General features: G+C 36.8%; 2 protein-coding genes across 2 annotated transcripts in view; one reads left to right on the top strand and one right to left on the bottom strand.

Annotated features, from left to right (window-relative positions):
• Window positions 1-35,929: 35,929 nt before the first annotated feature.
• LOC110801659 (uncharacterized) lies at window positions 35,930-41,367 on the bottom strand. The gene is made up of 2 exons (XM_022007042.2): window positions 40,978-41,367; window positions 35,930-36,751 (listed from the first exon to the last, which is right to left on the bottom strand). The coding sequence occupies exons 1-2, from the start codon at window positions 41,168-41,170 to the stop codon at window positions 36,111-36,113; spliced, it is 834 nt and encodes a 277-aa protein (XP_021862734.1). The 5' UTR covers window positions 41,171-41,367; the 3' UTR covers window positions 35,930-36,110.
• Window positions 41,368-64,879: 23,512 nt separating this feature from the next.
• The window catches only part of LOC130465486 (uncharacterized), a 7,702-nt gene continuing 492 nt past the window's right edge, over window positions 64,880-72,089 (top strand). The window contains exons 1-7 of the mRNA XM_056834261.1: window positions 64,880-64,933; window positions 65,246-65,555; window positions 65,648-65,687; window positions 66,367-68,590; window positions 68,687-69,007; window positions 69,082-69,181; window positions 69,278-69,509. Coding sequence (XP_056690239.1) covers window positions 66,378-68,590; window positions 68,687-69,007; window positions 69,082-69,181; window positions 69,278-69,509 — 2,866 coding nt within the window. The 5' untranslated portion in view covers window positions 64,880-64,933; window positions 65,246-65,555; window positions 65,648-65,687; window positions 66,367-66,377. The remainder of the gene's footprint in view (window positions 64,934-65,245; window positions 65,556-65,647; window positions 65,688-66,366; window positions 68,591-68,686; window positions 69,008-69,081; window positions 69,182-69,277; window positions 69,510-72,089) is intronic.

Here is a 72,089-nt window from a genome sequence, read left to right as displayed (position 1 = left end):
GAGTGGGAAACATGCGCGGCGTATGCACCCCCCTATTGGCGAAAAAGGTATCCTTAGTCCCAACTCCCGAGGGAGCCGAGATTCGTTATGATGTTCTGCCCGTTCACATTAATATGCTGATTTTCAGGTCGTCCCAACTTGATGGGGAAATAAACGCGGGGTAGGATCGTTTCACCCTTCGGCTATTTTGATTACTTACAAGCACGAGTATTTCCTTCACTATCCCCAGTGGAGTCGCCACTGTGAGGGGGTCGAAAAAGCGCGAGGCTAATGCGTGACCTCGTCCCTCGTGGGTGTGACGTTTCTTTTTGTCAAATCAAGTGTAATTGGATTTCCTGTGAGTTTACACCCAATTGACTAGTAATATAGGAGTCGTCATTCAGTTTTTAACGACAATGAGAAAAACTGACAAAACCCGGTTATCGTGACATAAAGGGAGTGCAATTATGTTTGACCACGACGGCCGTAGGTTCCCTTGTGATCCCTGGTGTGGGGATCTCTCAATATACACCCGCAAGGTAGAGATTGAGGGTTCGGGGGACTGTAACTACCGAGAGGAGTAATTCGCTCGTCGATAACTCCAGAGGCAGGATATCCTTACTAGCTCAGCATAAATAATTGAAGGGACATGCGTTAACTATTAAACTAATCTGAATTGATTTTAGCAATATGCAACATATAATACTAATTCGATCGTGATTATCTGATTTAAATAGCATTAAGGGACCTAGCATGATAATCCGATTACCCAAAAATATTATATTTGTTAGGCGTGATAGAACAATCATATTAGGTTAGTTTAACAGTTCATAAAAAGGGCGAGGAAAGCAGTTAAATCATCGAAAAGGGACACATTACGATGCACCCTTGAGAGGTGCGTCACGGTTCTCAGAAAACTAACCACTTTGACTTTGCTATTTCTCCTTTTTATTTAACGAATCTCGATTATGGGACAGGATACGTTCTGTTCAATTTATGGATCGATTGCGACAGAACGCGTAAACAGTTTCGCAGCGAGAGGCTTAGGCTAAGGGGTTTAGAGTCAATACTCAGAGTATATTATGTGTTGTTGTGTGTTCTTTCACGTCGAAACTAGGGGTCTACTTATAGGGAAGAGTTCGTGGAAAGGTAGAATTACAGAGTTCTAATCCACAAAGAATTAGGAAAAGAGACGTACCCAGGTATTTTCAGCGCCCAGGCCTGGGCGCCGAAGATTTCGGTGCCCAGAGCCAGGCGTTGAAAATAGGGTCTGGGCAATTTTGTTTAGTCAGATTCGGATTCCTAAAATCCGTAGAGTTTGAGATTAATTTGAGTCTTTTAGCGCGTATCAATTTTGTGACGAAATGCGTCTGGGCCGGTTACGAACTCTAGGTTCGTTAGGATTTTAATTAATACGTAACTCTTATTTCCGAATCCTATTAGGAATAGGATTCTCGCAGTTTTCTATCTCATTTAGGATTTATGTTGGAATGCAACACCTAATTCTGACAGGTTTCTATCTTTTATGATTTGCCACTTTTAGACGCTACCTTTTACGGCATTTACTATTTTTAGCAGGTTCCCATGAATAGCAGGTTTCGGGTGAAATGAAATGGGGAATCGAGATTCGTTTATTTTATAGGAGATGCGTTGTCAAGTGGAGTTTTTATGCTTTCATCATCGAACCTTTCCCTTGCGGGAATGGGGACAAAAGTAGGTGTCTACACAAGGTCCTTTTTCGCAAAAAAAATTTACATTAAGGTGTGATTTTACAAAAAAAATTATATAAGGTCCTTTCTCGCAAAATTTGGGTTATAAAAGGTCATTTTTAGCAAATTTGCCGAGAAAAAAACATATTTCTTCCGTTTATAAATACTTGCACCATTTTGATTTTCACATTTGTCAACACACAACTTTCACCGTTGATATCTCTAATTAGGGGGGTTCATCGGTCCAAACCCGGAACGGACCGAAGACCGAAATTTAGATAATTCAAGACCGATTATGCTTGGACCGGACCGAAGACCGGACTGATTATGCTTGGACCGAACCCGGACAGGACCGGAAAAATCGGTCCAAAATCCGGACCAGGCCGGTTTTGACCAGTTGTAGACTTATTTCTATATATTTTTTTTATTTTTTATAAAAATTATGGTAAAAAAGAAAAAATATATATAAAAAACTAATTGTTTAAGGCTTTTTATGGAAGCTAAAATAAAATATATCACAATATAGAAAAATATTTACAACATATTAAAGGAGAGAATAAAAAGTTTAAATATGTTGTGAAATAAAGAGAAGAAGAGGAGAAATTGGGAGAGTACAACTGTGTGTTTTATTCCATGAACAATGGGGTATATATACATACAATAGAATAGGGTTTGCTTGGGGAACAATTGATAGGTTATGATACATATGACAAAACATAAATCATGCGGAAAAACCTTAATGCCAGGAAACATATTATTTACACATAATCATTTAGCATAATTTAGGAGCATACACTTTGTAGCGTGCCCTCCCTAGCTGCGCCCGAACCGAACAAGAACAAGCCTTTAGGACTCCAAATGTCGTCCCTCCGTAGATAGTCCACAGTACGTCCGGATCCGCTTCAAGTTAGACCAACTAGAATCGCCCTTAAGGTTACTAGGAAATTCGGTTAAGTGTTTGCAAGTGTTTGGCTTATTTTTCTTTCAAAACTTACCCTTAGAATACTTCAATCCCATGTATATAAATTATGACCCTAGGCCTTTATTTATAGAGGTTTGGAAAGGGAATTGGAATCCTAGTAGGATACGATTTAATTAAACTTAGAATCCTACAAGGACTCTAATTAATTAAATAATCCTTTTAGGAATAGGAATTTAACCATACACCAAATCCTAATAGATTTAGGAATTGTGCATGGACACAAACACACACACGCACGGCAGCCACGAGGGCCGCCCATGCGCGTGCGCTTGGCCCACGCTACGCAGCCCACGCTACGCAGCCATGCCTTGGCGCGCTGGGCCTGCCTTGCGGTGGGCCTGGCGCTGCCATGGGCTGTGCGTGTTGGCGTGCGTCTTGCTTGCTGGGCGATGGCCCGGCTTCGTGCTGGGCCTTCGCCCGGCAGGCCTCGACCGATGCTAATTCGTACGATACACTTCCGATTAAATTCCCGGTTCCGAAATTCATTTCCGATACGAACAATATTTAATATTTCCGATTCCGGAATTAATTTCCGTTTCGAACAAATATTTAATATTTCCGTTTCCGGAATTATTTTCCGATTCTGATAATATTTCCGATCCTGACAATATTTCCGTTTCCGGCAATATTTCCGATTCCGGCAATATTTCCATTTCCGATAATATTTTCCGATACGTACCATGTTTCCGTTTCCGGCAACATCTACGACTTGGATAATATTTATATTTCCGATACGATCCATATTTCCGTTTCCGGCAATATCATCGTTTCCGGAGTATTCACTTGCTTGTGACGATCTCAGCTCCCACTGAAACCAAGATCCGCCGATTCCGAATATCCATAGATAGAGTATTTAATGCCATTAAATACTTGATCCGTTTACGTACTATTTGTGTGACCCTACGGGTTCAGTCAAGAGTAAGCTGTGGATTAATATCATTAATTCCACTTGAACTGAAGCGGCCTCTAGCTAGGCATTCAGCTCACTTGATCTCACTGAATTATTAACTTGTTAATTAATACTGAACCGCATTTATTAGACTTATCATTGAATGCATACTTGGACCAAGGGCATTATTTCCTTCAGTGTCCCACTTGTCCTTAGGGACAAGTGTGCATTACCTAATTCCTTTGTCGCTCGATGCTTGCTCTTGAACATAAGGTAAGAGTTGTCATCCTTATTATGTCCAGAGGTGTTTCTCGGTTTCAGAGTTCAACTGATCAAATAAACAGATAATCATAGCCTATGATTCATCCGAGCACGGCCATGCATTTTACAGTTTCTAGCTCTCCGAGTGGCCTTATACAACTTTTAAGCATCTCATCCCGATTTATGGGAGGACAATCCCAATCTTGCGATCTTGAGATTAGACTTCGTTTGATAGGTGATTACCTGAGCGTTGCCTTTATAGCCTCTTTTTACGGTGAGACGGTTGGTCAACGTCAAAGTAACCAGTTCTCAAACAAGTAATCTCAAATCACTCAGGTATTGAGGATTTAGTGTCTAATAATTTTAATGAAATTTACTTATGACAGATTTTCATCTCTTACAGTAAAGTTTCATAGGTCTGTCCGATACTAGTCTTTTCAAAGTAAGTATTTATGCAAATGATTATGACATTGCCATGTCCACATAGTTCAAGAAACAGAACTACTAGTCATCTTGCATTCTAGTCGTCTAACGTTTTCTATGCGTCCAATTTCATAGAAAACTCCGACCAGAGACCATTTTCAACCTTTGACATTCAAGTTCACTTGATAGACATTTCTTAGTCACAGGACTGGTCCTGACAGTCTATCTTGAATATATCGTCAAATTGAAGGGACTCATCATTTAATAAACCACAAATTAAATGGAAAAATGAATTCTATTCATTTATTGTGAATGATTAACCAATAATGTTTTACAAAGATTTAAACTCTAAAACTTTAAAACATTAAATAAGGACATCAAAGCCATTCTCCAATATGCTTGATTCCCATAGCTGCAGTGTGCGAGTTGTGCTTCGCCTGCGGCAGAGGTTTAGTCAATGGATCTGATATGTTGTCATCAATTCCAATGTTGCTTATCTCGACTTCTTTTCTTTCAACGAACTCTCGTAGAAGGTGAAATCTACGAAGTACATGCTTTGACTCTTTGGTGGTGGCTAGGCTCCTTTGCCTGTGCAATAGCTCCGTTTTTATCGCAATACAGGGCTATTGGTCCTTTAATGGAGGGGACTACACCAAGTTCACCTATGAACTTCCTTAGCCATATAGCTTCCTTTGCTGCTTCATGTGCAGCAATGTACTCCGCTTCAGTTGTAGAATCCGCAATGGTGCTTTGCTTAGCACTTTTCCAGCTTACTGCACCTCCGTTGAGGCAGAAGACAAACCCAGACTGTGATCTGAAATCATCTTTGTCGGTTTGGAAACTTGCTTCCGTATAGCCTTTAACAATTAATTCATCATCTCCACCATAGACCAGGAAGTCATCTTTGTGCCTTTTCAGGTACTTCAGAATGTTCTTGGCAGCAGTTCAATGCGCCTCTCGTGGGTCTGACTGGTATATGCTCGTAGCACTGAGTGCGTACGCAACATCCGGGCGTGTACATATCATAGCATACATTATTGAACCAATCAATGATGCATACGGAATCCCATTCATTCGTCTACGCTCATCAAGTGTTTTTGGGCACTGAGTCTTGCTTAGAGTTATTCCATGAGACATGGGTAGGTAGCCTCGCTTGGAGTCTTCCATCTTGAACCTATCAAGCACCTTATTGATATAAGTGCTTTGACTAAGTCCAATCATCTTTTTAAATCTATCTCTGTAAATCTTGATGCCCAATATGTACTATGCTTCTCCTAGATCCTTAATCGAAAAACATTTCCCAAGCCAAATCTTAACAGATAGGAATGTCATTTCCGATAAGTAATATGTCGTCGACATATAATACTAGGAAAGCAATTTTTCTCCCACTGACCTTCTTGTATACACAAGATTCGTCTGCGTTCTTGATGAAACCAAAGTCACTGACTGCTTCATCAAAACGTATATTCCAGCTCCTGGATGCCTGCTTCAACCCGTAGATTGATTTCTTTAGCTTGCATACCTTTTTAGCAATCTTTGGATCCTCAAAATCTTCAGGCTGTGTCATAAACACAGTTTATGTTAAAATGCCGTTTAAGAAAGCGGTTTTGACATCCATCTACCATATTTCGTAATCGTAATATGCAGCGATTGCTAACATTATCCGAATAGACTTTAGCATTGCAACTGGTGAAAAGGTTTCATCGTAATCCACACCGTGGACTTGCCTGTAACCTTTTGCAACCAATCTAGCTTTGAAAACTTCAAGTTTCCCATCCTTGTCCTTTTTAAGTTTGAAAACCCATTTGCTTCCAATGGCTTGGTAGCCATCTGGCAAATCGACCAAATCCCATACTTGGTTTTCTGACATGGAGTCTAATTCAGATTGCATGGCTTCTTGCCATTGCTTGGAGCTAGGGCTCGTCATAGCTTGTTTGTAAGTCGCAGGTTCATCACTTTCAAGTAATAGAACGTCATAGCTCTCGTTCGTCAAAATACCTAAGTACCTTTCCGGTTGAGATCTATATCTCTGCGATCTACGCGGGGTTACATCTCTAGGTTGACCATGATTCTCACCAGATACTTCTAAAGATATCTGAGTTTCATCCTGAATGTCATCTTGAGCATTCTCTAGAGTTTGTTGTTCGACTCGAATTTCTTCGAGGTCTACTTTTCTCCCACTTGTCATTTCGGAAATGTGATTCTTCTCCAAAAAGACACCATCTCGAGCAACAAACACCTTGTTCTCAGATGTATTGTAGAAGTAATACCCCTTTGTTTCCTTTGGATATCCCACAAGGATACATTTGTCAGATTTTGGATGAAGTTCGTCTGAAATTAATCGTTTGACGTATACTTCACATCCCCAAATCTTAAGAAAAGACACTTTTGGAGGCTTTCCAAACCATAACTCATATGGAGTCTTTTCGACAGCTTTAGACGGAGCTCTATTTATAGTGAGTGCAACTGTATTTAGTGCATGTCCCCAAAATTCTAATGGAAGTTCGGCCTGACCCATCATTGACCTGACCATGTCTAGCAAGGTTCTGTTCCTCCGTTCCGACACACCGTTCCATTGTGGTGTTCCAGGAGGAGTCAATTCTGATAGAATTCCACATTCTTTCAGATGGTCATCAAATCCATAGCTCAGATACTCACCGCCTCTACCAGACCGCAGTGCCTGAATCTTCTTGCCTAATTGATTCTCTACTTCACTCTGAAACTCCTTGAATTTATCAAAGGATTCAGACTTATGCTTCATTAGGTAGACATAACCATATCTACTGAAGTCATCAGTGAAAGTGATAAAGTAGCTGAAACCACCTCTAGCATTTGTACTCATTGGTCCACATACATCTGTATGGATTAAACCCAATAGTTCAGTTGCTCTTTCTCCAACTTTAGAGAAAGGTTGCTTTGTCATTTTGCCAAGTAAACATGATTCGCACTTACCATAATCCTCTAAGTCAAATGGTTCTAGAATTCCTTCCTTTTGAAGTATTTCCATGCGTTTCAAGTTAATATGGCCTAATCGACAATGCCACAGATAGGTGAGATCTGAATCATCCTTTTTGGCCTTTTTGGTATTTATGTTATAAACTTGTTTGTCGTGATCTAATAAATAAAGTCCATTGACTAATCTAGCAGATCCATAAAACATCTCTTAAAATAAAACGAACAACTATTGTCTTTTATTAAAAAGGAAAATCCCTTAGCATCTAAGCAAGAAACTGAAATGATGTTTTTAGTAAGGCTTGGAACATGGAAACACTCTTCCAGTTCCAAAACTAGCCCAGAGGGCAACGACAAATAATAAGTTCCTACAACTAATGCAGCAATCGGTGCTCCATTTCCCACTCGTAGGTCGACTTCACCCTTGCTTAACTTTCTACTTCTTCTTAGTTCCTGTGAATTGGAACATAAGTGTGAGCAACAACCTGTATCTAATACCCAAGAAGTTGAATTAGAAAGTATACATAACGAAAATACCTGAAGATGGAACGACTGTTCCGTTCTTCTGATCTTCTTTTAGCTTCAAGCAATCTCTCTTCCAATGCCCCTTCTTCTTGCAGTAGAAGCATTCGGATTCAGAAGTGGGTTGACTGACCTTCCTCTTTTCAGACTTGGCGCCAGTTTGCTTAGTTGGGCTGGCCTTGTTGCCACCTTTCTTAGCATTCCTCTTCTTTCCAGATTTCTTGAACTTGCCCCCACGCACCATAAGCACATCTTGCTTATCACTTTTGAGCGTCTTTTCAGCGGTCTTCAGCATACCGTGAAGCTCAGTGAGCGTTTTGTCCAGACTATTCATACTGTAGTTCAGTTTGAACTGATCATACCCGTTATGAAGAGAATGGAGGATGGTGTCTACAGCCATTTCTTGAGAGAATTGCTGATCCAGCCGACTCATATTCTCAATGAGTCCAATCATTTTGAGAACATGTGGACTTACGAGCTCGCCTTTCTTAAGCTTGGTCTCAAGAATTTGCCTATGAGTCTCGAATCTTTCGACTCGAGCCAGATCTTGGAACATGTTCTTCAACTCACTGATGATTTTGAAAGCATCTGAGTTGATGAACGTTTTCTGTAGATCTGCACTCATGGTGGCGAGCATTAGACATTTCACATCCTTGTTGGCATCAATCCAACGATTGAGGGCTGCCTGAGTGACCCCTTCGCCTGCGGCTTCGGGCATCGCCTCTTCCAGGACATACTCCTTTTCTTCCTGCATAAGAACTATTTGCAAGTTCTTTTGCCAGTCAAGGAAGTTTTTCCCGCTCAACTTCTCCTTTTCGAGAATTGATCGAATGTTGAATGAATTGTTGTTTGCCATAATTAAAACTACAATTGAAAAGAATAAACAAATAAATAACCATTCACAGTTTCTCTTAATAAACTTAAATTCTAGCATACATGCATACTTCAATGTTCATTAAGCATTTTATTCAAATTATGTGTTCCGGCAGGTGTGAATAAAATGATTCCAAGATCCTAAAATCCATTGAAGAATTAAGCACATTATGTATTTAGACTTAATTCTAAAATCTTTTAGGTAAACAAAAGCCTTTTGCTAATAGTCTAGAAACTATTCTTTGTTGATAGGCACGTCTAAGAACTTATTAGGTAAACCTATCGATTTTTCCACGACATAAAAGGACTCCTTACTTATATCGTTGAGTTTCACCAAAACTAACATGTATTCACAATTATTTGTGTACCTTACCCCTTTAGTATCGACAAGTAACACCTCGCTATGGCGGAAAACTATTACTAAGATCGATGTAAAGGATATCCAAGTAAGTGTTATTTTGGCATGGCACCTTTTAACTCAATTTGTTTTTTTACGTTTGGAACTTAAGGCTCTTACTATGTTGGTTAGATTTTAAGTGAACTAAAATCCTTAATCATGCAACATAATCAAGCTTTGATCTCATGCATATTTAAGACATATTTAAAAGCAATAAATAACTTAAAACATGCATAAGATAAATGTGATCTAGTATGGCCCGACTTCATCTTGAAGCTTCAACTTCAAAGTCCGTCTTCAAAATCTCCGTGGGAGGCACCATTTTCTTCAAATAGAATAAGCTATAATTAAACTAATTACAACTATTTGATGGTACGCAGACCATATTTGAATTGAAAAACAATTTTTGGTACTTTAGACCAATTACATTCAAATTAATGGTACGCAGACCATATTTTCTATCCTATTTGGGCCATACTAGTCACTTCATAACCTGCAAAACAGTACATATACAATATATACCATTCACCCATTCATTATCATGAATGACCCACATAGCTGGTTAGTAAAACACGTTATGCATCACATAAATATTTGCAGCAATTAATCAAGGGCACCAATAATCTACCAATTATTCAGTCCTTATTAATTCTAATCAAGTTGTTTAACCTTAAGGGATTTGTAGACCTAATCAAGAGTTTATGACTAAAAAATGCTCCCACTAAAACCAATAAATTCATATGCTTTACTAATTTTAAACATAAAAATGTATTTCTAGTCTAACCGGAAACATACAAATTTAATTAAAATTTTAAAGCTCATATAAATTTATAATTGTATGTGCTGCGTCGCATCCATCGCTGCACACCATCGCAAGGCATCATCGAAGCACGCTAGCCACTGCTCGCTGCGCGCGCCAGCGCTCGTGCAGGCGTAGCGCTCGTCGCACGCGAGCCAGCGCTCGCTGCGCGCGAGGCTTCGATGCAGGCGTAGCACTCGTCGCACGCGAGCCAGCAATCGCTGCGCGCGAGGCTTCGATCGCTGCGCGAGGCAGTGCGCGTTGCACGCGACTGCTCGCTGCCTTGCTCCTCGCCCTCGCCCACTCGCCCATCGCACACAGCACACGACACAAGGCAGGGCTGCTGCCTTGTGCTCGTGCACCATAGCCTTGCTCGCTGCATTCGTACCGCATGGGCGACGAGCTCCATTGCTCGTCGTCGCATGCCCGCACTATACAACACCCCTTAAGGGTAACACGTAGCGTCCATTGCTTTGTGCGTGCAAGTTATATGAGCGAATCGCATAAAAATTAAAAATTTTATTTTCAAAATTAATGACAAATTAATAAATCATATTAATTTCATAATTTTAGGGCGAAAAATCGAAAATTTATTAATTAATTGATTTCCGATTCCATGGATTCAAGTCTAGGTCATAAAAATTTAAAATTTAATATAAATTTACAATTTTTATGGTGGTTTTTAATCATAGGTATCTAATTAAATTATTAATTAATTATAAAAATCAAATTAATTCTAAATTATTCCAATTTTCAACAAATTAATCATAATTACAAATTAGATTGCATAATTAACAAGGCTAGGCATTCAAACTTGTTAAACATATATAGTAGGTCAATCAAAATTCAAGATTTATCAACAAGAATCGCAAATATTTAATTTAACATCTTAAATTTACAAACTTTTGCGTTCGAAAAACTAAAACCTCCGAAAAGTTATAGTTAGGCTTCGAATTTGGAAATTCTGGGTTCGGCCGAAAATTATTATTTTTGTCAAAATTTTAGAATGCCTTTTACATGCGGAATTGACACAAAAATCACTCGATTTGGACGAGTAACGAAAAAACTGCCGAAAAACTGCGTACATATAATTAAATAAACGCAATTTGCAATTAATTAACAATTACGAAAATTAATCACCCCTTTTAATTCCTTGCAAATTTGTAATATTTAACAATGTTTATGCAATTTAGATTATGAAAATAATAAGAGGCTCGTGATACCACTGATAGGTTATGATACATATGACAAAACATAAATCATGCGGAAAAACCTTAATGCCAGGAAACATATTATTTACACATAATCATTTAGCATAATTTAGGAGCATACACTTTGTAGCGTGCCCTCCTTAGCTGCGCCCGAACCGAACAAGAACAAGCCTTTAGGACTCCAAATGTCGTCCCTCCGTAGATAGTCCACAGTACGTCCGGATCCGCCTCAAGTTAGACCAACTAGAATCGCCCTTAAGGTTACTAGGAAATTCGGTTAAGTGTTTGCAAGTGTTTGGCTTATTTTTCTTTCAAAACTTACCCTTAGAATACTTCAATCCCATGTATATAAATTATGACCCTAGGCCTTTATTTATAGAGGTTTGGAAAGGGAATTGGAATCCTAGTAGGATACGATTTATTAAACTTAGAATCCTACAAGGACTCTAATTAATTAAATAATCCTTTTAGGAATAGGAATTTAACCATACACCAAATCCTAATAGATTTAGGAATTGTGCATGGACACAAACACACACACGCACGGCAGCCACGAGGGCCGCCCATGCGCGTGCGCTTGGCCCACGCTACGCAGCCATGCCTTGGCGCGCTGGGCCTGCCTTGCGGTGGGCTTGGCGCTGCCATGGGTTGTGCGTGTTGGCGTGCGTCTTGCTTGCTGGGCGATGGCCCGGCTTCGTGTTGGGCCTTCGTCCGGCAGGCCTCGTCCGATGCTAATTCGTACGATACGTTTCCAATTAAATTCCCGGTTCCGGAATTCATTTCCGATACGAACAATATTTAATATTTCCGATTCCGGAATTAATTTCCGTTTCGAACAAATATTTCATATTTCCGTTTCCGGAATTATTTTCCGATTCTGATAATATTTCGATTCTGACAATATTTCCGTTTCCGGCAATATTTCTGATTCCGGCAATATTTCCATTTCCGATAATATTTTCCGATACGTACCATGTTTCCGTTTCCGGCAACATCTACGACTTGGATAATATTTATATTTCCGATACGATCCATATTTCCGTTTCCGGCAATATCATCGTTTCCGGAGTATTCACTTGCTTGTGACGATCTCAGCTCCCACTGAAACCAAGATCCGTCGATTCCGAATATCCATAGATAGAGTATTTAATGCCATTAAATACTTGATCCGTTTACGTACTATTTGTGTGACCCTACGGGTTCAGTCAAGAGTAAGTTGTGGATTAATATCATTAATTCCACTTGAACTGAAGCGGCCTCTAGCTAGGCATTCAGCTCACTTGATCTCACTGAATTATTAACTTGTTAATTAATACTGAACCGCATTTATTAGACTTATCATTCAATGCATACTTGGACCAAGGGCATTATTTCCTTCAACAATAAACCCTAAGATCTAGAATATTCTAGAAATATACTAGGGGTATAATGGGCATCCACATAATATTCATAACACTCCCCTTGGATGTCCATTATTGAAGATTATGCCTCGTTAAAACCTTACTAGGAAAACCCCGTGGGATAAAAACTTAGTGAAGGAAAAAGAGTACATCATTCTTCATAATACGTTTGAGATGTTGCCTCATTAAAATCTTACCAGGAAAACCGAGTGGGACAAAACCTTGGTTAAGGGAAAAAGAGTGCAACGCGTATTTCTCCCCCTGATGAAGAGTTGAAGACATCATTTGAGATCTTCTGGTGCAATCGATCCAATAATCTTGAGTAGCTTATCAAATGTAGCAGCATGGAGTTCCTTTAAAATTTATTCTCCAAAGTTTAACTTGAATCTCCAATTCTCCACTTGAACAGATAAAGTGAATATCTTTTATCACTAATGCTTTGAAAATAATACATGTAAGATCATTTTCTTTTCTCTATCTCATTCGATCTTTTGTTTTCGAGTTTCTCGATGCAAAATACATTAGCTTCACCTTAGATTGATACATTTTCTTGTACAAAACTTATCCATACATATTGGACATATATACCTTCTTCTGGAAGTCATAAATGGTAGTTTTCAATCAATAATGATCAAACTTTCTTTGGTCATGAAAATACATGATAAATAACAATATCATCGTCCAACTTGGAGTTATAATATAGCTAATAATGTTATTTATACTATGGTTCTTCTGGACCATAAAATAAAATTCATTATAAGGACATTACATACTTTTATCTTATATTTTAAGATGATTCATATTTGTACAAGAATTCTTCTTTGAATAATTGAGTATGTGTATTTCATAACTCTTACGTACACAAACTATAGGTTGAATTGTCATTTCAAAAACACTCTTTTAAATTTTTTGATAATATCTCATCAATGTTGTGATATTCATATGCAAAACTCACATGGCTAGATGTTTAATAACATCATGTATAAGTTCTTCAGGAACTTTTTTTATTTCCATGATTCATAACATACTATTAAATCAATATTATATTTCTTTTACAACTACTAGCACAGTGAAGCAATAATCTCATCTTATAAATTTCCATAAAGTACATTGCAAATCGGTCTTACCATTCTTTGGATTCATATTTCATATACGACATCATAATAGTTTTGAAACATGTTATATGAAATTATAACTAGATAATTCTACATCATACCTTGATAAAACATAAAACAAACTAATTAAATGTATGATGAATGATGCATTTACCTATTAAGTACACATGTATATGAATGTAAGACTCAAATGCAAAACACTGTACAATGTGGATATTTCAAATCCATAACTTGTTGGACTTCAGGTCCATGAGCTCATTCGATCATTATAGTTATGTCTACATCGAAATATACATAGATTTACGATCCCATACTCAAAATCCATCATTTCTCGCATATGCATTATATTTCGGTTCCATCATCTACCGGTATCATCAAAATTCTTCAACATATACTTTGCATGCTATTCATCAATGATATCTGAATACTTATTCAATAGGTACCATTCATTTTTTCTTACGGGCCATCTATTATTGTTCAGATATCTATACAACTTTAAAGGTATTTCATACACTATATAATTAATCGTGTTTTCTTTATTTTCAAAAATATCATCAAGTGCATTATCTTGCCATCCTTTTCATATGATCACTATGTTGGAACCGTATATATAATCTACACTTCAGGTGTAGAGATTTAAATAAATATTGGCAAGATATATATTTCTCAACACTTACTATATGTAACATCGAACACTATGACTATCATATTCCTTTATGTCTCTAGACATTGTAAAACTTAACATAATTAAGTCATAGATATTAATGTCCAAACATATTTTGAGGACATAAAGCTGACATGTACACACTTACTCATATGGGGATCAATCTATTATCTTTCAATTTTGCCAACTTATTATAGCTCGTCCCTCCCCTAAGTTGGGAAAATATTTTCAATATATAAATGGGGCATAAAACCTTCACCAACTAATAATACACTTTTCAACGTGTATTTTAATAAATGGTTCATACTTTCATTACATCCTGTAGATTAACATTGATCATGGGGAGTAGATGCACTGTGCAGTTGTATTTTTTCATATTTTCTCATTTCGTGCTGACGTATGATTGCCCCAATCAAGAGATTTATGATACTTAAATCAATTACAAAGCACTTGTAAACTTCTTAGTGATATTCAAGTCACCTACTATTATTCTGGTGATCTTCAGGTCACTTACTATCATGGTGAACTTCAAATCACCGATCATTATACAATTTTTCAAAATCATTAATATCTCTTGTATTTATTTTCTCAATCGATTCATATAACTATTCGATTGAAATACAACTCAACCTCATCATTTTGTCCTGCCTTTGAATATATACAACATATGAGGGAGTGTCAGCACATAAAATTGTATTTGACAAGAATTTTCAAATTCTCATAATGGGTGTTCTTAAACCCGGATGGCCTGGATTATCACATCATGCGTATATAATATCATATAAAATATTTCATTCGATAACTGCTGGTTATCTTATCAAAGTGATCACTTTAATTATAAAATACTATAATTTGAACATATTGTGATGTGATATAACGACACAAAATGGTGCCTCTATTATAACAGCAAGACAATCTAAACAAAACTTATGGAATAGCTTGTACTCTTCAAGAGTATTCATTATAACTTTGGTACATATCACAAAAGTATACTCTTCAGAAAATAGTATAGTACTCATTCTCATAGAGCGAGTCAATAAGACATGATCAAATATTTGTACCAAGTTTAACATACTGTATTATAATCCTGATCATATACTACTAATTTTATTATGTTGAGAGCTATCTCCCCCTTATCCTTGCATGTATATAAATTTGATTCGGAGGGCGTGCTACAATGTCTATCAGACATATATTTTCATTATCTCCATACATAATCTCACCCAATGGACCTCTCCATTGGTCTTACAAGGCCATTTTCAGTCAAAATGCCATTAAGCAATCCAAATCGGGCGCCGACCCACAAAACCGAGCATGTCGGGCCCCGTCTCGTAAAACCGAGTCCAAAATACAAAACCCGGATACAAAAGGTGTGTTTTTAGTCGCAAAATTTCCTTAACCACCAAGAAAATGCTACTCTCCAAAGTTCGTACAAAGTAAAAAGCCACGGTACCAAAAAAAATGGACGGCGTCACCGTCCTTGTTTGGCAGCACCTGAGATACGCCAGCAGCGCCTGGCGCTGACGTGGCTTTGGCGTATAGCCGACTAATCTCTTATTTAATCCCTTCATTTTCACCCAAATGAGGGGGGGGGGGGAATTTCAGCACAACGTCGTAATACACATTTTCCTCTCAAAACTCAAACAAAAAATTCAATCTTCAAACTTTCATTTTTCCTACAATTTTCCTAAATATCAAAGCAATTGGGAATACAAATCGAAAAACTAGCCAAAACTAATTAACAAGGTAAACCAAATCCCTAATACAAACTACCATGACTTAATCCAAATTTCTACCTTTCTTATTTCAAGTTTACTAATCCTAAGATGTTCTTGTGATGTTCATACTCACTTGAACTAAGAAATGTCAAAAAAGGAGTAATCTTTGAGGGGATTTCATACTTGAAACCCCGCCCCCCCCCCCCCCCCCCCCAAATGATCTTCCAAACTCCCTTTACAAGTTTCAAGTCTCAATCTTTATACTTTGTTTTCAAAAAACATGATTATTAAGTTGAAGCTTTCATTCTTGAAAGTATTCCTTACAACAATCATCATCAAATCTTCAAACAAACCTCAACTTTATACAAGTACAAGGATGTTTGGGAAAGTGCAAACCCTTTTCCAAACTAGAACACATGAACATTCCAATTTCTATGTTCAATATTCAAGTTCTACATTTAATATTCAATGATGTTTGAATGAGATCAACTTCTCTTTAAACTAAAATCAATTTCAAGTCATGGAGAATATTAAAGGTGAGGTCTTTTAACATGGAAATGTCTAATCTTTAAGAATCAAACCTCATAATTTCAATATTCAAGTTCTATATTCAATTTTAAGTTTCATTTCAAGTTCTCTTTCGATATTCAAAATCAATGATGCTTCAAGATGAGAACTGAATCCGTGTCGGGCACACTTATTATTAAGAAGTTGTTTGGCGTTCGGATAACAAATACAATAGTACAACTTCAATACCACAATTTCGATCAATACCGCAATTTCAATACCGCAATTTCAATATCGCACTTTGAATACCGCACTTTCAATATCGCAATTTCAATATCGCAATTTAAATATCGCAATTTCAATAATGCAATTTCAATATCGCAATTTCAATAACGCATTCTTTACTCGCATTTCCAAGGCGATGTGGTTTTGTACGCATTTAAATAATTCCTCTTCTATTTGTGATGATGATTTACGTGTTTATTGTTTTAATTGAAGGAAATAATGCCCTTGGTCCAAGTATGCATTCTATGATAAGTCTAATAAATGCGGTTCAGTATTAATTAACAAGTTAATAATTCAGTGAGATCAAGTGAGCTGAATGCCTAGCTAGAGGCCGCTTCAGTTCAAGTGGAATTAATGATATTAATCCACAGCTTACTCTTGACTGAACCCGTAGGGTCACACAAATAGTACGTAAACGGATCAAGTATTTAATGGCATTAAATACTCTATCTATGGATATTCGGAATCGACGGATCTTGGTTTCAGTGGGAGCTGAGATCGTCACAGGCAAGAAATGAATACTCCGGAAACGATGATATTGCCGGAAACGGAAATATGGATCGTATCGGAAATATAAATATTATCCAAGTCGTAGATGTTGCCGGAAACGGAAACATGGTACGTATCGGAAAATATTATCGGAAATGGAAATATTACCAGAATCGGAAATATTGCCGGAAACGGAAATATTGTCAGAATCGGAAATATTACCAGAATCGGAAAATAATTCCGGAAACGGAAATATTAAATATTTGTTCGAAACAGAAATTAATTCCGGAATCGGAAATGTTAAATATTGTTCGTATCGGAAATGAATTCCGGAATCGGAAATTTAATCGGAAGCGTATCGTACGAATAAGCATCGGACGAGGCCTGCCGGACGAGGGCCCAGCACCAAGCCAGGCCATCGCCCAGCAAGCCAAGCGCGCCACACAAACAGCCACGCCAGGCCCAGCAGGCCGTGGCAGCGCGCACAGCGCGCGCAGCGCGCGGGTGCTTGCGTGGGCTTGTGGCTCGCGCAGGCCTCGCTGCGTGGGCTGCTGCTCGCACGCACGCATGGGCGGCCCATCGTGGCTGCCGTGTGTGCGTGTGTAAGTGTTTGTGTTCGTGCACGTTTCCTAAAACGTGCAGAGTTCGGTTAATGATTAAATTCCTAATTCTATTTGATAAATTAATTAAATTAGAGTTCTTGTAGGATTCTAGGTTTAATTAATTTGTATCTGAATAGGATTCCAATTCCCTTTCCATAACCCTATAAATATGTGGCCTGGGTTCACAATTTATAACGAGTTTAAAAAGTATTCAAAGTGAGTTTTTGAGAGAAAAATTCAGCCACACATCTTGGTCAAAAGTGCCGAAAATTCTAGTACCTTAAGGGCGATTCTAGTTGGTCAATCTTAAGGCGGATCCGGACGTGCTGTGGACTATCTACGGAGGGACGACACTTGGAGTCCTAAAGACTTGTTCTTGCTCGGTTCGGGCGCAGCTAGGGAAGGCACGCAACAAAGAGTATGCATCTAAATTATGCTATATGATTATGTGTAAATAATATGTAATCCTGGGTTAATGGTTGTTTCCGCATGATTTATGTAATATCATATGTATCATAACCTAACAGTGGTATCACGAGCCCCTTATTATTTTCATAATCTAAATTGCATGAACATGGTTAAATATTACAAATTTGCAAGAATTAAAAGGGGTGATTAATTTTCGTAATTGTTAATTAATTGCAAATTGCGTTTATTTAATTATACGTACGCAGTTTTTCGGCAGTTTCTTCGTTACTCATCCAAATCGAGTGATTTTTGTGTCAATTTCGCATGTAAAAGACATTCTAAAATTTTGACAAAAATAGTAGTTTTCTGCCGAACCCAGAATTCTCAAATTCGAAGCCTAAATATGACTTTTCGAAGGTTTTAGTTTTTCGAATGCAAAATTTCGTAAATTTAAGATGTTAAATTAAATATTTGCGATTCTTGTTGATAAATCTTGAATTTTTGATTGACCTACTGCATATGTTTAACAAGTTTGAATGCCTAGTCTTGTTAATTATGCAATCTAATTTGTAATTATGATTAATTTGTTGAAAATTAGAATAATTTAGAATTAATTTGATTTTCATAATTAATTATAAGGAAATTTTGGTATTTACTACCTTTAAAATACACCACTTTTGCATTTACTACCTTATGAAATTTTTATTTTAAATTACTACCTTAAACTTCCAGATTTTTTTTATTCACTACCACTTTACAGTTTTCTCATTTTAAAATTAAGATATCTCTTTCGTTTCTTAATCGTTTAAAGTGATTCGAAGTTCATTATTTTCCTTTTTCTATAGGGATTTCATTGAGAACGTCATTTCAAAAAAAATCGTTTGATAATTCATAAATATTTTAAACTTTTAAAAATAATATTTAATTTGTTTAAACTTTTACGAAATGTTAAAAAGTAAGATCCATATGGAATCCTTACATATAAATGAGAAGAATGAGTTTTGAATCACTTAATATGATTAAGAAACGAAAGAGATATCTCAATTTTAAAATGAGAAAACTGTAAAATGGTAGTGAATACAAAAAAAATGAAACTTCAAGGTAGTAATTTAAAATAAAATTTTCATAAGGTAGTAAATACAAAAGTGGTGTATTTTTAAGGTAGTAAATACCAAAAAATCCTAATTATAATTAGAAACCTATGATTAAAAACCACCATAAAAATTGTAAATTTATGATAAATTTTAAATTTTTATGACCTAGACTTGAATCCATAACAATCGGAAATCAATTGGATAATAAATTTTCGATTTTTCGCCCTAAAATTATGAAATTAATAATATTTATTAATTTGTCATTAATTTTATAAATTTTAAATTTTTTATGCGATTCGTTCATATAACTTGCACGCACAAAGCAATGGACGCTTCGTGTTACCCTTAAGGGGTGTTGTATAATGCGGGCATGCGACGACGAGCAAGGGAGCTCGTCGCCCGTGCGGCACGAATGCAATGAGCAAGGGCGTAGTGCACGAGCACAAGGCAGCAACCCTGTCTTGTGTCGTGGGCCACGAGCAATGAATGAATGGGCATGGGCGAAGGGCGAGCCAAGGCAGTCGCGTGTGGGCAGCAAGCGTGCTGCGCCACAACGCGCACTGCCTCGCGCATGAGCGCGCAGCCTCGCGCGCAGCGAGCGCAAGCTCGCGTGCCACGAGCGCTGCGCCCAGCGTTGCTCGCGCGCACAGCGAGCGATGTCGCGCGCCCAGCGAGCGAGCTCGCGCGCACATCGAGCGATGTCGCGCGCCCAGCGAGCGATGTCGCGAACCAAGCGAGCGATGGCTCGCGCGCACTGCGAGCGATGGCTCGCGTGCGACGAGCGCTGGCGCGCGCGCAGCGAGCACCACAGCGTGCGGAGGCTTGCGATGGAGATGCAGCAGCTATGCGACGAGCGCATGGGCTGCGCGCACATGGCCAGCGATGGCTGTGTGCGTGCGGCCCATGGGCGTGCAATGTGTAGGGTGTTTGCGTTACGATTAGATCGTTTTGAATGTTTAATTTGAAAATTTCAGTTCACGTAATTTTTAATTAATTTTAAAATTAATAATTTAAATTATTTTCTTGGATTTTAATTTTGAATATTGTAATTATAATAAATGTTATTTATTCTAATTATTTTACTAAAATTAAAATCATGAATTAATTTAAATAATGACTGAAATTAAATTAAACTTTTTGGATTCAATTATAAATTTATATGAGCTTTAAATTTTAATTAAATTTGTATGTTTCCGATTAGACTAGAAATACATTTTTATGTTTAAAATTAGTAAAGCATATGAATTTATTGGTTTAAGTGGGAGAGTATTTTAGTCATAAACTCTTGATTAGGTCTACAAATCCTTAAGGTTAAAACAACTTGATTAAAATTAATAAGGACTGAATAATTGGTAGATTATTGGTGCCCTTGATTAATTGCTGCAAATGTTTACGTGATGCATAATGTGTTTTACTAACCAGCTATGTGGGCCATTCATGATAATGAATGGGTGAATGGTATATATTGTATATGTACTGTTTTGCAGGTTATGAAGTGACTAGTATGGCCCAAATAGGATAGAAAATATGGTCTGCGTACCATTAATTTGAATGTAATTGGTCTAAAGTACCAAAGTTATTTTTCAATTCAAATATGGTCTGCGTACCATCAAATAGTTGTAATTAGTTATAGCTTATCCTATTTGAAGAAAATGGTGCCTCCCACGGAGATTTTCAAGACGGACTTTGAAGTTAAAGCTTCAAGATGAAGTCGGGCCATACTAGATCACAAATATCTTATGCATGTTTTAAGTTATTTATTGCTTTTAAATATGTCTTAAAATGCATGAGATCAAAAGCTTGATTATGTTGCATGATTAAGGATTTTAGTTCACTTAAAATCTAACCAACATAGTAAGAGCCTTAAGTTCCAAACTTAAAAATTGAGTTAAAAGGTGCCATGCCAAAATATACACTTGCTTGGATATCCTTTACATCAATCTAGTAATAGTTTTCGCTCAGCGAGGTGTTACTTATTGGTCCTAAAGGGGCAAGGTACACAAATAATTGTGAGTACATGTTAGTTTTGGTGAAACTCAACGATATAAGTAAGGAGTCCTTTTATGTCGTGGCAAATTCGATAGGTTTACCTAATAAGTTCTTAGACGTACCTATCAACCAAGAATAGTTTCTAGACTATTAGCAAAAGGCTTTTGCTTACCTAAGATGTTCTAGGATTAAGTCGACAAACTGTGCTTAGTTCTTCAATGATTTTAGGATCTTGGAATCATTTTATTCACACCTGCCGGAACACATAATTTGAATAAAATTCTTAATAAACATTGAATTATGCATGTATGCTAGAATTTAAGTTTATTAAGAGAAACTGTGAATGGTTATTTATTTGTTTATTCTTTTCAATTGTAGTTTTTAATATGGCAAACAACAATTCATTCAACATTCGATCAATTCTCGAAAAGGAGAAGTTGAACGGGAAAAACTTCCTTGACTGGCAAAGGAACTTGCAAATAGTTCTTATGTAGGAAGAAAAGGAGTATGTCCTAGATGAGGCGATGCCCGAAGCTGCAGGCGACGGGGTCACTCAGGCAGCCCTCAATCGTTGGATTGATGCCAACAAGGATGTGAAATGTCTAATGCTCGCCACCATGAGTGCGGATCTGCAGAAAACGTTCATCAACTCAGATGCTTTCACAATCATCAGTGAGTTGAAGAACATGTTCCAAGATCTGGCTCGAGTCGAAAGATTCGAGACTCATAGGCAAATTCTTGAGACCAAACTTAAGAAAGGCGAGCCCGTAAGTCCACATGTTCTCAAAATGATTGGACTCATTGAGAATATGAGTCGGCTGGATCAGCAATTTTCTCAGGAAATGGCTATAGACACCATCCTCCATTCTCTTCATAGCGGGTATGATCAGTTCAAACTGAACTACAGTATGAATAGTCTGGACAAAACGCTCACTGAGCTTCACGGTATGCTGAAGACCGCTGAAAAGACGCTCAAAAGTGATAAGCAGGATGTGCTTATGGTGCGTGGGGGCAAGTTCAAGAAATCTGGAAAGAAGAGGAATGCTAAGAAAGGTGGCAACAAGGCCAGCCCAACTAAGCAAACTGGCGCCAAATCTGCAAAGAGGAAGGTCAGTCAACCCACTTCTGAATCCGAATGCTTCTACTGCAAGAAGAAGGGGCATTGGAAGAGAGATTGCTTGAAGCTAAAGGAAGATCAGAAGAACGGAACAGTCGTTCCATCTTCAGGTATTTTCGTTATAGACTGTATACTTGCTAATTCAACTTCTTGGGTATTAGATACAGGTTGTGGCTCACACTTATGTTCCAATCCACAGGGACTAAGAAGAAGTAGAAAGTTAAGCAAGGGTGAAGTCGACCTACGAGTGGGAAATGGAGCACGGATTGCTGCATTAGCTGTAGGAACTTACTATTTGTCGTTGCCCTCCGGGCTAGTTTTGGAACTGGAAGAATGTTTCCATGTTCCAAGTCTTACTAAAAACATCATTTCAGTTTCTTGCTTAGATGCTAAGGGATTTTCCTTTTTAATAAAAGACAATAGTTGTTCGTTTTATTTTAAAGAGATGTTTTATGGATCTACTAGATTAGTCAATGGACTTTATTTATTAGATCACGACAAACAAGTATATAACATAAATACCAAAAAGGCCAAAAAGAATGATTCAGATCTCACCTATCTGTGGCATTGTCGATTAGGCCATATAAACTTGAAACGCTTAGAAAGTCTTCAAAAGGAAGGAATTCTAGAACCATTTGACTTAGAGGATTATGGTAAATGCGAATCATGTTTACTTGGCAAAATGACAAAGCAACCTTTCTCTAAAGTTGGAGAAAGAGCAAATGAACTATTGGGTTTAATCCATACAGATGTATGTGGACCAATGAGTACAAATGCTAGAGGTGGTTTCAACTACTTTATCACTTTCACTGATGACTTCAGTAGGTATGGTTATGTCTACCTAATGAAGCATAAGTCTGAATCCTTTGACAAATTCAAGGAATTTCAGAGTGAAGTAGAGAATCAATTAGGCAAGAAGATTAAGGCACTGCGGTCTGATAGAGGCGGTGAATATCTGAGCTATGAATTTGATGACCATTTGAAAGAATGTGGAATTCTATCAGAGTTGACTCCTCCTGGAACACCACAATGGAACGGTGTGTCGGAACGGAGGAACAGAACCTTGCTAGACATGGTCAGGTCAATGATGGGTCAGGCCGAACTTCCATTAGAATTTTGGGGACATGCACTAAATACAGCTGCACTCACTATAAATAGAGCTCCGTCTAAAGCTGTCGAAAAGACTCCATACGAATTATGGTTTGGAAAGCCTCCAAATGTGTCTTTTCTTAAGATTTGGGGATGTGAAGTATACGTCAAACGATTAATTTCAGACAAACTTCATCCAAAATCTGACAAATGTATCCTTGTGGGCTATCCAAAGGAAAAAAAGGGGTATTACTTCTACAATACATCTGAGAACAAAGTGTTTGTTGCTCGAGATGGTGTCTTTTTGGAGAAGGATCACATTTCCAAAATGACAAGTGGGAGAAAAGTAGACCTCGAAGAAATTCGAGTCGAACAACAAACTCTAGAGAATGCTCAAGATGACATTCAGGATGAAACTCAGAGATCTTTAGAAGAATCTGGTGAGAATCATGGTCAATCTAGAAATGTTACCCCGCGTAGATCGCAAAGATATAGATCTCAACCGGAAAGGTACTTAGGTATTTTGACGAACGAGAGCTATGACGTTCTATTACTTGAAAGTGATGAACCTGCGACTTACAAACAAGCTATGACGAGCCCTAGCTCCAAGCAATGGCAAGAAGCCATGCAATCTGAATTAGACTCCATGTTTGAAAACCAAGTATGGGATTTGGTCGATTTGCCAGATGGCTATCAAGCCATTGGAAGCAAATGGGTTTTCAAACTGAAAAAGGACAAGGATGGGAAACTTGAAGTTTTCAAAGCTAGATTGGTTGCAAAAGGTTACAGGCAAGTCCACGGTGTGGATTACGATGAAACCTTTTCACCAGTTGCAATGCTAAAGTCTATTCGAATAATGTTAGCAATCGCTGCATATTACGATTACGAAATATGGCAGATGGATGTCAAAACTACTTTCTTAAACGGCGTTTTAACAGAAACTGTGTTTATGACACAGCCTGAAGGTTTTGAGGATCCAAAGAATGCTAAAAAGGTATGCAAGCTAAAGAAGTCAATCTACGGATTGAAGCAGGCATCCAAGAGCTGGAATATACGTTTTGATGAAGCAGTCAGTGACTTTGGTTTCATCAAGAACGCAGACGAATCTTGTGTATACAAGAAGGTCAGTGGGAGCAAAATTGCTTTCCTAGTATTATATGTCGACGACATATTACTTATCGGAAATGACATTCCTATGTTGAACTCTGTCAAGATTTGGCTTGGGAAATGTTTTTCGATGAAGGATCTAGGAGAAGCACAGTACATATTGGGCATCAAGATTTACAGAGATAGATCTAAAAGGATGATTGGACTTAGTCAAAGCACTTATATCAATAAGGTGCTTGATAGGTTCAAGATGGCGGACTCCAAGCGAGGCTACCTACCCATGTCTCATGGAATGACTCTAAGCAAGACTCAGTGCCCAAAAAAACACTTGATGAGCGTAGACGAATGAATGGGATTCCATATGCATCATTGATTGGTTCAATAATGTATGCTATGATATGTACACGCCCGGATGTTGCGTACGCACTCAGTGCTACGAGCAGATACCAGTCAGACCCAGGAGAGGCGCATTGGACTGCTGCCAAGAATATTCTGAAGTACCTGAAAAGGCACAAAGATGACTTCCTGGTCTATGGCGGAGATGATGAATTAATTGTTAAAGGCTATACGGACGCAAGTTTCCAAACCGACAAAGATGATTTCAGATCACAGTCTGGGTTTGTCTTCTGCCTCAACGGAGGAGCAGTAAGCTGGAAAAGTGCTAAGCAAAGCACCATTGCGGATTCTACAACTGAAGCGGAGTACATTGCTGCACATGAAGCAGCAAAGGAAGCTATATGGCTAAGGAAGTTCATAGGTGAACTTGGTGTAGTCCCCTCCATTAAAGGACCAATAGCCCTGTATTGTGACAATAACGGAGCTATTGCACAGGCAAAAGAGCCTAGACACCACCAGAGAGTCAAGCATGTACTTCGTAGATTTCACCTTCTACGAGAGTTCGTTGAAAGAAAAGAAGTCGAGATAAGCAAAATTGGAACTGATGACAACATATCAGATCCATTAACTAAACCTCTGCCACAGGCGAAGCACAACTCGCACACTGCGGCTATGGGAATCAAGCATATTGGAGAATGGCTTTGATGTCTCTGTTTAATGTTTTAAAGTTTTAGAGTTTAAATCTTTGTAAAACATTATTGGTTAATCATTCACAATAAATGAAAAGAATTCATTTTTCCATTTAATTTGTGGTTTATTAAATGATGAGTCCCTTCAATTTGACGATATATTCAAGATAGACTGTCAGGACCAGTCCTGTGACTAAGAAATGTCTATCAAGTGAACTTGAATGTCAAAGGTTGAAAATGGTCCCTAGTCGGAGTTTTCTATAAAATTGGACGCATAGAAAACGTTAGACGATTAGAATGCAAGATGACTAGTAGTTCTGTTTCTTGAACTATGTGGACATGGCAATGTCATAATCATTTGCATAGATACTTACTTTGGGAAGACTAGTATCGGACAAGACCTATGAAACTTTACTGTAAGAGATGAAAATCTGTCATAAGTAAATTTCATTAAATTATTAGACACTAAATCCTCAATACCTGAGTGATTTGAGATTACTTGTTTGAGAACTGGTTGCTTTGACGTTGACCAACCGTCGCACCGTAAAAGGAGGCTATAAAGGCAACGCTCAGGTAATCACCTATCAAACGAAGTCTAATCTCAAGATCGCAAGATTGGGATTGTCCTCCCATAAATCGGGATGAGATGCTTAAAAGTTGTACAAGGCCACTCGGAGAGCTAGAAACTGTGAAATGCATGGCCGTGCTCGGATGAATCATAGGCTATGATTATCTGTTTATTTGATCAGTTGAACTCTGAAACCGAGGAACACCTCTGGACATAATAAGGATGACAACTCTTACCTTATGTTCAAGAGCAAGCATCGAGCGACAAAGGAATTAGGAAATGCACACTTGTCCCTAAGGACAAGTGGGAGACTGAAGGAAATAATGCCCTTGGTCCAAGTATGCATTCTATGATAAGTCTAATAAATGCGGTTCAGTATTAATTAACAAGTTAATAATTCAGTGAGATCAAGTGAGCTGAATGCCTAGCTAGAGGCCGCTTCAGTTCAAGTGGAATTAATGATATTAATCCACAGCTTACTCTTGACTGAACCCGTAGGGTCACACAAATAGTACGTAAACGGATCAAGTATTTAATGGCATTAAATACTCTATCTATGGATATTCGGAATCGACGGATCTTGGTTTCAGTGGGAGCTGAGATCGTCACAGGCAAGAAATGAATACTCCGGAAACGATGATATTGCCGGAAACGGAAATATGGATCGTATCGGAAATATAAATATTATCCAAGTCGTAGATGTTGCCGGAAACGGAAACATGGTACGTATCGGAAAATATTATCGGAAATGGAAATATTACCAGAATCGGAAATATTGCCGGAAACGGAAATATTGTCAGAATCGGAAATATTACCAGAATCGGAAAATCATTCCGGAAACGGAAATATTAAATATTTGTTCGAAACGGAAATTAATTCCGGAATCGGAAATGTTAAATATTGTTCGTATCGGAAATGAATTCCGGAATCGGAAATTTAATCGGAAGCGTATCGTACGAATAAGCATCGGACGAGGCCTGCCGGACGAGGGCCCAGCACGAAGCCAGGCCATCGCCCAGCAAGCCAAGCGCGCCACACAAACAGCCACGCCAGGCCCAGCGCAAGGCCAGGCCCAGCAGGCCGTGGCAGCGCGCACAGCGCGCGCAGCGCGCGCGGGTGCTTGCGTGGGCTTGTGGCTCGCGCAGGCCTCGCTGCGTGGGCTGCTGCTCGCACGCACGCATGGGCAGCCCATCGTGGCTGCCGTGTGTGCGTGTGTAAGTGTTTGTGTTCGTGCACGTTTCCTAAAACGTGCAGAGTTCGGTTAATGATTAAATTCCTAATTCTATTTGATAAATTAATTAAATTAGAGTTCTTGTAGGATTCTAGGTTTAATTAATTTGTATCTGAATAGGATTCCAATTCCCTTTCCATAACCCTATAAATATGTGGCCTGGGTTCACAATTTATAACGAGTTTAAAAAGTATTCAAAGTGAGTTTTTGAGAGAAAAATTCAGCCACACATCTTGCTCAAAAGTGCCGAAAATTCTAGTACCTTAAGGGCGATTCTAGTTGGTCAATCTTAAGGCGGATCCGGACGTGCTGTGGACTATCTACGGAGGGACGACACTTGGAGTCCTAAAGACTTGTTCTTGCTCGGTTCGGGCGCAGCTAGGGAAGGCACGCAACAAAGAGTATGCATCTAAATTATGCTATATGATTATGTGTAAATAATATGTAATCCTGGGTTAATGGTTGTTTCCGCATGATTTATGTAATATCATATGTATCATAACCTAACATTAATCACCTAATTAACATGCTAAATACAACAATATACAAAAGGTTACATCACGCTTAACAAAGATAATTTTTGGGCAAACCGACCTTAGGTTCCTTGAATTAACTTTAAAGCAAAGTGATCACATACAAGTAGCAATTTCAATGTTTCTAAATGCATGATTCAACCAACCTAGTGTCATGATTAGGATTTCGAAAAACAATCCTTGTCTTGTATTTGAATGTGTTTCAAAAGCCTACCAAAATAAGCGGTTTGTTCCCGTAGCGGAATCTCACACATTCGGTTTCAAGATTCAATGCCTTGTCCAAAAAGAGTCAACTTTGGTCTTTCCAAACGGGACCCTTAAAATGTTTGGTGTCGACTCCGACGAAGTTCAATATTTAATTGAAAGCTGTATGGGTGTTTTGCGCAATTTCTTATATTTTGAGCTTTGATTTTCTATGTTTAAATTCAATTACATCATTTGTGTGAACCTTGAATTTGGCTCCCCTTTTGGGGTGGGATTGAAAAGATCAAGTCAAACGTAGTTGATCACACACTTGACAAATTGGACAAGTTAGAGACTTTGGTGAGTCTTAAACAAGATTCATCAAAGCTCTCATAACTTACATACAAAATTCAATGTACAAACTATACGAAATACGAAAAATACCACTACAAGAGCAAATGTGATTCAATGCAATTCAAAAAAAAAAACCCCTACACTCACTACAACATATAAGATCAAAGATGGCGAAAAATGTCGCCCTCTTTGATGTAAAACTCGCCCTTTTAGGCTATCAGGGCGATTTTTAAATCGCCCTCCCGTCGCCCTGTTAGGCTCGTCCTGTTAGCTTTATAGGGCATACAAAAAATGTCGCCCTCTTTGATTGAAATCAAAGAAGGCAACTTTTTTCGCCCTCCTAGATTGAAATCAAAGAGGGCAATATTATTTGCCCTCTTTGACTAATAAAAGAAAGGCAACTTCTTTTTTCGCCCTCTTTGATTGCAATCAAAGAAGGCAACTTTTTTTGCCCTCCTAGATTGAAATCAAATAGGGCAATATTATTTGCCCTCTTTGATTAATAAAAGAAAGGCAACTTCTTTTTTCGCCTTCTTTGATTGAAATTATGAAATGCATATACTTTCGCCCTCTTTAATTGTACTATTTGCTTTTTTTTATTTCTATTTTTTTAAATGTTAACCTATACATCAAATAAATTTACCCATGTGGGATTCGAACCCACATCTTTGTGCATTTGCACAATGCTCTCCCATTTGAGCTAATAGGTTAGTGTTGCTTTGAGAAAAACTTAGTCAATGCAACCAATCGCATAACATAAGTAGTTCTATAGAGATCTTTACAAAAAAAACTGAGGCATAAGGTCGTACCTAGTTTTGTTCCGGCGAGAATAAATTCATCAGATCCACTATAGCTCAGAGGTCTCAATCTATTGTAGTCTTCTTGACCTGTAACATGTGATATAGCAAAACACTGGTCTCAAATATCATTAAAGACAGGTAACTGAACAGGAGTAATTTGGAATACATGAAAATAATAGAAGGACAAACAAAGAGAAGCATGAATCTTATCGGAAGTATCCCATAACCCTAGGTTGACTGTGTTCCCATCAACAACAACATTAGCACTAAAGTTATCAAAAACTGTAGGTACATAGCCCCGTTCAATCAAGAAATCAAAAGGTGAAAATGTCGCAAAATCATTCCCTCTTTGCTGAAGGATGTTGAGTTGAGTAAAGTCGAAGTAAGTAAAATCAATTTATGGTGGATGAACTCACAAATTGCCATTTGACCAAAACCTGAAGTACTCAAAAATGAGAGAGGTCCCCTAGACTTTTATAATACACATATAGTTGCATAAAAGTACCTGTTTATTGGAATTTTAAATCTCTAATTCCATAACCTGTATTTCTCCTGAGGGGATAAACATGTGAGCTAGTTGTCCTTGTTCAGATGACTAAAAAAACATAGCTTCAAAGTACTAGTTACCTATTGACAAGATTAACCATATCAAAAGCAAAAGAAATGCAGCTAACCTTGAATCGTGGGTTTAAGTTTAGTAGAATCATAAACTATTCCAAGAGGTTCCCTGGACAAACATTACCGTTTCCTACAGGTAATTAACAACAATTATCACAAACATCAGAATAAAATTGCAGGTTTTAGAGCCTATAAACAACAAATTACCTGAGGAAGAACATTAAGTTGGAACATTCTCCATTTCAGATTTTGCTGCATAAATCGTTCCTGACCTGAAATAATACAAGCTATATGCTTCCGAGTAGTTACACATGAATGCAATGTAACATCAAAATCATATCGGAATTCACCAAAATAACTCAATCCAGATAGAAATTACAACAAGTATGTAATAAGATATTAATTCGATCACTTTCAATTATAGATGCAACACTTTAAAAATTCAACATTCATATCAACTACAGTTGCTGAGCTTCGGTCACAACTTATGATGGGCAGCGTCACTGCTGCACCAGTCAGTTCTAAACCACAACGACAAAATTGTGCGCGATTTTTTCAGTGAATGGCTGCAGTCTCCTGACGTTACCAGCTCTATTAGCTGTTCAATTCTTACAGCTAAAAGATTTTGCAGTTTCAAATTCATTTACTATCTCGTATTGCATAGATATCTCTATACGAGCCTCAGAGACTTTGCTGACTGATTTGGACGAATGATAGGTCTAACTGAAGGTATTCTAGTACTACATTTTAGACTATGTCTTCCTTCATCTCAGACTCTCAGTTGATGATCTGAGTACAAGGATTTTAGTACTACATTTTTAGACTATTTGTTGAACACTGGGACATGTAATCAGACTAACATTGGATTTGATTGGATTATCCTATTTCGGGAGTTTTATCTCAAAATCAGACCCTGGAAAACTGCAAGATTTCTCTAAATATACCCAAGATATCAACTAGATTAGACTCTTACAGATGCGACAGACCAACAAGATGATGAATCCAACAACCCAAACCCAATAAACCCATTTACTGTAATCCCCTGCATTCACCACATGTTGATTCTAATAACAAACAAGAGACATCACAATCATATATACTCACCTCCAGGCAAATTTCTTGAGCAAGAAGCCATCAAATCAACTCCTGAAAACAACGGAACAAGACCTATAAATTAGGAATTTATGGAATGGTCAACTATAAATATTAAGGTCAAATCTTCAAACAAAACCATATGCAAACAACAATTCGCGCATTATCTAAATAGTGAAGGGACACACAATAAGAAATATTAAGGTCCATTAAAGATTAACCAATTCAAATCGAGAAAGTTTTTAACACCATTTCGGACAGGGCATAAAAACTGAATATGATGGTTCACAAAGTTTCAAATTCCTATATGGCCTTTTTGTTCAGTATTCAGTAGACATGAGGTATAATCTGGAAACACAATGATGTTTTCTTGAGAGTAGGTAATTATTTTTTTATGAAAAAGCAGAAAAGACAGGAGGTAAAGTTCATATGATTGTTAAACCTAATTAGGGAAATTCCTGCACTAGAAGAGGCCATATGCTTAACAATATGAATAATGAAATTTAAAAATGGTTATAATGAAACAACTAACCACTTTGTCTTAAAGCTAAGTGTTCGATATTTCTTGTGAGTGTTGTAGGTCCATATGTGAATCACGACAATATGCTTCAGTTCTCCTTAATGTAGTAGTCAAAATACCTCCATATTCTTTTGCTGACGGCATTTTGTAACATTTTCCAGCATTTTCAAGTGAGCAATTGTAATTTGATAAAAATTAGTGAGCAATATTACTGGCTATATGAGTAAATTCTGGTACAATGTGGATCTAAAACCAATAAAACAATTCCAGAAAATTAACAATTAATGCGTGTAAACCAATAAAACAATTGCAGAAAATTCTCAATACTGTTAGGTTCAATATTTCAAATGTAGAACATACAAACATACCAAAATTGAACCAACTTACTTTCTCAACCAGCAACTCAAACCAAATCAGAACATTAGCCTATAAGATTATAAGAATAAACCAAAATAATAGCATACGCAACCTAAGCATTCACCTTTGTTGCTATTGGTAAAACGAGATCTAAAACACCAAAACAAACATACGCAACCTAAGCATAAACAAGCTGTGCCAGCAAAAAACACACAAAAGATGAATAAAAAAATCAAAGGAAGTAGATGATACCAGTAAGCAGAAATCGTCCTTCTCTCGAACAAATCTCCGCTGAAAACGATCTTTTCTCAAACAAATCTCAGCAGATATCGGGCTTTTTTCGAACAAATCCCCGAGGTTACGAACTAAGCATAAACAAGATGAGAAATTCAATTAATTTTCGACTAAATTAGGATAATCTATGAAGGAATTCGGAAGAGAATCATGGAGAGAGAGGGCAACGAAAAATCTGAGCATCGATTGATATTTTTTTCTAGGGAAAACGAATTTGAGATTTTAGGGGTTTATGTTTGGAGTTTCTTCGAAGAACTCTGGCAGGAGACTAGGAGAGTCATAATGGCCTGGATAACCAATTTGGGATTTTCATAAAGTTATTTTATCAATGAGGACGATTTAAAAAGCGCGTCGTCCTATTTTTATCAAAGAGGGCGACCTTATCTAATTCGCCCTTATTGTTTACTACCTCCGTTCCTAAAAGTTCTTTACGCTTTCCGTTTTAGTCCGTTCCTGAAAGTTCTTTACACTTCTACTTTATTCCATTTTTACTCTTATTTGGCCCACCATAACTTACCCACTCACAATACTTTAATATTAGTTTCCACTCACTCACATTGGTGGACAATTTATAGCCACTCATTTTCCATTTGTTACCCCACCATCACATGTTCACCAAAATTCCTTAATTACCGTGCAAATAGTAACCGTAAAGATCATTTAGGAACGGAGGTAGTATATATAAGACAACAACATAAACTCGCCCTAGTTGGTTATTTATGCAAAGGCAATTAATACTCGCCCTTTTTTATTAAATAATGTCGCCCTAGTTGCTCTTGATTTTTGTAGTGACTATGACCTATATACAAGTTGATGAGAACGTGCCTAAATTTTCCTTTAGAAAGAGCAGAAATAGGAAAACAGGATTAAACAAAAACCTTGAGGAAAAAAATAACGTTTTATAAAATAGGATCCAAGTTTCCAACATATAACTTTTTCATTTTATTTCTTCACAGTAATTTTTTCACAAAACTCAATTTTTTAATGACGATTTTATTGACGGGGGTGTGCTTTGTATCCTTCCTGTCTGTAATTCACTCATGTTAAATGTGTGTATGACTAATTAGATGATCAGTGTCATATAATCAGATTGTCATGTCACTCTTTGATTTTAAACCTAATTAATAAGTTGTTTATAATGGAATATCTACAAGTGAGCATCAATAATATATAAATACGTACAAGAGAAACTGGCAAATTGAAACCCTTTAGGAGCTCTAGAAAGGGCAGTGTATTGCAGAAACATGAAAAAAAAAATCTTGCATTAGCAAATTAGCAGTTGCAGTCCATACTTTTTCCTGAGGGGAAAGAAGGTCGGAGACTATTATTGCAAATCAAGGTCCGCTAAATCTGTGACTAACAGCGCAGTCCATACTTTAATAGTTCATGCATCCTGCGAAAACTTAATACTCACCCTAGAAGGCACATCAGACATCACCCCGTTGCTTCTACTACCAGAAATGGTTAGACATTAAGGAGAGCGCGCATGTTTTCATGACTAAACGGCCGGCATTTCAACTTTTCATATCAACATCTTTTTTAATTTCACTTTTTTAATCTTGTTCCTTACAAAAGAGGACATGTACTTGATAAAAGCTAGCTTATAAAGATCATAATTAACAAATATTTATAGGCACAAAAAATGCTCATCTCAATTTCCCAGAAAAAAGTTAAAACATGCCCTGAAATTCTTTACTTGCAAATTGCAACGTATAGTATAATTTCATGACACATGAATGTACATAACTAAATTAGCCTATTTCACACTTTCTACAGTCATGTTGATCCATCCATCTTCTTTTCACAACTAACATCGACTTCTTAAGTACGTGCACCGCCAATGCGATCATCTACTAGCTAAGCCAAGCTCCTGAGTCCTGAGTCCTGAGTCCTGAGTCCTGAGTCCTGAGAGCGAGCAGGTTCTGATTCTGCATGTTAAGGAATTTGTTTTTCAAACGTACAGAAAGAAAAAAAAGGGTATCAGTATAAGGAAGAAAAGCTAGAAAAAATAATCAAAGCGTTAGAATTTATTTACTTGTACAGTAGAAAAATTAAATGAATGGTACTTTTTGGAAAGTTGGAGATATCAAAGTGTGTGTTTGTGACACAATTACTAACGTAGCTAAAATCTGTAGCGCACAACTGTGCAGTTATCACCACAGTTGAGAATATAAGTAAAAAAGAAAAACACTGAAAAATGAGCAACAAAATTATGTAGCAGCATGGCCAACAACAACAACGACCACAACCAAAAAGCAATATGAATTATCCTACCTTGGTTCCGTTGAAATGCATAAATACAGTCTGCGTAAACAAACAATTGCATGTTGGCATGAGCAGAAAAATTATGTTATTATGTAGCAGCAACAAGATTGAACGACAACAATAAGCAATATGGATTCCTACTTGAATTAGTAGGTTACAATTGTATACAATCTGCCTCAAAAAAGAAAATTGGAGGAGAGAGAGAGGAGAAGCAGAAGCAGAAGGTGAAGGTGATGATGACAGAAGCACAGAGAGCACGAAGGAAAGTGAAGTGCAACATTAAAATCTAATTTCCCCATGCACTTCATCCTCTGTGCTCTCTATCTTCTGTCAACACTTTCCCCACCACTTTCTCCCCTTACCCTACCAACCAATCGACTATTCTTGATGCATGTGTGCTTAACTACCACTTCTATTAAAGGGACTACATAAACAGATAATTTCCCGACTCTCATAGTCTCATATAATTAATTAGTCGCAAATTGTATATATAAGTACGTTTAAGTATAGTAACCTTCGCAATTACTTAATTACTCTTATCATTCTATGTACACTCACGTTCCCTCTTTTTTACTCTTTACATAAAATTTATATTTTAGTTTAGGGAGAGGGTTTTAGAAAGGAGAAGGAAAAATAAATTAGATCAAGAGAGAGGAGAGGAGAATTGGTGTAGTCCTTGAAAGGGAGGGTACCCTGTATTTATAGGACAAGGAAAAGGTTGGTTGGTTCAAAGAATTTGCTAAAATAGGAGAGGATACTCTTACTTCTTAAGGGTACTATCCCTAGACCCTAGTACCTTACAGTCTTACATTAACTATTTGATTGAAACTTGAAAGCCGCCCCACAGAATTATTAAACTTTCCTTCCTTTTTTTATTAAAGTTTTCTTACTTTTTTATTAAAGTTTTCTTACTAGGGTTGGTTATGTTCTCATGTGCTGCATCCCCACCATATCAGTATAGTGCCCTTTTGCTGTCAACATTTGAGTAGTTTTGATCATGAGTGGTTCCAATCTTGTGGTTGTGATGATTTTTTGAGGTATTTACTAATGAGGATAATTTGTAGAGGATAAAAACCCAATAACTGAAGGGGTTGACTGATTCATTCATGGGAAACCCCACAACAATATTTGCTCAACAGAATTGTAACCACTTGCTAGAGTTGATTGATTTTGGCATGTGACACTAAGATTTTTGGGATCTTTTCTACGATCATCATGCAGTTACAATATTCTTAGGTCATTCGGAGTCTGTAACCACATTCACAGCTCTTATCAGATTTTAAATACTGAAACAAGGGGCGAAACATATACGGAGTACATCCTTAATTCGATCTCTTGATGAGAAAGTCGTAGTTAGACTTTGGTTAAGGGTATTATTGACGTTTCACTCCGGTTAATTACGTAATTGTTAGACAATTAGGCGGACACTGAGAAAATGAGAAAGCATTACAATTGGCAAAAAAAAATTGCGTATGGAAACCTAGAAATGTGATTTTGCTTTTCAGATATATAAGGTAAACTTGGTGTAAAACTCTAATTGAATGCTGAAAGAAGCTCGAGTGCATACAACAAATTTGCATAGAAAATTGCTACGTAACAAATTGCTTAATATGAGTAAGTTTGAGCAAATTGCAGTTGCAGAAAAGTTTGTCCTACGTAAACTAAAGATGGACAGATGGGGGCTTAATTTCAGCCAAATAAAGAAAGACCGAATACAACAATGGTAGCATACACACTGCAATCCATGAATAGTGAACCCGAGAGGTTCTTCAGCATCAAACCCAGCTCTAATGCCCTCCCAGCTTCTTCAGCCCAAGCATACCCATCGCCTAAAACAGGTGTTTTATCTTTATCCCCTCGTGAAACATTCTTCCGATTATCAGGTACAAGTCTCCAGATGATAATCGTTATATTGGTTATCAAAACGAGAAACAGTGGTCGGAATAATAAGATCCCCCTAAATGCCTTGCTGCTCACTATCGGGAATCCGGCAGATGATAAGACTACCAAGATTGCTATCGTTAGAGCACACAACAATCTATCATGCTCTGTCTCTGTTACAGCAACACTTACTTGCTGTGAAGTCACATTACCAACAGGGATTTGTTGGGCCACCCCTAGTGCTGCATCAAAAGCTTTCTGAAGCCCCGAAGAAGCTTCTCTTTTGCTGTTATCTTCTGATGCAGATGCTCTCGATGGTTCTGTAACTTGCTCAAATTTCCTTATCAACACTTCTTCTTTGCTTCGACCCCCTAATACATCATCCTCACTGAAGTTGGAAGCTTCATCATGCATCAAATATGTGGGTTTTTCTTCCTCTGTTTGAGAAACTGCAAATTCACAAATATCAATGAGCTTTCAATATTGACAAGAAACTTCAACCCCTAAAGAACGACACGACATAGTCCATCGCTCAAAGCTGACAAAGTGTCAATTACTCAGAGAACCATTACGAAATCAACAACGTAGAATCTTTGGTGAATAGGCTTGCAAAAAAGAAGCAGTAAAGGTATATACAAAGTCAAATGAAGTATTTATTTGTTAAATGGTACTAGTGATGGGACTCCTACGAAACTAATATTGCCAACATTAAGGACCCTGAAAGTTGAAGCTAGGTATGGGCACCACACAATGGAAGACCACGTTAAGCTTTCTTAGCGTCATTCTTCACCATATATGTTAAACCAGAATACTAATATGTGGACTAAGTTTTCACACACCTTCAAATTGCTCTAAACATATATGGAGGCTATGAAACATGATTACAACTTAGCCTTCTTTTGCTCCAACTTCTCCAATAGTCAAGAATAAACTATAAAGGTCTTCGCCTGTACTGATGCACTCTATTGAACCTAAGGTTATGGACTAGTGAAATTAACAAACAAAATTGACAAAGCCAGACAACAGTTACAAACAACGTACATTTTTACAGTTTTGTAAGGTGCTACTGCGGGGTGGGGGGGATAACAGAACTCTGTTTCTCCCATTAAAAATACAGTGGCACTATAAGCACACAGACTACTGTTAAAGATTCAACATAAGCGATAGCCACTTTACATCCATTGAATCTAGCAAAAATATGCATTATCATTCTCTGGTAGCTAAATAGAACTTGACGGTAGATTAGTTCAAAGTTGGTTTCCGAAAGAGAATGATCTTAGTTTCATTTCCCTAACGATGTGGGTTCAAGTATAAGGTCCACTTTTTTGTTCAAACATAAACAAACACTCTATAACCCCATCTCTGATAGAGGGGGACGGAATTTTTTGTGAAGAAATTTCTCTTTTCCAGAAAAGCATTAATCTAAAAGCAGGTTCCTTTCACAGCTCAATAGTCACTCCACCCAAAATAAATAATTAAAGATGACAAAAAAGTAAGCTACACTCCAAAGAAATATGAGACCCAAAGGATCACTAAAAGTAAGTTTGCCATTGGCTAGGGATTCATTTTAAATGGAACTATGAAAGTGCACACACTCTACCCCCAGAAAGAGAGAGGATTGACATATCCTCATGAACAGCCAATGGCCTACGTTCTACAGTGACAACAAATAGCTTCCCATTTCATACCACTTTAGTAACATTCAGCAACCACCACAAATGATGCTGTTGTGATGACCAACATCAGCATCAAAATGACCTGGTTACTTGACAGTCAACTTTGCAACCACTATTTCGTACAAATACCGTCTAGAATTAAGTTCATAGACTGTTGTTATTAGCCCGTTCTGTCCTCATCCCATTTGCTAGCCTGACATCTACTCACCATTCTACCTTACCCATTATTCTCCCAGTATAGAGGGAATACAAAACAGATGCTCACACTTAATCTTCCCAAATGATAAAAGCCATTCATTCTTGAAAAACAACCAAATGTGATTTTTCTGCTTAAAATATCATGAAATTCATATAGTGCTATTGAGGAATTATTGATCTGAGCCTCAGAGGATTTATTGATCTGGCCTCACGAACCACATAGGATATATTGATCTGACAAAAGCACTCTACATTAACCAGCCCATGAGTCCAGTAGGATGTAAATGTAAGCATATAGATTAACTTGAAATTAAGAACATATAACCCTCCAAGTCAACGTGACTGGACCCAAATACCTTCCCGGTTTCAAATTTTTTATCACTCTCACCAGGTAATGAATTTCCAATTCTGTGGAAGGACTAGAAGATCTTCTTCAACAGATTCTTTATACTTGTGGTTCTTCAAACAAAAGATTGAACATATAAGGCTCCTATGTACACCTCCCTCTTTTTCATCTTGGTTTTCCATATCAGACAGACCTCCTGCTTCATACCTTATGATGTCTATGGTCATTGTTGATACATAAAGAACATCGGCAAAGGCTTTATCAAAGGAGGCTACAAAAATATCTCTGGATTAAGGTTATCAGTCAGAAGTTGGTGAGTGGATAGAAGATATGACAAATTAGTAAAGGGGGAATGACCAAAACTCTTGCAATCATGATACTGATTCATGCAGCTGCGTGAATTAACAGCAACCACCGAGGATGTCGGCAGAATCTAATAAATAAAAGGAATTCTTAAAATCTGACGCATATAGCCATATAGGCCCTATTTGACAAAGAAAGGTTTGGACAAAAGTTGCAGGATTGGGGTAAAATGGTCAAACCATTAATACTTTTGGTTGGTAGTCTAGCACTTTAGCTTATTGCAAGACAAGTTTGGAGATTATTTCAGAATTTTGAAACAAAGATAAGGTTATTATTTTACAAGAGAGGGTTGTAATATACTGAGTAAATATTTAAAACAAATGTTTAACTATTTTCCATCATTTGTTGATAAAGAATACTTAACAAGTAATCAAGTCAGCACTTTCATGCATCACATTACACAATCAAGCAGGTAACAGCTACTCACTCTGTTTCTGAGTAGTTGCAACACTTGCCTTTTTCGACTGTTTTTGTATACTTGCAACACTTCATCGTTTGACATGGGACCACTAATTCTTTATTGTTTCTCTCTCCTTTTTACCCCACTTGCACCTATTTTTTATTATTTCTCTGTCACAAAAACAATTAAAATATTATCATTAACCCCACATGTACTACCCACAAACATTCCTAAAGCTACTCGCAAGCGCAAATGTTGCGAGTATTTCGAATAGAGGAAGTACATCATACATGTTGTCCATTAAATTTTACCTTTTTCTTTGAGGATACCAAAAATCTTTGTACAACTACAAACAAATCAATTGGTCAAATTAAGTGGAATCAACTAACAGCTAATGAAATGAACTATCAGCTAGCCACTATCGAAATTGCCAAATAGGGTGCCAGTTCCTAATTAAACAGGTCGAACTAATTTTGAGATCTTTTTTTTGCATTTCAAAATTCAAACTCATACATCCCAATTCAAGTATTTGACGCCTAAAACATAATAACATATAGCACTTCAAATCACAAATCTCATCCACTCAACAAAACAATATTTTTTATTGTACGGAACTTACGCCCAACAAAAGAGCTATCTACTTGAGCTCGAGCCTTTCTACAACACTTCCACACCAAAATAAACTTTTCTAACTTAATGTGACATCATACAATCCCAAAGGTACCTCGCAAATAATCAATGTCCACCCAATGATCTAGAAACAATCCAATGGGAAAAATAAGGGTTCCAACCTTATGTCCCTCACTCCCTAGACAAATTCCATACACCATGAAGGCTGAAACACATAATCTCAAATCTCAAGTTTATCAGTCATTCAGGTCCTTTCCAAAACCTTATCCTTTGCTGGTAAATACTACAAATATCCGTTCTCCATTTTTTTGCTCCACTAAATAATAAAAGTGGAGGAAATTATTTTTCTTCCAGTCCAGATTGATTTTTCTTTGTCCAATGATTTTCAAGAGACCATACCAACAAGAACTTCATCTTTCTCCAAAGTCGTACAGCAGTTCCCAAACCACTATGACTTTTTCTTCTACAACATGTCCACTAGCTTAAAATCAGAATCCACACAATTCCAATCCTCCATTGACTTTTAAAACTTATTTTTTGCTTCAAATTCCGTAAGTAGACCAATTTTTCATGAACATTTGCGCCATATAAAACACCCCAAAGAACTATCTAATGGTGCTATACCCATGTGTTAATAATCTATCCACATAGACTACAACAATAACCAAAGCAATATGATGGGGTTGCCGCATAACCAAAATTTACTCTATCCAAATATACTACATGCTCAAAATTGAACCCTTTAAACATAATAAATTGTTGAATAAGGGCCCAAAAACCAGCCTATTTTTCCCAATTATTCAAATCCCAATCAATCCCTAAATGAAACAAGAGGGAACCCGGGTCCAGTTCAATTTCTCATTCACACCTAAAATATCCAATAAGTTCATCATACCATAATTCAATTGCAAAGAACACAAAATGCAAAACCCTAAATTTTTCATACAAATTAAAATTGAATAATTCTATGAAAACTGAAGTATTTAATTAGATTATCAAACAAATTAAAATTGAATGTAATAAATTATAACGAAAACTTCACCAAATTAAGAAAAAAACTACCTGAAGGTTGATCAGATGGAAGAATTGATCTGAGATCATGATGATACTGTTGTTGAGGAACGAAGGATTGAGATGCATCGGAATCGTTGGCATCAGATGAAAGACTAGGTTTTCGGCCTGTGATGAGAGCCAGACGATCTTGCCCTCCTTCCAAAATACGACGTCGTCTTGCTTCTCTTCCAGTACTTGCCATCACTATGTCTCCCTCAGCTTAGAGCTTACTCTCTCTCTTTTCAATGGGGGATGGATGATTGCAGGAGTTTCTTGGTTTTCACTTTCGAGTTGCAAAATGAATTTCCTTTATTTTATTTTATTTTAAATTTGAGAAAAAAGGCCAATTTCCTTTTTTTTGGTTTCTTTTTTATCCTCTTGCTTTTTTTGGTTTAATTTGGTGTGTAGAGACGAGAAAGAAGGATAATGATGTAGTGATTGGAGATTTGTAGTTATGTAATTGGGAATTAGTGTAACACAAATTCTAAATTCACCCGGATTAATCAGTTAAGTTACTCAAAATATTTAAACATTACCCCGATTAAAGAAGGAATTATTTGATTTTTGGGATATGAGGCAAATAAGCCCCAACACTTATGTGTTGTGTGCAAATAAGCCCCTCTACTTTTAATTAAAGCAAATCAGCCTCATATCTTTCTAAACTAGTGTGTAGCCCGGGCGATGCCCCGGTTGCTACTTTGAATAATTAAAATTCGAAATTCTTTTTCAACTCAATACTTGACTAAAATACATGTAGACCATAAAAGTGAAAAGATTCATTAAGTTCATCAATTACCAATGTACATTACCTTTATAATGCCAAGTAATTTTCTTAATGTTTTAATTGTTTAATTCATGGTTTTTCTAATATTTTAATTATTATTTTTATTCCAATATAGTCCATAAGAAATAAGAGGTAACATAGTAATTTAGTTGTTTTAGATTTCATGTTAACATGTATTTATAAATTAACGTGCATTGATAAACAACAATTAGAGGTTGGTTAAGATGGTAATGAGAGTTATTCTCCAAACTTGAGGTCTTGTGTTCGAACCTTATTGTATTGATTTTTAATTAGCAACAACATCCCATAACCTTGGTGAGTGAATGACGTGGCGTAAACAGGAGAGTTCTACGTGGCACATAAACATTTTTCTAGTCTGAAATACTTTAAAATCTACTAGAAAATCAGCTTTATGCGAAATACGAAATACATACTTCCTATATTACATTTTTAATACGTAATTTATTTAATTCGTATAGTTAAGAACTTGGTGTTGCTGCTTCATGCGGTTTGCTGCTCCCTGCAGTTCTTTTCTCTCTTTTTCCATCATATTCTTACCAGAAAGGCTAGTGGGGGACAGGCCAATAATGTTTACTACAACGGCGAGGGTTACAGTCATCAAACCCCTCCTCATCACAAAGAAATTGATGGCGGGATCCTAAAGACCAACAGCTTGGCGGACAAAGCAACGTCAAACGGAATCTAGGGAAAATGGACAAGTGTAAGAAGCCGACAACCTTTTTCTTGCGCCACGAAGCACCTTTCTCTGCATAAACCCGTTGGAACCAAGGGTTTAAACCATCGGCAAAAGACCAACCTTTTTATTGGTTTGTTGGATAAGGTCTAATCACACGAAAAGCTATCCTCTTGAAAAATCAGAGGACGAAGACGACGATCTTTCCCTACCATAATGGCATCTAGGGACGGTTTCAGAGTCTGAAGGAAGTATTCCCTATCACCCTGAGTTGAAGGGGGGGAAGGAAAGCAGGCCCAAAGTGGCCACCCGAATCAAACCCTGTGATTTAACAAACCATTGTAATTCCGACCGCATGCATTTGGGGTGATTTACAATTACATCACAGAGTTTCTTGACTTTAGAAGACTTGTTGTTCGATTGGAAATCAAGGAAGGGTGCGAGATCAGGAGTTGTCATTGTTAGGGCAAAGGAGTACTTGAGAGATTGGCGAATGAAAACAAAGAGGGAAGAAATTGTTCAAAGTAAGAATAAAGAAGACATGTATGGTCAAATTTATAAGCCTCGATTTCTTACCGTTGTAAAATAACTGCTAATTGGCAAAATGGGTAAAAAGTAATCTAAAATCCAAAACTGGATTAAAAGCCCAATTATAAAATCAATTGTGGCACAATAAATCACAATCCTTATTGATCATCCCCTATTTAGAGCAATATATATCATAAAGATATTTCTCTAAATTTGCCCTAGAATTTATACATGCAAAAATTACAAACTGGGGAAGGTAAGTATGACGTAAGTCCGTCATTTATGAATGCCATCATTACACTTCTATCGAAATTTTGATAGGCTCAAGATAATAATCCCTGTAACACTCTATTTAGGGGAGTGGTTGGATTTCATTTCCCATTTTTGAAGTAATTGTCCCATCACAAAAGGAAATTACCAAGAAAATAAAATCACCATGGAATCAGAAAAGCTTTCAGCGATTCATGAAAAATCACCGGCAAAAATTACATTGTCCGATGTGGGGAGTGATGATGGTGACTCTAACAAGTCAGAGTCACAAATTTCATAGTCATCTAGTGACTCCTCGTCCAGTTCTCAAGATGATCATCAAGGACCATTAAAGAGAAGAAAGATTGACTCTAGGTTTTTCTCAAAAGAACTAAGTTTTGGCAAAGAGTCAGACACCAAATTGAACCTCCGGTTGGTAGAAGATGAGGAAGAAAGCATCACTTCGTCTCGTAGTCTCATCCATACCCAAATCTACAAGGAAGTTGATCTAGACATGTTCTTGGATGACAGTGAACCTGGTGAAGATAGTTATGCGAGAAGCGATAGCGATTACGGAGGTGATAAAAATGATTACGCGAAGGTTATCTTTTAGTCATCCATTTTGTGCAAAGGGATGTCCAAAAATAGGTTCACACCCCTATTCCCTTTGTTAAAATTAAATATTTTGCGTAATTAATATTGTTAGGGTACCATGCCTTATGAATATTAACTTAATATTTTTGTACAAGTAATAGTGCTAAGGTGTCATACCTTATGAATATTTTGGTACTCACATGATATGTAAAACGTAACATAATATATTTTGTGTAACATTGATACGGTTACTCACCTGGTAGCCACCCCCCCGGAGAAAGCTAGCGCCGCTCACATTGATACGGTTACTCACCTGGTAGCCACCATCTGGGAAAAGATGGATCGACCGACCAGAGCCAACGCAGTGCTTGTAACACCCTTATAATTCCTTGATTTTATAAAACTATTTTCCAACTTAAAATAAAGGAACTACTAAAGTATTACCGCCACCATGATAACGGTTAAGGCTATTACCAGAATTACGCAGCGGAAATTAATGTCAACTAACTTTTAAACCAACATAAATAATAATTATTAAGACCTCCTACAAGTTGGAACCATAACGGCCCAAAAACCAAAGTATTAAAAATTCAACAAACCCAAAACATGCATAAAGTATAATTTAAAATAGTTTCAAGGCACGAAAGAATGCAACTCTCTCAACCATCCCAAGCTACATGATTTCGATCGTACTTTGATCTACCAACCTGCTAAATTAATCTACTCCCCAACAATGCAAGTGCAAATGATGGATCATCATAGGGTCATTAAGGCAAAGGCCATGACCAAAAGACACAAAGCACGTAGTTAGCAAAAGCTGAGTACTTACAAGGCTAGAGTGAAATAAAACTATAAACATGCATCACTCACTAAATTACTAATCATCATGCAAAATCCATTTAATAAACAACAAGTAAATCATTAATACAAGACTCAACTCTTGACTCACAATTTAATTAGAATAAGCTTCGAACGGGCCAAATGAATATTCCATAAAGGAAGGGTGTTGGGAGCCCACCAAACACCATAATAAATAATATAATGAAAATCAGATCATACCGAATGTCGGGCCATACCAACGGAATTCCAGTGCATAAATTAAATGAAACAACGTCTTGTATCATTAGTATGAGATCAAGCTTTCCGGCAAGTCTCCCCCCATTGTTCATCCTCAAGGTATATACGTTCCAAGAGTTTTGAAACTTGTTCTGGTTGTACTTTACGTTTATTAATATTTTATTAATGGTGAACTCGAGACTCGAACACACTTACATACATACAATTAATAAACGACAACCAAAACAATCTCATTTTAATTCTTTAGGACTTGTGATCAATCATCCAGACGTATTGCGATTACTACCAAGTTCCTTCTCACAAAAGGTGAGATTCCACATCATGCCCATTAACATGAGAGTTGTGCCCTTGCACGACAAAATCCTAATTCATTTCATATAAGATATTCCCAACTGAACCCTACATGGGCGGTGGCTTACGTGAGCTAACCCTTCACATGTGGTAAAATAAATAGTACAACGAGGTACGGATAATTGGCTCAAAAGTATGCTAGACATCCCGTACAATAGCATAACAATAAATAATTCATCTCTTGCATGTGAAACAAACCATACATGCATAAATATTGAACAACATGATCGATAATGAAATCCATACTCACAATAGTCCAAACATGCTTGTTCAATCAATAAATCAATAATTCCCATAATAATAATTCACATGATCGTACACCAAAGAAAATATGAATCTACCAAGTTCACATAATATAATTCACATCAATAACAATCATGTAATGTCCCTTGACAAATAATGTGGTCGCCCTAGACTTGAACGTACCTAGAATATCTAAGCGTAGGGGCCACTCTGCAAATACGATCACTCACTTAGAAATCACCTCCTATCATCAAAATAACGAAACCTTAATTATTTCCATGTTCATTAAATTTCCAGCAACTTTATAAACTATAAAACCTTGATAACAATTAGAAATTATTCTTTGTTTAATAAATTAATCGTCTCAATTTGCAAAACCAATCCCTAGTACAAAAACATACTTTTTTCATCCTTAAAATCAATAAAAATCAACACTTTAGACCTTTTTATAAATCCGAAAATATAATTGATTATCATAATTAAATTAATCACCTAATTATGCTAATAAATTGACCCATTAGGTCTAGGTTAAAACCCTAACTTGAATTTCCCAATAAAACCAATTTAACGTCACAAAAATAAATTCTTTATTGAATAAACAAATCTGAAAATTCATGCTTTAATAATTAAAATACGCCTCATGAATTAAAGCACGTAAAACATCACAACACGGTGTTCATAACTGTTTCCCAACATTTTAATTATTCAAAACAATAATAATAATATAATTTAAAATACGGAATTGAAATAGAATAGGTAAGGAATAAGAGAATTATACCAATCCGGCCTATAGCACGGAACAACCACAAATTAATTGTGATTGGGCGAAAGAATTGAACGAACGAATCAAAACAACACACACACACACACACACACACTCGGGTGCGTGTGCGCGCGCGGCAGGGACGACGAGCAGGGACATCGAGCAGGCAGCACAGCGCTGCGGGACGAGGGGCGAGGGGTGCTGTGCGCGCAGCAAGAGAGACGAGAGCAAGGGGGCTGGCTGGGCGCTGGGCGCAAGCACGAGGCACGCAGCAGCAACAGGCAGAGAAGCAGCGCAAGGCACCCGAGTGCACGCTGCGGGCTGCGAGCAAGAGAGGGAGTGGGCGAGCAACGAGGGCACGCAGCACGGCACGGCACACAAGGCACCGAGTGCTCGTGTGCGGGTGTGCGGGTGTGGGTGAGCCGGCACAAGAGAGGAGAGAGGAAGAGTGTGGGGCAAGAAAAAGATAGAGGCTTTAATGAAAAACAAGGGGATCATTTAATGAGGAGAGTCCTATTTATAGGCTCTCAAATCCCTAGTGGGCTAGGCTTGGAAATTTGACATTGGGCTTAGCAATTAAATGATTGGCTAGTCTAGAGCTTAGAATTGAATTCTTTTGATTGGGCTCGATTAATAAAACGAGTTGGACTTCTATTTAAAAACTCAAACCTTTAAAATTACTTGCGACCCATTAAATTTCCCGACTCGAGAATTAAATTCGGTTCGTAATTAATTAAAATAATAAACATTCTAATTAATTAAAATACATTTAAATAACATTTAAATGCGAAATAAATTCTAAAAATCATAAAATACTTTAGAAATATAATAAAATATATTTATAATTATCATAAAAATACGAGGTATTACAGTCTACCCTCCTTAAAAGAAGTTTCGTCCCGAAACTTGGGTTCGGAAATCAAAATTCAAACTCAAAACTTGAGACTTTATGAGACTTTAATGCGTTCACTTGCAAAAAAAATTAAGTTGTTGTACTCTTTACATGATTAAACAGGACAATAATGAGTGCAAATTCAATAGAAAGCACTAAATTGAGCATAAAATAAGGGAAAACAAGGTAAAAAGCGCGAAATTCTAACGCACTCTACCCCCCTTAAAAGACACGAGTTACGACCCCGTAACTCAACTAACCTCGGGAAAAAGCTCGCGATATTTCTTTCTCATTTCCTCATCCGCTTCCCAAGTTGCTTCCTCAGATTCTTGATTAGACCACAACACTTTGACAATTTTCACATCCTTAGTACGTGTACTACGCACTTTACTATCCAGAATTTTGACAGGTCTTTCCTCGAAAGTTAAACTTTGGTCTAATTCTATGGTTTCCGGTTGCAACACATGCGACTTATCCGGAACATACTTCCTCAACTGAGATATGTGAAACACATTATGCACTCTATGCAAGTCCATAGGCAAGGATAGTCTATAGGCTACCTTTCAAATTCGTTCTAAGATTTCGTATGGGCTTATGTACTTAGGGCTTAACTTCCCTTTCTTTCCTAATCTCATGACACCTTTCATTGGTGACACTTTGAGCAACACCTTATCACCTATGTTGAACTCTTCATCCCTACGTTTCAAGTCTGCATAACTCTTTTGGCGATCCTACACCGCTTGAATTTTCGATTGGATGGTTCGGATTTGGTTCATGGTGTCCTCTATCATTTGAGGTCCCAACACTACAGTTTCACTAATGTCATTCCAACAAAGTGGACTTCTACATTTTCGTCCATACAGAGCCTCAAATGGTGTCATTCCTATGCTAGCATGATAACTATTGTTATATGAAAACTCAATCACATCCAGGCTATCTTCCCAACCTCCTTGGAAATCGATGACACATGCTCGAAGCATGGCCTCAAGGGTTTGGATGGTTCTCTTAGTTTGTCCATCTGTGGCTAGATGGAATGCTGTACTCATTTTCAATGTCGTACCAAAATTCTTCTGCACGCTTTTCCAGAAGTTCGAAAGAAACCTTGAATCCCTATCTGATACAATATCCTTAGGAACTCCATGTAATCTCACAACATTCTTAATGTACAATCGGTCTTGCGCGCAACGGGTGTACGTTAATATTAACGTAAACCAAATATTCACACGTGCGAACTTCACATATTAAACCGAAATAATAGAGCAACATCTTGTGAAATAGAAGAGAGAAAAGGCGGAGTAGAAGAGAAGGCCCAAATTGAGGTGGAAGATCGAAAATCTGCATTTGTGAATGAGAAAAAGTGGAAAATTCTGCGAATTGGAGCTTGAATCCCTCATGCGATTGATGTTCAATCCAATTCACATAGGATCATCGTGTAGGTATGTATTCAACCTCTTTGAATTTACATATTTTTTGATAGATTGAGGAATTTAGGTATATATTCAAAATCTTAGGATTTAGTTATTGTTTTGATAGATTGTTAGTAAAAAATCGTTGATCTATTAGTATGACTAGTTGATTTGATTTTGATTGATTTTTGTTGTCTTTGATTCTGCTATTTTGTTCTTGCCATTCTTGAGCTTGAATTGAGCTTGATTTTGTCTTAATTGAAATTGGATTGAATTTATTTATTAGTGTTTCTTGTTGTGATTGATGGTTAAGTTGTAGTATAATGTTGTTGAGTCTGATGGAAATGGGCTTGGTAATTTATTGTTATTCTCTGTGGTATAATGTATGTTTGCTTCAAAGTTACCCTTTTTGTGGTTAAAGTTAGGAATATACAAGTAATAGTTGATGCATATACACAAAGCGAGTGTTCACCATGCCAGTCATGAATGCGCAGCTGCTCCTGTCTTGGCAGGAACTGACTGCCTTCTTTGATGCATATAGACAGAGTTTCAGTCATCGTCATCACAATATTGTTGCATTGCAAGATAGAATGACTTCAAAAATTACGCAACACTAAATAAGTAATAATTTATGTTTTTAGTTCCATGTAACTTCCTGACTATAAGGAAGACCAGAGTGAGAAAATTACAGCAGTGTCAACAACATATTTCCAATTAGCAAGTGTCTTGTATTGTTATTTACTCGGTTTGTCTGAGGAGGTTTTCAACATAAGTTATATGTTGTTTTTCAGGTACTATTCTATGTCAAACAAGCATTAACTTGTATTGTATAAACAAAGTTGATGCCTTGGCAAATTGTTGTTTGCGTGGGTTTGATATAGTGTATCTTATACAAAAAATATGTAGATTCATATTAACTTTTATATTATGATTATGGTTTGTACTCCATGTTAGTGTATACTATCAATTATAAGATGAGACATGCTTAATTTTGTAAGCCTGTTAGCTCAACTGGAAGAGCACCGTGCAACTTGCGCGGAAATGTAGGTTCAAATCCTACATAGGCTATTTGTTTTTATTATGAAACTTCAGAAGTTAAAGTTGGCATTTTTGAGTAAAAAAAACAAAAGTTAGATTTTTTGCATTAAAAGTTAGCCTTCATGTAGTAAAATTTAGGTAAAGTGATATGAGATTTTTCTTAACTTTTACTACACCCGAGCTAACTTTTACATGGATATTCTTAACTTTTACGGAGTATATTGGTATTCCTAATTTTTTCCATAAGTAAAAATCCCGGAAGCGAAAGTTAGCCTTTTTGACTAAAAAAAAGTAAAAGTTAGCTTTTTTGCATTAAAAGTTAGCGTTCATGTAGTAAAAGTTAAGTAAACTGCTATAAGATTTTTCTTAACTTTTACTACACTAGAGCTAACTTTTACATGGATATTCTTAACTTTTACGGAGTATAAAACAGATTGCATGACTCACATTAGCCGAAGAAATGTAGAAATATAAAAGTCAGACTTTTAGCAGTTAAAGTTCAATTAATAAAAGTAAAATTTAGGTTTTAACTATCTTAAATTTTAGAACAATTTCCATAACTTTAACCTACAGAATTACAACTTTAACACATAAAACTACAATGTGTGAAAATAAAAATAATGCATGACTCACATTAGCTGAAGAAAGGTAAAAATATAAAAGTCAGACTTTTAGCAGTTAAAGTTAGGTTAATAAAAGTAAAAGTTAGGTTTGAGACGACTGAAGACTGTCTTAACTTTTAAAACAATTTCCATAACTTTAACCTACAGACCCACAACTTTAACACATAAAATTACAAGGTGTGAAATAAAACAGATTGCATGACTCACATTAGCTGAAGAAAGGAAGAAATATAAAAGTCAGACTTTTAGTAGTTAAAGTTAAGTTATTAAAGGTAAAAGTTAGGTTTGAGATGGCATAAGACTGTATTAACTTTTAGAACAATTTTCATAAGTTTAACCTACAAAACTACAACTTTAACACAGAAAACTACAACGTGTGCATAAAAATATGGATGACTCACATTAGCGGAAGAAAGGTAGAAATATAAAAGTCAGACTTTTAGTAGTTAAAGTTAAGTTATTAAAGGTAAAAGTTAGGTTTGAGATGGCATAAGACTGTCTTAACTTTTAGAACAATTACCATAACTTTAACCTACATAATTACAACTTTAACACATAAAACTACAATGTGTGAAAATAAAAATAATGCATGACTCACATTAGCCGAAGAAAGGTAAAAAATATAAAAGTCAGACTTTTAACAGTTAAAGTTAAGTCAATAAAAGTAAAAGTTAGGGTTGAGACGACTGAAGACTGTCTTAACTTTTAGAACAATTTCTATAACTTTAACCTACACACCCACAACTTTAACACATAAAATTACAAGGTGTGAAATAAAACCGATTTCATGACTCACATTAGGTGACGAAAGGAAGAAATATAAAAGTCAGACTTTTAGTAGTTAAAGTTAAGTTATTAAAGGTAAAAGTTAGGTTTGAGATGCATAAGACTGTCTTAACTTTTAGAACAATTTTCAAAAGTTTAACCTACAAAACTACAACTTTAACACAGAAAATTACAACGTGTGAAATAAAAATATTGGATGACTCACATTAGCTATAAAAGTCATATTTTTAGTCGTTAAAGTTAAGTTATTGAAAATAAAAGTTAGGGTCGAGACGACGGAAGACTGTCTTAACTTTTAGAAAAATTTCTATTACTTTAACCTACAAAACCACAACTTTAACACATAAAATTACAAGGTGTGGAATAAAACAGATACGCTTAAGTTTTATTTGTATTCTTAACTTTTATATTAATATTCCTCGTAACTTAGTTTGCAACTTGCAAGCATGTAGGCTATGCGGGATTTGAACCCACATCATGTACATAATTGCACACTGCTCTGTCGTTTGAGCTAATAGCCTTTAGTAGGGGTGTTCAAAAATACCCGACCCGACGACCCGATACATTTAAAGCGGGTAATGTGTAGATTTTTTAAAAATAAATGGGCCGGGTACCCGACCCGGTAAAAATCCCGGGTACCGGGTCGGGGCATGGGCCTCCCTTTTCGTTAAACGGGTACCCGAATATACCCGTTTAAAAAAAAATCCCATTTTTTGGGAATTTTGGTACAGCACTGCAGTCACTTTCTCGAGTCAAAATCCCAAAAACATGTAAACTAGGGTTTACTTTCCTTCGCTTCTTCCTCTGTACTCTGTATTCTCTCAACTCTCAACTCTCAACCTCCCATCCTTCCGCCGCACTTCTCTCTTGTCTCTTCGACTCTTCCTCAGTCACGGCTCCTCAGTCCTTCTCTCTCTCTCACGGATCTCCTCACATCACCAGTTCACCACCGGTCCGGCGATCCCGCAAGATCTTCACTTCACTTCAAGAGTTCAAGGTGCTACTTCTTGTCTGCTCGTGCCTCTGTGGCTGGTCGATCTGCTATTCTACTGTAATGCTGCTGGCTGTAATGCCTTGATTTGTTGCAGATGCACTAAATGTACAGGGTGGTGGATCATCTTTGGCTCTTTGATGTAGTGCTGAATGCTGTGTAAATTTGTTTTAATTATGGCTATGAATTTTAATTTTTAATTATTTTGGATTTTACTATTTTAGTTGTTAACTAATCTGAATTTTAGTTTTTAATTACGGCATTGTGAAACAATAACATCTTAAATTATGCGTTTATGCTACATGATTGTTTTATTGTTTACAAAAAGCATGAGAATTTTTTTAATAATTAAAATGGGTACCCATGACCCGACCCGGAATAACCGGGTACCCGTTAAATGGGTACCCGGTTATTCCGGGTCGGGTCATGGGCCGAATAATTTACTACCCGGAAGTCCGGGTACCCGCATTTCCGGGTACCCGTTTAGCCGGGTACCCGGTAATGAACACCCCTAGCCTTTAGTAGTAGCATTGGAAAAATCAATAGAACAGACTATGAATCTGATTCAAGGTGTACCGAGAATAGTATGCTTCAGGCACTCTCAGCTCTTTGTGATCTGCATACTCATGACTAACTGCTCTAATTTCAGCCTACGACATTCCTTGCTTTGTGTGTTTGTATATACAGTATCAACAATGTTTGTGAGTCATGATCAAGCAGCTATGAACTAAAGACACAACCACAAGGAACAACAACACCAGGAAAAACGCAGTAGCACAAGAACAGATCATCAGACCAAAACAAAATATCAGATCACCAAACCCAAAACAGAATATCAATATAAAGGTGTTTGTTTCATAAGATCCATTAGTTCAATAGTATTGAGAAATTGCAGGAAATCAAGCTAGTAAAAGAAACAATATAAAAGTAAAAACAACACGCTGACCTCGCTGAGTTATTGAAGTCAATGCCCCCAAGGGTTAGATTCACCTCACCTCCCTTTTGAGGAACTGCACTATGAAAGTAAGACAATAAGCATAATGTTAAGGTTTGGTTCTCCTGTTTTCATTCACACAAACAGTAGACAGTGTTGAAGAAAGGAAGACTACAGATACTGAAACAAAGTGGCTGCATTGATGTAAAACTAAAAGTCAAAAGAAACAGGCTTTGAACTCTGTTAGCTCTTAAGTCAATCTTATAGCCTCTGTACTAAATTAAATGTCCAAATTTAACATTGAAGAACTTCTGGGAGCTTAGTTACTAGAAAGATTACGAGTAAAATAGTCAACTAATACTATGTTTTTACTTACATGTCTGATCAGGAATTGAACATTGATTTTGTGACAAAGAGTATAAGTTGAGACAATCCTACAATATATCCCTAATGTTCCATTTCAGAGATATCATTTACCTGCGACAATCAATTCAGATCATCATCATCATCATCATTTACCTGCGACAATCAATTCAGATCATCAACATCGACCAGAAAATCATAACTATTATGCATAAAGCCCTAACTATTATCCCAAAAAATTAACTATTTATCCAAAAAACAAAACAATTAAGTCGAAAACCATAAGCTTGAATATGTTTTTATCATTAATCACTCAATTCTAATTCACCTGGATCAGAAGATTAGGAAGACGAGTTCTAAATAAAATTCGCACCAATTACACAATTAAAAACATAAAACCCTAAAAGTTAACTAAGAAGCTAAATTGTTGGTAAAATTCGCAAAAAAATAAATAAATAACAGTAAATCCTAAATAAGCTTGAATATAAAATAAAATCGCAACAACACAAACATAGAAAACAAAATCTCAACATAATTCGTAAAATAAATCCTAAAATCGCAACAATCGATAAAACCTATTAGAAAACCTAAATCAAAACAAAACATTGAAAATTATAGACAATGAAGAACAAACAATAAAATGTATTAACGTAATAGAAAACCTAAATCAAAGTTAAAATATGAAAAAATATCAAAAAATCAAATGACAAAAAAATTGAAGAAAACAAACCTTAAAGAACAATGGAGGAGAACGCAGCAAAATCGCAGATGAAATCGGAGCTGAGAGATTCGTAGATGGCGGCAGAAGAGATTAGCGGAAGAAGGTGGAAGAATGGCGAGCAGCCAGAAAAATCGCCGCCAAAGAAGAAAGGGAAGAGAGAGAAGAACTCGTGAGAGGAGAGAAAGAGCAAATAAGAGTTGATTCACAGTATACCCTTAGTTCCCACGTGTGAGTTAAGTGGGCTTGCCTAAAATAAATTTGGTGTACAATAAATTATTGTACACCCTTTGTAAACAAGATTTTGTGCTTAATGTAAGCTTTCGCAAGTTGTTCCATTTTTCAGGTTTCCTTCATTTGTATAAACACTGTTGACTTGGTCAACCTATCTACCACGACCCAAATTATATCATTTTCGGTTTTCGACTTGGGCAAACAAGTGACAAAGTCCATTGAAATACAGTCCCATTTCCAACTCGGAATCTCCAAAGGTTGGAACTTTCCTTGAGGTCTCCTATGTTCTATCTTGACTTTCTGGCAAGTCAGGCATCTAGCCACAAATTCAGCCACAAATTCTTCATTCTTGGCTACCAATAGATCTTTTTCAAATCCTTATACAACTTATCACCACCTGGGTGCACAGAATATGGCATATTGTGCCCTTCTCTCATCAATTTCTCCTTCAATTCACCACACTTTTGAGGCACGCACCACCTGCCTTTGTACCTCAAACTTCCATCATCATGGATCTTGAAATCTAATTCCTTTCCTTGCGAAATCTTTTCCTTGATTCGCTCAAACTTTACATCACCAGTCTGATTCTCCTTAATCTCATCGAATATCGACGGCTGGATGGTTAAGGTATTCATTATTCCCTCAAGACATTCACCACTCACTATCTCGAGGTTCAAACGCTGCATGTCCTTACACAGCTCGTTAGCAACTACTAACGGATTAACACTATGACTTGATTTCCTACTCAAGGCATCCGCAACTACATTGGCTTTTCCTTCATGGTACTGAATGTCCAAATCATAATCCTTGATTAATTCACACCACCTTCGTTGGCGCATATTCAAGTCCTTCTGTGTGAAAATGTACTTCAAACTCTTATGATCCGTGAATATCCTACATTTCACACCATACAGATAGTGTCTCCATATCTTCAATGCAAACACGTACTATAGCAGCTAGTTCTAAATCATGGGTAGGGTAATTGGATTCATACGGTTTCAACTGCCTTGATGCATATGCAATAACCTTCCCGTTTTGCATCAATACACACCCTAAAACATTCTTAGAAGCATCACTATATACATGATAGGTACCACTCTCATCTGGCAAAGTTGAAACTTGCGCGGTTGTCAATCGTGTAACACCCCGATAATTCTCGCTTTTCTAAAATAACCTTTTAATATAAAACGTAGAGAATTATCAAGGCATTATCACCCGTGTGAAAACGTAACGGCTTATTCAGAATTTTGCAGCGGAAAACATAAAACTAACTTTAGGTTTATAAATAATCGATTACAGGTTTAATCCCAAAAACCAACCAACGAAAATAAGCGAATATAAATAGTACGACAAGTTTAAAGTCCAAATTAACAAACCAAGTCACTTAGCAAAACAAAACTAAATACAAGCTCTCTAATCCCGGTCCCCATGATGCATCATCTTCAAACCTGTAGATGGGCAATGCTTATTGATCCTTAGAGACTGCTCACCAAATATGGGTCATCACAGGATCAATAAGGCATAGCCATGATCAACACACACAAACAAAGCACGTATTCAGTAAAGCTGAGTACTACATACTAAAACAAGAACAATCCTAACATGATACTATTAAACGAACAACCCTAACATGATTCTATTAAAACATAAGTAAGGGCGAACAAAACATATTAATTTGAAGACCACACTTGACTAGACTAGGCTAGACTGGACTAGACTTTTATAACAATAACATTATTTTAATTGAAATAGTCAATGGACCGAGTTGCTACTAGAAACTTCTTCTTCTTCACTAAGGAAGACGAGGTACGGGCGCGACTCCGTAAACCCCAATGACCTGCGATATCGAGGGACTTTTGAATAAAATAGAACCGGTGATCAATCCGGCCCCAGAAAAAGCCATAGGCTACCCATGACCCCAACTCCTGATTGTCCGTCACTTTAGACGTGCACAGTCTAAAGTTATTGCTACTCAGTTTCACTTTACATGATTTACAAATTAAACTCTGTTATGACTCAACAATCACATAAGTCATACAATCAACAATTATTCTCCACTGTTTTTATCTTGGAATTAAGTAAGTGATCACAGAGATTTCAATCAAGACTTATTCCAATTAATCCAACATTTCCTTTAATACTGATCAACCCCTCTATATGGGTGTAAAATTTCAACTTACTAAACAAGGTCCTCGACCCTTATAAAGTAGTGAAAGACTAAAAGGGAACAACGATCAATCGATCTTAATCAATATGTACAAAATAATCTAAAGTTCCCAACTGACATGTTTGCAACAATTATCCATGCTAACATGTTATAATTCTCAAAACGAAATATATGCTCAACATGTTCATCCAACAATATTACACATGTAAATTTCAACATAACCAAGTTCATCGACAAATTCAACATGGTTTCAACAACAACACACATCTCCAAGCACACAGGTATGTACGTACCTTGTGTAAACAAACTGATAGGCCACTTTAACGAATTCAAAAGTCGCCTACAAAGAATTCTCCTCCTAAAAACAACCAATGAAATTCCCCAATCAATATCCAACAATTTACAGCAATACTAAAGTACTCTAAATACACCCTAAACATATTTTGAACCATCCCCCAATATCGAAACTTAACTAAATAACCTCCAAGCATAATAACTATTAAACTAATGATCCCAAAACGTTCTAAACTCCAATAAAACATCCCTTTTAAAATTTCCAGCAATATCAAATAATTTCAAACGTCCACAAAACATAATCAACGTTCTTAAAATCATAAAAATAATAGATTTAATAATATATAATCATTCTATTATGATTTTAGAATATTAAAACCTTAAAAATCCATGCTTTAATAATTAAATTCCTTATTTCAATTCAATTACATAATCTGAAAATTAAATTCTTAATTAAACAACATATATAATCTAAAAATTCATAACTTAAACATAAAAATCATAAATTTAATTCAAGAAACAAAAATTAAATATTTAAAACATTAATTAGTTTTAAGATTAAGAATTAACCAAAACAAGAAGAGAGGAGGGTTGGCCGGCGGATGGTCGGTGCGCGCGGCGGCAGGTGGTTGAAGGAGCGACGTGGCTGGGCAGGGTGCAGGTGGTCGCGTGGACGGTGGTTCTAGATCGATGAACAGAGCTGCGGTTAGAGGATAAACCACAAAAAGGAAAGAGAGAGGGAAAGACGAAAGGGAAGAAGAGGAAGAAGGAGGACTGATCGGCGGGATAGCAAGGCAGTGCGGCGAGTGTGGTGGTGGTGCTAGGTGGTTTTGCGGTGGTTGCTGGAAACAGGCCACGATTAATTGAGGAGGAGCAAGCAATGAAATAAAGAGAGAACAAAAGAACGAAAAGGGAGGAGGAAAGAATTACCGGCGGTACAGGGTGGCAGAACGCCGGCGTCGTGCAGGGACGGTTGCTGGTGGCGGCGTTTGCGATTCATGTGAAGGGGAAGCAAGGTTTTCCTGGTTCACGTGAAGGAGTAGGAGGGAAGAAGGGTTTGATGTTTCTTTGTTTTTTTGGTTTTTACGTGAATTGAAAGAGGAGAGTGGAGGAGAGTTGTGGGTTTGATATTTTGGGCTTTACCAAATTGGGCTAGACTTAGGATATTAGTTTTTAGTGTTTGAATCAAAAACCGGTTCGAATTGTTTTTCCGAATTCAATAAGTTTTCCTAATTCAGATTCTTTTCGACATAAAATTCTAAAATTATTCTTGATTGCACAAACCGTTAAAATATTTAGAATGTATTTAAATAAAATTAAATATACATTAAATATATGAATATAATAAAGTTCAAAAAAATCGTTAAATATTTAGAACGTACTTAAAATAAAATAAATATACGTTAATTATATATTTATTACTAAAATTCATAAATTCTATTTAAATATAAATAATATACGTTAAAATATATTAATAAAATTTATAAATTTACGGGGGATTACCATCTACCCCTCTTAAAAGAAGTTTCGTCCCGAAACTTGACACGAAATTTCCCACATTTTCCCCAAAAGCTTTTAACTTATTCTTAATAGAGAAGTACTTGTGCCACCTATGTGCACTCTTTTTCCAACTTAAAGCTGTTTGTGTTACTCATGAACACCTTTCCTTATGCAGAGAATCTATTTGCTTTGCATCAACTTGCAAAATTTGCTAAAATAAGTAATAAAAATGCCATAAAATAGGTAAAAAGCGCGAATTTCTATTGCATTCTACCCCCCTTAAAGAAAACGAGTTATGCCCTCGTAACTCACCTCATGGAATAGCTAACCAAAATTTTCTTTCGACGAATTCTATCCTCAAAATTCCTATTTCACTAAAACTACTAACTTTAGACTTTTCACAACATGTGACGAAACAAAAGAACAAGTCACCATGAATTAAATAATGCTTAACTTGCGCGGAGTTAATAGAAAAAGTACCAGAATCTATATCGGCAGATCGTTCATCCTCATTCTGATTCATCATGTACAACTTTCCTGGAGCTTTATTTGGGTTCTTGTTATCATTTGCAGGCTTATTATAGTTCTCTTGATTGTCTTGTGCCCCTCCAGGCTTTGAATTTTGACCTCCAGACTGGTTAAACCTCACTTGGTTTCCACCTCCATTACAATTTTGTTCCTTTCTGTGCTTAGTGAAGCACTCATACTCCCTATGCCCCCTTTTCTGACAATAGTTGCAGGTCACTAATTCTCCTTTGCAGTTCTTACCAGGGTGATTGTTGCTGCACATCTTGCAATGATGCACTATCTTAGATTGGTTCGAGTTGTTGTGGTGCCCCTGATTGTTTCCTCCTTGGAAATTCCCATTTCCATTCCCATTTCCGTTTCTATTCCTTTTAAAGTTTTCTTGGTTACCCCCAGCATTAAAATCTTTTCTCTTTTCCCCAATTACCACAGTTTTCTTGTCCCTTCTAGACTGCAGACCATAAATATGAGCAGCTCTCCCATACACTATGTCCAAGGATGTAAAGGTTTCCCCACCTAATCCCAGTTGGATTTCATCGGTCAACCCCCGCTCAAACCTCCGAGCCTTTAGCTCCTCAGTAGCTACCACCTCAGGTGCAAACCTCGACAAAGCTATAAACTTGCTATAGTATTCATCAATAGTCATATTCCCCATCCTAAGGTTGATGAACTCCTGCGCTTTCTGCTTTCTCATAAAAGGAGGATAAAACTTCTCCCTCAAGGCAACAATAAATGAATCCCAATTGAATCCCTCAGCAGCACTTAGTCTAATTCCATTTTCCTTCCACCAAAGGTCGGCCTCATCTTTCAGGTAAAGGACATCTTGACTTACTCTCATACTCCCAGGGCAACTCACAGCCTCAAATAGTTTCTCAAATTCCCTAATCCAGTTTTCCAGGAAGGTTGGGTCTGCTTGTCCCTTGAAATACGGTGGCTTAACCTTAGAAAGTCTTTCAAACATTTCCCCTGCAGAGTCGGGGCGCTCAATTCTCTCCTGGGTTAGCTTTTCCGCCAAGAGGCGAATCGCAACAGCTAGATCATTGTTGTTGGCCATTCTAGAACGCGACCTGCAATTGGTATACTCTACTTTAGGTTTGAAACATCACCTATATGTTATCCCATACAATTTAATATTTGAATTGACCATGAAGATCGCCTCAACCAACAATGTTCACATTAATACACATCATTTACAAAGGCACGACAATCGTTTACGAAGGTGCAACGATCGTCTACAAGATGCAATAATCATTGAAAAATAATCATCCTCAATAATTCACGAAAGACATTCACACGCTGCACATAAGGCATAACATTTTGAATCATATTGGTCATGAGGGTCTAGATTGGCCCTCACTTCCTTTATGTACTCAAATCATTTAATATTATTGTGGCAATTAAATTGACCCACAATTCACATTGAGTATGCAAACAATAAAGAATTAATCTATGACGTACTACCTAGAGGTTGGAGTATTATGGAATCCTCAAAATAGAATAAAGAACAATTCTTTGAAAACTTTAACTTTTATTGCTAACTCCATAAAGGTTTATTACATCCTTGAAAATAATAAAGAACATTTCAAACTTTAATAAACTTTAACCTTAAACTGTTGTACGTAGCTTTGCTACTTATTCTTTAAAACATAAAAGAGCTAATTAACTATTATGACTTCAAAGTATTTGTGGCCTCTTGCCTATCCATTGCTCCTGAAAGCTTTCGGAGTGAACTTTAGATCTCAAGATCATCGAACTCTTCTTCAGGGTCTTCATCGGGGTCTTCCTTAGGGTTTGCATCTTCTCCCATGTCTTCAACATGATTAGGCTCACTTGCCATCTCCTGTTCACTTTCGAGGTCTGCATCTGAATCACTAGAAATCTCAATGGTTGGCTCATGGGCCACTGGGTTAGGATTCTCTGCCTCAACACCTACATTCTCATTCTCCACAGCTACATCATTTTCCTCTAGGTCATTATTTACACTTACTCCCATAGGTTCTTCTGTAACTGCATCTCCAACATGACTCCCTACGATTTTACCGTCTCTAAACCCACTTTCTGCCGCCTCAATAATGGTGGTCAGAATTTCTGAGTCATATTTCCATCTACCATCCCAAGTCCCATACTTAGCCAAGTTTGGAGTTCCATTATCAGAATGCATGTCTTTAAACTTTTCCTTGAGTTCTAGGTATAGAAATTTGTTAGGTAAGCAATTAATGATAGTGGCTGCTATGGTATCCTTTCTCATTAAGATAGGTTGCCCTTGAACTTTAGCATGATATTCACATCCAAACACGATTTTCTTGACGTAAATATCAGGGGTTTCTATATCAAGTTTCTCGAAGGATCCTATGTTGGTGTACTTGGAAAGAAACATTTTATTCCTGAAATAAACAATTCCAGGTCTCACTAAAAGATTTATATTTACTAAATAACGAATTCTAATTCTTGAAACAACTAAAAAAAATTTGAACTCCTTTTTAAAAAAAGTGTACTCATTTTTTTTTGAATAATAAATAATAAGACAAATAAATATGTCGAAAGTATCACTTTAACTTGAATAAATAATTTGATTTCGAACTTAAATAAGAAATATATACTTTCAAACAAGATAACAGGAAATCGGCCCCCCCAAAAAAAGTACCAATTTTTTAACACTATAATACGTAGAAGCTCGATTTTTAAGAAATTTATTTTAAATAACTAGATAGTTAGGCCCCTAAAAATTTATTAAAGTAAAACCTTAGCTTCTAGATACCACTTTGTAACACCCCGACAATTCTCTCTTTTCTAAAATAACCTTCTAATATAAAACGTAGAGAATTATCAAGGCATTATTGCCCGTGTGAAAACGTAACGGCTTATTCAGAATTTTGCAGCGGAAAACATAAAACTAACTTTAGGTTTATAAATAATCGATTACAGGTTTAATCCCAAAAACCAACCAACGAAAATAAGCGAATATAAATAGTACGACAAGTTTAAAGTCCAAATTAAACCAAGTCACTTAGCAAAACAAAACTAAATACAAGCTCTCTAATCCCGATCCCCATGATGCATCATCTTCAAACCTGTAGATGGGCAATGCTTATTGATCCTTAGAGACTGCTCACCAAAGATGGGTCATCACAGGATCAATAAGGCATAGCCATGATCAACACACACAAACAAAGCACGTAATCAGCAAAGCTGAGTACTACATACTAAAACAAGAACAATCCTAACATGATACTATTAAACGAACAACCCTAACATGATTCTATTAAAACATAAGTAAGGGCAAACAAAACATATTAGTTTGAAGACCACACTTGACTAGACTAGGCTAGACTGGACTAGACTTTTATAACAATAACATTATTTTAATTGAAATAGTCAATGGACCGAGTTGCTACTAGAAACTTCTTCTTCTTCACTAAGGAAGACGAGGTACGGGCGCGACTCCGTAAACCCCAATGACCTGCGATATCGAGGGACTTTTGAATAAAATAGAACCGGTGATCAATCCGGCCCCAGAAAAAGCCATAGGCTACCCATGACCCCAACTCCTGATTGTCCGTCACTTTAGACGTGCACAGTCTAAAGCTATTGCTACTCAGTTTCACTTTACATGATTTACAAATTAAACTCTGTTATGACTCAACAATCACATAAGTCATACAATCAACAATTATTCTCCACTGTTTTTATCTTGGAATTAAGTAAGTGATCACAGAGATTTCAATCAAGACTTATTCCAATTAATCCAACATTTCCTTTAATACTGATCAACCCCTCTATATGGGTGTAAGGTTTCAACTTACTAAACAAGGTCCTCGGCCCTTATAAAGTAGTGAAAGTCTAAAAGGGAACAACGATCAATCGATCTGAATCAATATGTACAAAATAATCTAAAGTTCCCAACTGACATGTTTACAACAATTATCCATGCTAACATGTTATAATTCTCAAAACGAAATATATGCTCAACATGTTCATCCAACAATATTACACATGTAAATTTCAACATAACCAAGTTCATCGACAAATTCAACATGGTTTCAACAACTACACACATCTCCAAGCACACGGGTATGTACGTACCTTGTGTAAACAAACTGATAGGCCACTTTAACGAATTCAAAAGTCGCCTACAAAGAATTCTCCGCCTAAAAACAACCAATAAAATTCCCCAATCAATATCCAACAATTTACAGCAATACTAAAGTACTCTAAATACACCCTAAACATATTTTGAACCATCCCCCAATATCGAAACTTAACTAAATAACCTCCAAGCATAATAACTATTAAACTAATGATCCCAAAACGTTCTAAACTCCAATAAAACATCCCTTTTAAAATTTCCAGCAATATCAAATAATTTCAAACGTCCACAAAACATAATCAACGTTCTTAAAATCATAAAAATAATAGATTTAATAATATATAATCAGTCTATTATGATTTTAGAATATTAAAACCTTAAAAATCCATGCTTTAATAATGAAATTCCTTATTTCAATTCAATTACATAATCTGAAAATTAAATTCTTAATTAAACAACATATATAATCTAAAAATTCATAACTTAAACATAAAAATCATAAATTTAATTCAAGAAACAAAAATTAAATATTTAAAACATTAATTAGTTTTAAGATTAAGAATTAACCAAAACAAGAAGAGAGGAGGGTTGGCCGGCGGATGGTCAGTGCGCGCGGCGGCAGGTGGTTGACGGAGCGACGTGGCTGGGCAGGGTGCAGGTGGTCGCGTGGACGGTGGTGCTAGATCGATGAACAGAGCTGCGGTTAGAGGATAAACCACGAAAAGGAAAGAGAGAGGGAAAGACGAAAGGGAAGAAGAGGAAAAAGGAGGACTGACCGGCGGGATAACATGGCAGTGCGGCGAGTGTGGTGGTGGTGCTCGGTGGTTTTGCGGTGGTTGCTGGAAACAGGCCACGGTTAATTAAGGAGGAGCAAGCAATGAAATAAAGAGAGAACAAAAGAACGAAAAGGGAGGAGGAAAGAATTACCGGCGGTACAGGTTGGCAGAACGCCGACGTCGTGCAGGGACGGTTGCTGGTGGCGGCGTTTGCGATTCACGTGAAGGGGAAGCAAGGTTTTCCTGGTTCACGTGAAGGAGTAGGAGGGAAGAAGGGTTTGATGTTTCTTTGTTTTTTTGGTTTTTACGTGAATTGAAAGAGGAGAGTGGAGGAGAGTTGTGGGTTTGATATTTTGGGCTTTACCAATTTGGGCTAGACTTAGGATATTAGTTTTTAGTGTTTGAATCAAAAACCGGTTCGAATTGTTTTTCCGAATTCAATGAGTTTTCCTAATTCAAATTCTTTTCGACATAAAATTCTAAAATTATTCTTGATTGCACAAACCGTTAAAATATTTAGAATATATTTAAATAAAATTAAATATACATTAAATATATGAATATAATAAAGTTCAAAAAAATCGTTAAATATTTAGAACGTACTTAAAATAAAATAAATATACGTTAATTACATATTTATTACTAAAATTCATAAATTCTATTTAAATATAAATAATATACGTTAAAATATATTAATACAATTTATAAATTTACGGGGGATTACAATCTACCCCTCTTAAAAGAAGTTTCGTCCCGAAACTTTACACGAAATTTCCCACATTTTCCCCAAAAGATTTTAACTTATTCTTAATAGAGAAGTACTTGTGCCACCTATGTGCACTCTTTTTCCAACTTAAAGCTGTTTGTGTTACTCATGAACACCTTTCCTTATGCGGAGAATCTATTTGCTTTGCATCAACTTGCAAAATTTGCTAAAATAAGTAATAAAAATGCATAAAAATGCCATAAAATAGGTAAAAAGCGCGAATTTCTATTGCGTTCTACCCCCCCCTTAAAGAAAACGAGTTATGCCCTCGTAACTCACCTCAGGGAATAGCTAACCAAAATTTTCTTTCGACGAATTCTATCCTAAAAATTCCTATTTCACTAAAACTACTAACTTTAGACTTTTCACAACAGGTGACGAAACAAAAGAACAAGTCACCATGAATTAAATAATGCTTAACTTGCGCGGAGTTAATAGAAAAAGTACCAGAATCTATATCGGCAGATCGTTCATCCTCATTCTGATTCATCATGTACAACTTTCCTGGAGCTTTATTTGGGTTGTTGTCACTACAAGAAAGCGCGTTATTACCAACCGTTTTTACCGACCGCCAAAAAAACAGTCAGTAAAAATAAATTTATCGACCGCAAATTACGCAGTCGCTAAATTTACCGACCGAATAAAGAGCGGTTGGTAAATTTAAAATTTACCAACCGTCTTTAAAACGGTCATAAATTTAGCGACCGCTCTAGCTCCATTATGACTAATTAGCAGTCGGTAAATACCCGACTATTATCAAAATAAATTTTAAATTTTAATAACCGTTTATTTAATATCTCCGACCAATAAGCGGTCGCTAAAATAAAATAAAATAAAAAAAATAAAAAAAGTAACTACTCAACACAATTACTGACCACTCTTTCCTCCTTCAAGATATTCGACCATTCAAAAAAAATTAAAAACGCGCACAACTCAACCACTTGAGAGGTCTCAACCTCACGTCGCAGCCACGACCGCGCACAACTCAACCACCTGAGATCTGGCCGCCACCCACCGCGCACAACTCAACCAAATCTCCGACGCAAGGCGCCCCCCACCCACCGCCACCTGAACTCTCGCCGCCACCCACCGGCCCCCCACCGCGCACAATCCACCCTCCCCACCGACTCGCCACCCACCAAGCCAGCTGCGCACAACTCCACCGGCCCACCCACCGGCGCACAACTCCACCCGGCGGCGCACGGTATTAGCTTTTTTAGTTTCTTAATTTTTCATAATATTACTCAAATGCTTCAATTTATCAAACCCTAACTTTGTTGTTTGTATCAAATGTAGATTTTCTATGTGAACTATGTGAACTCTTCGATCTTTGAAGGTAACTTTTTTTTCTCTTCCAATTTAGTGACCCATAATTATGGAATGACTTGTTAGATAATCAATATATTTTTTTTCAATGAATTTATGGAATGACTTGTTGGAAAATTATGGAGATGTATGGAAATTATGGAAATTTTATGAAATTTTCAAGGAATGACATATTTAATTATTCTCTAATTATTCTCTATTGATATGCGCATATTGATATAGCATAATCTATTGTTATTGATATAGCATAATCTATTGATATTGATATGCGCATATTGATTATTCTCTATTGATATGCGCATATTCTCTATTGATATAGCATAGATTTGGTATATATTCTAATTATGTATAATCTATTAGTATGTGTAAGATTTTATGAAATTTAAATTTATACCAAAATTTCAAGGAATTCCATATTTAATTTGATGTATGTTAATGTAATGAAATTTTGAAGAAAGTTTCAAGGAATGTCATATGAGAAACAACGAATAATTTAGAGAATGAATTTGAGTAGTAAGTAAGTTTATTGTAAATGCATTTTATTATTTATATAATTAATAAAATCAATTATTTGATTGTTTATTTAGAAAACTTCGAGCGGTAGTTAGACTATATAGTAGGTTTAGTAACATGATTAGTGTGAGATGTGTAGAGATTGGTTAGTAACATGTTTTTTGTGAGATGTGTAGAATTTGGTATCATGAAAAGAAGAGAGCGTAGTTGGATGTATGATAGACTCGACGGGCGCAATCTTAAGCCCGACTTTCTCAAGGGGGTTGGAGAGTTCATTGAGTTTTGCAAAGAGCATCCAACATGCAATGATGGTGACAAAATAAGATGCCCATGCCCCTTGTGTGATAACAGGCGTTTTCATGATACTGAAACAGTTAGAGTACATTTGTACAAGAAGGGGTTTGTTCGTAATTACTATCAATGGATATGTCAAGGGGAAAGCTTAGTAGAGTCCTCGCGTGTTCAGCCAAATCAATATCGGGATATGGTTATTGATGCTCTTGGAAATAATCAAGAGCATTTGGTGAATGAAGAGGGTAATTCAGTTGAAGAAGAACCAAATGATGAAGCTAAGAAGTTTATAGACCTTCTAAAGGCAGCTGGAGATCCATTATATGAAGGGAGCAAACTCTCTGTGTTGGAGATGGCATCAAGAATTGCAAGTTTGAAATGTGAATTCAACTTACAACACAGGTGTGTGGATGGGTTTGCATCTTTGATGAATGATGCGATTCCAAATAACAACCAAATGGGTAGAACTTTCAATAGCACAAAGAAGGTTCTTGAGGGCTTGGAACTTCCTCATGAGAGGATCCACACATGCCCTAAAGGTTGTTTGCTCTTCTGGAAAGGCGATGCACAGTTAGATAAATGTAGAGTATGCGGAAGTGATCGGTATAAGAAGACTGCAAAGGGTAAGCTTATTCCAGCAAAAGTTCTAATCTATTTTCCAATCACACCGAGGTTGCAAAGGTTGTATGCTACCAAGAACATTTCGGAGGATATGACTTGGCATGCCAAGAATCCCCGAGTTCAAAACACCTTCGCACATCCTAGTGATAGTCAAGCGTGGAAGCACTTGGATACAACCTTTCCTAATTTCGCATCAGAGCCACGAAATGTCAGGCTTGGTTTGTGCACAGATGGATTTGCCCCCCATGGTAAATTTGGATCCCAATATTCATGTTGGCCGGTTATTCTTACACCATACAACTTGCCTCCATCGATGTGTATGAAAAGACCATTCATGTTCCTTTCTTTGCTCGTTCCCGGTCCTAAAAATCCTAAAGGAAACTTGGATGTGTACATGCAACCACTCATTGAAGAGTTGAAACAGTTATGGGAGGTTGGGGCTATGACTTATGACATCTCAAGCAAGCAGAATTTCAACCTCCGCGCAGCCCTTTTGTGGACTATTAGTGATTTTCCTGCATATGGAATGCTATCTGGATGGTCCACGGCCGGAAAGAAGGCTTGCCCTTATTGTATGGATAAAAGCAAGGCATTTTGGCTTGAACATGGAGGTAAAGTTTCATGGTTTGATTGTCATCGACAATTCCTTCCACATGATCACCCTTTTCGAAAGAATAAAACAGCTTTCTGCAAAAACAAAGTTGAAAATGGCATGGGTCCGCATATAATGTGTGGAGAAGAATTGTGGCAATGCGTGAAGGACTTGCCTAAAGCAACTGATGGTCCTGAAGCTCTTAAGAAGTTGAAGAGTGCCAAAATGGGTTGGTTCAAACAAAGTATTCTATGGGAACTCCCATATTGGAAGGATTTGCTTCTTCGTCACAACTTGGATGTCATGCACATTGAAAAGAACTTTTTTGACCAACTCATAAACACTGTGATGGATGTGAAAGGTAGCACCTCGGACACCACTAGTGCAAGGAAAGATATGGCTAAGTATTGTAAACGTCGGCAGTTAGAGCTTGGAAATGGAAATCAAACCATGCCAAAAGCACCCTTTGCACTTGACAAGGCTCAAAAGAAGGTGTTATGTGAATGGGTTCGAGACTTGAAATTCCCGGATGCTTATGCTTCAAACTTGAGCAGGTGTGTTAATCTTCAATCATGCAAGCTGTATGGAATGAAGAGCCACGATTGTCATGTCTTCATGGAGAGGTTACTTCCGGTTGCTTTGAAGGAGTTGCTTCCCTTGCATGTTTGGAAGGCAATTACAGAGATTAGTCAATTCTTCCGAGACTTATGCGCCCCCACTATCAAAGCGAGTGACATAGATCGCTTGGATAAGAATATAGCTGAGATCTTGTGCAAGCTAGAGAAGATTTTTCCACCTGCATTTTTCAACTCAATGGAACACTTGCCAGTTCATCTTCCACATGAGGCAAAGGTTGGTGGTCCCGTCCAGTACAGGTGGATGTACCCATTTGAAAGGTAATCAAAATAATACAAATTAGCGTAAATAAATTATTACTTTAAATATCTTATATGTTTACTAGTAACTATTAATCAAACTTACATAATTTATAGGTTTCTTAACCATTTGAAGCGTAAGGTTGGAAATAAGGCACGTGTAGAAGGCTCCATATGCAATGCTTACCTAATGGAGGAGATTACGAACTTTTGTTCCCACTATTTTCAACCTGAGGTTGACACCAAAGCAAGGGATCTAGGAAGAAATGTCCATTCGGTTGTTGAGAACCAACATGACGTTAATATCCCCGAGATGTTCAGGGTGGATTGTGGTCGTGCACCTACTAATGGCCGTTTGCGCTTCTTGCAAGACATGGAGTATGATCGAGCACATCTTTATGTGCTTGCAAACAGTGGCATCTTAGGTGAATATGAAAGGTAAAAAACTATAATTTAATTATTGTAAACTCTTCTAACGACGTATTTAACCTTTATTTCCTTAATTACCATAGGAAATTTGAGGAGCACATTATCCAAACTCAACCTCACATAGTAATGGAGGATATTTGGAGTAAATGCGAAGCCCAGTTCCCTGAATGGTTTAAATCACATGTGAGATTAATTGTATTTTGCTTTCATTCATAAACAATATTACTTACACTAGTCATTGAAAGGAAAATAAAATTACTAACTAATTCTACGAATTAGGTTCTCCGGTCTTTGAGTCCTAATGATGTGACACGGGCGCTTGCGATGGGCCCCTCTAGACAAGTAAGGACATGGAGCCGGTTCTATGCGAATGGATATAATTTTCAAACTCATGACTACGGCAAACACAAGTCAACTATGAATTATGGAGTGTGTGTACAAAGTCCTGATGAAGTTGACTACTTTGGCATTTTGGAGGAGGTGGTTGAACTTTCTTATTTTGGAGGAGCCGGTTCCATTATCAGAATGCATGTCTTTAAACTTTTCCTTGAGTTCTAGGTATAGAAATTTGTTAGGTAAGCAATTAATGATAGTGGCTGCTATGGTATCCTTTCTCATTAAGATAGGTTGCCCTTGAACTTTAGCATGATATTCACATCCAAACACGATTTTCTTGACGTAAATATCAGGGGTTTCTATATCAAGTTTCTCGAAGGATCCTATGTTGGTGTACTTGGAAAGAAACATTTTATTCCTGAAATAAACAATTCCAGGTCTCACTAAAAGATTTATATTTACTAAATAACGAATTCTAATTCTTGAAACAACTAAAAAAAATTTGAACTCCTTTTTAAAAAAAGTGTACTCATTTTTTTTTGAATAATAAATAATAAGACAAATAAATATGTCGAAAGTATCACTTTAACTTGAATAAATAATTTGATTTCGAACTTAAATAAGAAATATATACTTTCAAACAAGATAACAGGAAATCGGCCCCCCAAAAAAAGTACCAATTTTTTAACACTATAATACGTAGAAGCTCGATTTTTAAGAAATTTATTTTAAATAACTAGATAGTTAGGCCCCTAAAAATTTATTAAAGTAAAACCTTAGCTTCTAGATACCACTTTGTAACACCCCGACAATTCTCTCTTTTCTAAAATAACCTTCTAATATAAAACGTAGAGAATTATCAAGGCATTATTGCCCGTGTGAAAACGTAACGGCTTATTCAGAATTTTGCAGCGGAAAACATAAAACTAACTTTAGGTTTATAAATAATCGATTACAGGTTTAATCCCAAAAACCAACCAACGAAAATAAGCGAATATAAATAGTACGACAAGTTTAAAGTCCAAATTAAACCAAGTCACTTAGCAAAACAAAACTAAATACAAGCTCTCTAATCCCGATCCCCATGATGCATCATCTTCAAACCTGTAGATGGGCAATGCTTATTGATCCTTAGAGACTGCTCACCAAAGATGGGTCATCACAGGATCAATAAGGCATAGCCATGATCAACACACACAAACAAAGCACGTAATCAGCAAAGCTGAGTACTACATACTAAAACAAGAACAATCCTAACATGATACTATTAAACGAACAACCCTAACATGATTCTATTAAAACATAAGTAAGGGCAAACAAAACATATTAGTTTGAAGACCACACTTGACTAGACTAGGCTAGACTGGACTAGACTTTTATAACAATAACATTATTTTAATTGAAATAGTCAATGGACCGAGTTGCTACTAGAAACTTCTTCTTCTTCACTAAGGAAGACGAGGTACGGGCGCGACTCCGTAAACCCCAATGACCTGCGATATCGAGGGACTTTTGAATAAAATAGAACCGGTGATCAATCCGGCCCCAGAAAAAGCCATAGGCTACCCATGACCCCAACTCCTGATTGTCCGTCACTTTAGACGTGCACAGTCTAAAGCTATTGCTACTCAGTTTCACTTTACATGATTTACAAATTAAACTCTGTTATGACTCAACAATCACATAAGTCATACAATCAACAATTATTCTCCACTGTTTTTATCTTGGAATTAAGTAAGTGATCACAGAGATTTCAATCAAGACTTATTCCAATTAATCCAACATTTCCTTTAATACTGATCAACCCCTCTATATGGGTGTAAGGTTTCAACTTACTAAACAAGGTCCTCGGCCCTTATAAAGTAGTGAAAGTCTAAAAGGGAACAACGATCAATCGATCTGAATCAATATGTACAAAATAATCTAAAGTTCCCAACTGACATGTTTACAACAATTATCCATGCTAACATGTTATAATTCTCAAAACGAAATATATGCTCAACATGTTCATCCAACAATATTACACATGTAAATTTCAACATAACCAAGTTCATCGACAAATTCAACATGGTTTCAACAACTACACACATCTCCAAGCACACGGGTATGTACGTACCTTGTGTAAACAAACTGATAGGCCACTTTAACGAATTCAAAAGTCGCCTACAAAGAATTCTCCGCCTAAAAACAACCAATAAAATTCCCCAATCAATATCCAACAATTTACAGCAATACTAAAGTACTCTAAATACACCCTAAACATATTTTGAACCATCCCCCAATATCGAAACTTAACTAAATAACCTCCAAGCATAATAACTATTAAACTAATGATCCCAAAACGTTCTAAACTCCAATAAAACATCCCTTTTAAAATTTCCAGCAATATCAAATAATTTCAAACGTCCACAAAACATAATCAACGTTCTTAAAATCATAAAAATAATAGATTTAATAATATATAATCAGTCTATTATGATTTTAGAATATTAAAACCTTAAAAATCCATGCTTTAATAATGAAATTCCTTATTTCAATTCAATTACATAATCTGAAAATTAAATTCTTAATTAAACAACATATATAATCTAAAAATTCATAACTTAAACATAAAAATCATAAATTTAATTCAAGAAACAAAAATTAAATATTTAAAACATTAATTAGTTTTAAGATTAAGAATTAACCAAAACAAGTAGAGAGGAGGGTTGGCCGGCGGATGGTCGGTGCGCGCGGCGGCAGGTGGTTGTCGGAG

This window comes from Spinacia oleracea, chromosome 1, assembly GCF_020520425.1.
Source record: "Spinacia oleracea cultivar Varoflay chromosome 1, BTI_SOV_V1, whole genome shotgun sequence".
NCBI lineage: Eukaryota > Viridiplantae > Streptophyta > Magnoliopsida > Caryophyllales > Amaranthaceae > Spinacia > Spinacia oleracea.
The sequence above is the reverse complement of the archived record's forward strand: the minus strand, read 5'-3'. Positions and strand labels throughout refer to the sequence as shown.

What these genes read in the sequence shown, in the direction of transcription:
- LOC110801659 (XM_022007042.2), bottom strand. Translation starts at nt 41,170, where the DNA reads ATGGCAAGTACTGGAAGAGAAGCAAGACGACGTCGTATTTTGGAAGGA. An exon ending in TCCATCTGATCAACCTTCAG is followed by an intron (nt 36,752 to 40,977) that starts GTAGTTTTTTTC and finishes GTGAATTTGCAG; the next exon opens with TTTCTCAAACAGAGGAAGAA.